The 72,089-nt window shown below is 42.7% G+C and overlaps 2 protein-coding genes across 4 annotated transcripts; one reads left to right on the top strand and one right to left on the bottom strand.

Moving 5' to 3' along the window:
- Window positions 1-29,981: 29,981 nt before the first annotated feature.
- LOC108791216 (cytochrome c, somatic) lies at window positions 29,982-50,267 on the bottom strand. 3 transcript variants are annotated; one of them, XM_018561626.1, is made up of 3 exons: window positions 50,253-50,267; window positions 32,619-32,799; window positions 29,982-30,408 (listed from the first exon to the last, which is right to left on the bottom strand). In XM_018561626.1, the coding sequence occupies exons 2-3, from the start codon at window positions 32,785-32,787 to the stop codon at window positions 30,260-30,262; spliced, it is 318 nt and encodes a 105-aa protein (XP_018417128.1). In that variant the 5' UTR covers window positions 32,788-32,799; window positions 50,253-50,267; the 3' UTR covers window positions 29,982-30,259. The 3 variants fall into 3 exon arrangements, with proteins under 3 accessions (XP_018417128.1, XP_018417127.1, XP_018417126.1); XM_018561625.1 differs by lacking the exon at window positions 50,253-50,267 and adding an exon at window positions 35,929-36,007 and having other exon boundaries at window positions 32,619-32,806; XM_018561624.1 differs by lacking the exon at window positions 50,253-50,267 and adding an exon at window positions 35,919-35,982 and having other exon boundaries at window positions 32,619-32,806.
- On the top strand, window positions 41,112-70,201 carry RBM45 (RNA binding motif protein 45). The gene is made up of 10 exons (XM_018561623.1): window positions 41,112-41,430; window positions 44,275-44,397; window positions 45,690-45,816; window positions 46,069-46,206; window positions 47,533-47,712; window positions 49,102-49,231; window positions 52,578-52,674; window positions 57,667-57,833; window positions 58,543-58,771; window positions 69,998-70,201. The coding sequence occupies exons 1-9, from the start codon at window positions 41,152-41,154 to the stop codon at window positions 58,754-58,756; spliced, it is 1,455 nt and encodes a 484-aa protein (XP_018417125.1). The 5' UTR covers window positions 41,112-41,151; the 3' UTR covers window positions 58,757-58,771; window positions 69,998-70,201.
- Window positions 70,202-72,089: the final 1,888 nt, after the last annotated feature.

Here is a 72,089-nt window from a genome sequence, read left to right as displayed (position 1 = left end):
AAACTGGAGCCAATTAATACTCAGAACTTAATTTTCCTTTATTAGTGGCCCAATTCTGGTAAAATGTAGCTACTTTCATTTCCGAGGCTTTCTCCTTGTAGACTATTGTTATATGTCTCCAGTCTCTGCCCATCTCTTGTTCAATGTCCGTAGTCTTTCATCATCTCTTGTTGAATGTTTGTAGTCTCTGATCATCTCCTGTTATATGTCTGCAGTCTCTGGCAATCTCTTGTTGAATGTCTGCAATGTCTGATCATCTCTTTTGAATGTCTGTAGTCTCTGGCCATCTCTTGTTCCATGTCCGCAGTCTCTCATCATCTCTTGTTGAATGTTTGTAGTCTCTGATCATTTCCTGTTCTATGTCTGTAGTCTCTGGCCATCTCTTGTTGACTGTCCGTAGTCTCTGATCATCTCTTGCTGAATGTCTGTAGTCTCTGGCCATCTCTTGCTGAATGTCTGTAGTCTCTCATCATCTCTTGTTCCATGTCCATAGTCTCTCATCATCTCTTGTCCAATATCTGTAGTCTCTGATCATCTCTTCTTGAATGACTGTAGTCTCTGACCATCTCTTGTTGAGAAAAGCAGAAGCCACCCCAGTGTGCTGCTACACCCTGGTTGAGAAAGGCTGATCTAACCCTTTGCTACCTAAACTAAAAGGAAAGTTCTGGCTGGAGTTCTACTTTTATCTAAATGAAAGCTCTGCATGATTACCGACAAGAATGACTGTGAGACTGAAATGTGAACACGTATTGAATACTATCCTGCGGATAGCACTGTGTGTGGGAGGAAGTTGTTAGTTGATGGTTTGGTACATTGTACAAAGATCTCCCCTGTTCCCCAACTGAGGAGTTCTACATATTGTCATCCTGTCAATTGCTTAGGAACCAGCCACCAGCTACATCTGTTTACCAATCAATTACTGCTCCTAGCGATTATTCACAAATGATTTTGGAGCTACCAGAAATATCCTATGTAGCTCTAGCCCAGGGGTAGGAAACCTTGTCACTTCAGCTGTTGTGGAACTAAAAGCCCCACGAGGCACTGCAAGACTCTGACAGCCATGGCCATGATTCTCAGAGGCAGAGGCATGATGGGATTTGTATTTTCATCACAGCTGATGTGCCAAGGTTGCCTACCAGTGTGCTAGGTTAATGGTGTGGTTGCCATCTAGTGGTTTATGGCTTGTTCAGACTATTTGCAGCGACCTGAGTTTTTCTACACAAGAACATCGCAGGTCACTGCCAGGGCACACAGAAAACAATTGTTCTCTGTACGTCCTGTTCACATTGCAATGCTCACTTGAGGCGGGCAAACATTCCGAATTTTTCTGCAAAGCACCAGAGCTCAGTGAAGTCACCATTGGCCATCGCAGCTCAGCTGCAGTGCATAACTTTAACAAAATGTCATTTTGGGGCCCATTCCCACACTGTGCTGCAATACATTTTTTTATTTATTACAGGTGTAGCCCCCATCACCTTTGTGAGATGGCTACTAGACATTTAGTGATTGCCAGGGCTGTAGTCAGCCTGGCTGGATTATAGTGGCATTTATCTGGTTAATTCCAGGTGTCTAGCATTGACTGTTCCCCCTCTGGGTGGAGTGTGACTCGGCTGTATTGTGGGACAGCCAATGAGGGACACTGTAAGTTTATGTACAATGCAGCAGCCAATCACTGGGTTTCTCTCAACCAGTGGTAAATGCTAGGATAGGGTACATATACTGGAGGGAACTGCCATGTACCCATATTAGTTTGGGACCAGCCATGGATTAGCACAGGGCTTTGTGCTATCCAGCCACCCCGCAGGCTGGGCCTGGGTCCCGGGGGGTAGGCAGAGGCTGGAGTGTGGGAAGAATTTGCCTGGGCCTCAAGTATGGAGGAGGCCTGTGCTGTTATCAGAGGAGGAGAACCAGGGAAGCTGATGTCTGCTGGAGGTGCCTGGAATATATAGGATCTCTGGAGCATGGCTAGTGTCTCTCCTGCTGAGGATTTATGTTCATCCCTGCATCTGTTACTCCAATTGCTATTTACTGTACCACAAGTGGATCTACACTGAGATGCTTAAAAGGTCTGGGGAGTCTGGAGTCTATGTCTGTTACTGGATGTCTAGGATCTAGGGTTGACACCTTTCCTTCATGGAAACCCGAACACTCTAGCAATGTGTAGAATTTTGGGTGAGAATGCACAAGAGAGCGCGAGACGAGTAGACCCTATTTTAATTTTGGTTGCCCCTGTCTGGCTGACATCTTGTATCCGGGTTTCAGCTACCATGAAACCCAGACACAGCACTTAAAACCCGGACTGTTCAGGTGAATCCCGGACAGGTGGCAACCCTACTAGGATCCCTATACCCTCTCTCCCCACTGTGAAGATGTTAATAAAAAGTATTCAGCATTGCATTACTGGAGTGGATATCTGCTTTGTGGGCACTAGAAGAGGGCATTAAATGCTAGTGGGGCAGCTGAAGACCAAATCCCTTAGACAGACTAGTGATGACCTGGTTATTCCAGCGGCTCCTTAGGGGGTGAGCGCTACACAAGTATTTACAGGTGAAACTCGAATAATTAGAATATCGTGCAAAAGTAATTGCAGTAAGTGCTGCAAAAGGGGCCCAAACCAAGTACTGAGTACATATGCATGCTTGTATTGCTTTTCAGAGGTCCGATATTGTTCTATGTACAATCCTTGTTTTATTGATTGCATGTAATAATCTACTTTTTTGAGGTTGTGGATTTGGGGTTCTTGGGGTTTTCATGAGCTGTAAGCCATAATCATCACAATTATGACAAATCACGGCTTGAACTATCTTGCTTTGCATGTAATGAGTCTATCTCATATATTAGTTTCACCTTTTAAGTTGCATTAGTGAAATAAATGAACTTTGCACGATATTCTAATTATTCGAGTTTCACCTGTATATAGTGGCAATACTTTACACAGTGCTTTTACATACTGCACATTCACGTCAGTCCTTGCCCTCAAGGAGCTTAAAATCTAAGGTCCCGATCTCACACACATATTGGGGGCAATTCAGACAGGAGCCAAATTACCTACCAGCATGTCTTTGCAGTGTTGGAGGAAACCGGAGTACCCGGAGGAAACCCACACAAGCACAAGGAGAACATGCAAACTCCTTGCAATGCATGCATTTTTGTGCATTGAAGCAAAGCTCCAAAGCTTTAGGACCATTTACATTTTAATGAATGGTTGCAGTGTGTTTTCATGTGCACATTGATGTGCTTTTGCACGTTAACTTGCATTGCGGTAAGGCAGCCCTTTCATTCTTAATGTACTGCAGACAAACGGTAATCGACAAAAAAAACAACCTGTAACATTTCTTTAGTGCAGCAGACAGCAAAGCATGACATTCCTGTCATCCTAAACTTTACTTTGTCAGTGAGCCAGAACAAGCACGCTGGACATGAGTCCTTCGCCAATAAAATAAAAGTCTCATGGCATCTTCCTTATGTCCTTCCTTACAGTTTCACTTTAACGAACAGGGATGAAATATTACAGATTGTCTGTTACATTTATTTATAGCCCAGGAAACTATGTGAATGCTTTATGAATTTCTGGCTGAACATTCTGTCAGTTTGCTAGTAAGGAGACATTGAACTCCTAATGAGTATTGGGACTAGAAAAAAAAGCTTACAAAATGTTGTTTAAATATCACTATAAGGCTTATGATAACCTTACCAATGAAACCTTAACAATGAACGACATTAGGACTTCTGCAGGTAACAGACATTAATGATTAGAACAAGGTAAGCAAGCTCCGACCCTCCAGCTGTGGTGAAACTTCAAATTTCATCATGCCTCTGCCTCTCGGAGTCATGACTGTCGCTGTCAGTCTTGCAATTCTTAATGGGATTTGTAGTTCCACAACTGGAGTGCCAAGGTTGTCTACCCCTGGTATAGGACAAAACTGCCACTTCAGTGGCTTAGTGGGTAGTACTGTTGAGCTGCAAAACTAGGGTCTTACTAATCATGGCTTTACACCCCATTGGCCAGATGCACATCCAGAACCACTGGTGTATAGTGCAAATATAGCATAATATTATGGAGCTATTCATTCCACACTGCATACCGCTGTTTCAGGCTTTTTGGCCATCAGTAGTGCAGTGTATGGAAACCATGGGGTGTAAAGCAGTGATTTTTATGGCTCCACCCTATGTCCTGAAATGAGGAATAATCTCTTATTTTTGGGACATAGCACATTAAAAACAGGGAGGGATAAGCAGAGATATTTATTTATTTGCACAACTGTTAAACACATTCAGAACCAAACGTCACCTTTGATAATGCAGCTAAATCACAGTTTCTCTGGAGTCACAAGACCAGGAGGCCAAGCAAGTGTCTTCAATACACCGCCATGATGGAGGAAGCATCCGAACATGAAAGGACACCAACAGACAAATTCCTGCACCTCAAACCCTAAAAAGGACACCAAGAGAGAAATTCCTGCACTCCAAAACCTGGAGGTACGGGGGAAGCTTCCCTTTTAAGATTGCATTTAGATACCTGAACAGAGGGAACGTCACAGCAGGAGAGGCTGAACATGTGCGGCAGGCTGGAAGAAACCGGCAAGGTGTGTGCAAAAATCAAACATATTCTTAGCATAACCAGCTTGAGCAGTGAGGACAAAAAGGAGAATGGTTGCCTTGGCAGGCGTGTTTTAATTCATAAATTCAAAGTATAACTGGTCCTGTGATTGGGTGAGGGTTGGAGCTATACCCATTTATACGCTGCCATGTTGGTGTCAGGAAAGGCATCTGTTTGTACAAGAAATTCTGGAGTGAAGCTGAAGGTGGTTAATACTTGCCCCTTACACAATACTACCTTCAGCTCTTAAAAACCTTTTTCTGCTTCTTAATCCATGGTGAACTTACTCCCTTTGGTGAGAACAGCAAGTGGAGCTGCTGCTAGTTAGGCACAAACATCTGGTAGTATTCTACAATCCCTCGAAAGGCTCTAGCCTCTAACCTGTTTTGGAAAATGCCCGGGGCCAGCTTTATTTGATGTATTCTAGTCAGTTAGAGGCTTTATGACACCCTGCCCAATGTTGTAGCCCAAATACCTGGCTACAGCATTGGGCACACTCTCCTGGTAAATACATTTATTAAAGAAAAAACTAGAAGGAATAAAGATTGAATGAATCAGACATGTAAGAATTTCCTTAATAATTTATGAAAAAGCAGCCAGCCAATACTCCACTGAACAGAAGAATTAGTCATCAAAGTCTCCTGGCACTACAAAATGGGAATGTGGCACTTTAGAATACGACAAAAGATCCAATAAAACCAATGCATCTGTTTCATGAAATGTTGTCCAAGACAAATCTTTTCATTTCCTTGTTTATAATTTTCATAACTACAGTAAGTGAGTTGAAGCCAACACTTTCTTTTTTGATCCTACAGTACAGGACAGGGGGCAATTCATATACTCTTGGGTCACACAATTGCCTGTGTCCTGCACTGTATAGTAAATGGAATTTACTGGTAAGTCAAAAATCCTGCTTTTTAGTGTTGCATAGAGTGGTGAGAGATTAGAACCCCTGTCCGATTGTTATTACTATCTTTGTCCCTGGCCATATCAGAGGGGACTAGTTTGCTGTGCCAATGTATCAGCATTCGCGTAAGAGTCGCGGATAATAATACCCTTCCAATTGTTTTTATTATGTGTGGAAAGTTATTTCCTGATATTTAAGTTTTCTTTCGCAGGGCAAATGTGATATTCACCCTAAGAACATTCAATCCTAAGAGAAAATAGTCTGAAACAAAAATAGAGAAAAAATAATAAAAGCAAAAAAAAGCCTAAAAGAATAGCCGGACAACATTCAACCAAAAATATCCTAAAACAATAGTCTAAAAACATTTAACCAGAAGAGAAAATTGCCTAAAATAGTAGCCCAATAACATTTGACCGGAAGAGAAATTAGCCTAAACTACTAGTCTACCAGCATTTGACCAAAAATTGCCTAAAACAAAACAAAACTAGAACAAAATATTCAACAAGAAGAGATAAAAACCTGCTAGTTAGCAAATGTACATGCAGTTTTGCTGGATGAATAGTTATTTACTAGTCATTGCTTTTGGTGAGACATCTACCAGTGTACAGCTAGCTAAAGTCTATACTGACAGATCTACAGCCTGCTATAAGGATAACCACACAGAAGTAATCACCGACAGTGTTATGTCTTGGGATTCCATTCGTTCATTCTGTCTGGTGCAAGAATGAATGTCGGATGCATTGTGTTCAGGGAAGACTGAATATTAAATGCATTGCTTTATTCGCATGCAAATATTTGTATGACTGGAGTCTGTTACTTGATTCATAAAAAGTTCTTTAGATGCTGGAGGCAAAATAATTGTAATTAGAATAGTAATTGAAGATACAAAACAAAAGTCTTGCAGAAGCTTGGAATAAAATCATTTGCAGCGGCATCAACTTTGTCAAGCCAAAAATAACTGAGAGAATTAATTACCAGAGGGAAATAAGAATAGCCCTTTTTTGAATACACAGTTTCTATGAATAACAATGAATAAACATTCATTGGCTGAACACACAGTGCATATTAATCCTGTGGAGGATTACAGTAATAAACTGTCAACAAAATGGTATGCTAAGGTTGTAATTTTCCATAGTCGATTAAGTATCTGTAAAGTTAAGTATACCTGTAATTTACTAATAAACACAGTGCAGTAAGGTACATGGGGGGCATAAGGGCACTAAAAACAGGTGGTTGATCTGCATTTTTACCGTAACCCAATTAACCACCTAAAACCTAATATGGTGGTCACTCCGACATGTACACATGGCTAATTATATACAGCATGTGGCATTCCGCAGGCTGTGTCATTTGCCAAACGCAACCATTGCAATTAATGGGACTGTGCCACAACTGCATATCAATCACTTGGCACGCATTTGCATCATAGTATTGCAATGACAAATCCCCATGGGATGAAATAAGAGGGGGGAAAACAGGCATTCGAGGGTGGCAGTATCACCTACTGAACACCTGTAAACCATCTGTCAACCACCCCCTTTTTAGAGGGCGCCACATATGCATATGAGGCCTAAAGAAGTAGGGTAGGGCCAGCAGATGTTGTCCTTGGGACTTTAGTATATTTTGAAGTTATTATGTCCTGTTAGCCTGCATGTTGCTTGGCTGCTTCCATGGCATCATCAGGTTGTTAGGCTGAGGGAGGGTTTGCTGTGACAGGTTTGACTGTCAGTCAGCATCTTGTAATGTCATAGTAACGCGGAATTCATCCACAACCTAGTACCTTTAGGTCAAGTCTCAGAAAAATCCTAAGCCAGTTCACTGCAAGAGGACATAGAAGTAACATAGGGATCGGTGAATGGAACTAAAGTGTGTGGCAGGCAACATTCCTGGAAGTGTCAAATGATTAAAAAAATGTCTTAGGCAGAGAAGGTAGGAGACCTGGGCCACCAGAGAAGGTAGTATAATAATTCTTCTATTGCAGGGAATAGGTTTTAGGATTCTCTTTGAGGTTTGACTGGAACTAAACTCTTCTATTCTCCTATATGCCAAGGACGGGGCCATCTTAGATTCTATATAGATCTGCAGTAGAAATGGTGCTGCACATATGGCCAACTATGACACTAGCTATTTGAAGGCATTAAAAATTGGTTGAGAGCTGACATCTGTCATAAACTTGAATGTAGCATACTCCACATGCACTAGTACAGTAGGCATAGTGTAAATATGTTGTTTGAATGAAGCTGATATTTTTACGTGTAATAAATATCTAAAGAAAGCTAATTTTTTCTTAAAAGGTTAAGGAAACCTTCCCACAAAGTTGTCTTACTTTTTTATTCTTTTTTTTACCCTGGCTCCTCTAAGCCAGTATAGACCAACCTCCCTCTCCAAACTGCTATGCTTACCTAAATTTTGTTCTGAGACCCGCAACATTGTTTACAATCCTCCATCGCCTTCTTAATCTGATGTCTCCATGTGCATAGTTCTGCCACATAGGCTTCTCTTGGGCTGGTAGATGGTTTTGCTCCTATTCATCTATTAGCCCATAGAAGTCAGTAGGGTCAAATTGCGCACCTGGGAATATTGGATCAAGAAGCTGGCAGGGAAATGCAAACAATATAACTGAGCCTCAGAAAATGATCTAGGTAAGCATGTCAATTTGAGGAAAGAGGGAAGGTGGGCTACACCTTTTAAGAGGGTGGGGGAGAAACGGAAAGTCAACTTTGTGGAAACATTTCCTTACCCTTTAAAGTGTATGTAAACCGTAACAATGAACTTGTCTTATAGGTTCCCTTTTTGTCTAGCTAGTATTACATTCAAAATGTTTTGTTATATCTGTTTAATAAGAGCAAACAAATACCTGTTCATCCTGCCTGGAATCCAGTGAGATCTTAACATCCTGCACACTCTGTCTCTGGTGCACTAAAATCTTAAGAAGTGTTATCAATCCTGCCCACCTTACTTCTGTAGACTACAGAAGTCATCTATTTTATGGAGAAGAGAAGAGAAGAGGGGTAGTTGTTCTGTAGTCCTGCCTTAGGGTGCTAGACAGTGCTGCCTTTTCATAGATGCAATACATTGAGTGTTGTCACAGAAAGTCTGTTACTGGCAGGTTCACCAGGTGAAAATGATGGAAGAAAAAACACATCTTAAGAATGGCTAGCTGCAATATATTAAATGCTTGTGGTTTAGATTCACTTTTATGAGAAATGCATCATTATTATGACGGAAGGCCCACTTTAGTAAACTCTGCTAAAAGTCATTTTTTCCAATAACTTTTTTCTTCTTCAACTACCACATTGTGAAGATAATGATGTTGTTGTTTGAACACAGTGTGGGGGCTACATATGAGCTGATTTCAGTTGATTCTTTTCATCAAAGTGCCTTTTTTCTCAGCAAAATACTACCAGCCAGTCTTCTCATACAGTACATTTGTGCAGTACTGCTCAGGGTGCACGCCAGGCAGTTCAAAGAAGAGCACAGGGCATGCAAAGCACACGGTTGCACTGGCAGCAGTTTACAAAGACAGGCTCCTTAGCTCTTGGCTGTACCAGTGGGGCTTCAATGAAACAAAACTGCATCAACAGCTCTGAGCATGTGTGTCATGACAAGTCCTGGCAAAGCATTTATACTGAGAGAAGCATTTTAATTGGAACAAATGGTTTAAACTAACAAGTCTCTCTTTCCAATAGACCTACTGGCAACAAAAGCAATATCAGCATTGCATTGTACAAATAACAGACCATTCAGAACAGATTCAACAAGATAAATGTGTGTGTGCGTATATAATATACATATTCATTATAATAGGCTCATAAATGGACAGGAATATAAACATTTTTTTTAATACTGTAATTGCTTATGACAGTTACATTATTAAACACAGGGACACTGCCATCTTTAGGCTGCAGTCACATTTTCAGGCAGAGAGAGGTTTGAAAAAAAACCAAAAAGCCTGTATTAGATCACTATAATTTGCTGTCATGCTGATTGGTTCCCAATTCCTAGGGGAAGTCATGGCGCTGTCAAAGACAGTGGGGTCAGAGAACTAGGAATCTACACAGGTGTTACATAACAATCTTACAGCAAATTACCTGGTGCTAACCTAACCATGCATGTTTTACTCTGAATGCATAATTGTTCTTAGATTTACCAACAACTATGTAGTGCAAATGTCTAACACATGTATGCTAGGCAAAATTTAAGAACTGAAAGGTTCATATTTTGTGGCTACAAGGACTGTAGCATATGTGTGTGTATCAAATTCTTCAAGGTGTCCAACATAAATCAATTGAATGTATGGAAACTATGGGCCGTACAGCAGCCGAGCGGCTCAGCCGAGCCAGAACGCATATGCTTCGGCTCGGTTGAGCCGTAGTGACAGGTGAAGAGTGGAGAAAGGTCGGCCAAAGTCGAACGATCTCCATGCCAATGACAGCTGGGCAGAGCCAGCCATGATCTCACGGCTCGCTCTGCCCAGTTGTAATGACAGATCAGCGCCCCCAAATAACCTGGGGACACTGATCTGTCATTAAACAATAACTGGGCGGAGCCGGCCACGACATCACGGTCGGCATCACCAAGTTGTTATTTATTGGCTGGGACCTGCTAGAAGACTCTGGCAGGTGCCGGCCAATGGGAAACAGTTGGGGTGAAGCTAGCGGTGATGTCACGGCTAGCTTCACCCATGTGTTGTTTTTTTTGCCGGCAGATGCTTCATTATGCGTCGGGTCGGCGTGCGTCGTTTTTTTTTCATTTTTTTTCCTTTTCTTTAAAATATATATATTTAAATAATTTTTCAAAAATTGTTTTTTTCCCCATTTTTTTTTACTTGTTTCTATTCTGCTCGCTACGCTCGGCGGCATTCGGCTATTCACTTACTGCCATTCGGCCCCTATTTTTATGCTTCCTGCTTTTCTAATAGCAGCTCCTATGTTTGTCATCATTAAGATGGTGTTTTTAGTGGAAAGGACCACAAAAAAAGCTTGGACCCCCCTCTCTTAAAACACTTGCCCTCGGTTTAAGAGTAACAGGTTCTTCAAACCTTGCAGTGCCCCAATAAGAGAAGTACCAGGCTGTGGCAGCCTGCCTCTTCAAACACTTGCTTAATTGGGACGGTCCTGTGTCAATCATTTAAAATGGATAGTAAACCTAAATGCTGCATTTATACCTCTAGTATTTATCACTCTGCATTGCATGGACTTATCTCCTAACAATTTTGAATGGATCGAGTACTAATTGACGCAATGGTAAATGGTAGTTAGAAAAACAATACTGCTTAGTTTATGGTATTTAATGCATCAGGCCCTTTTACTTCTACCCAATAAAATTATTGTTGCCAGACATTACCTTGTTATGCAAACCATGTACAAGTCTGAGTATAAAGTATTATTAAAATTACACTTCAGTCAGAATGAAAAAAATTAAACTTTGAAAGACTTAAAGGAAATGCACCCTGCATGCTGCATACCTCAGTATTTAATCCCTGCATTGTGCTAGGGCAATCTAGTCCCTGTTGTTGGAAAAATGGTGACCTGAGAACCCCTGCTTGTGGTGCATGGGAGATGTTCCGAAACAACCCCACTGCAGACTCTTTACTGTCACATTCAGAAAGTAAAGAAAAATAATGTCAGTAGTAAGATGTTTATTTCAGATTCAAACCAGTTTTAGAAGCTTGGATGTAACTGGTGATGCAAGAAGCAGAGAGAACGAGGAAGAAACACGGCACAAACTTCCGAAAGTATCCTCCCAGTAACCCTGAGGTGCTCTGTGGAATTGGGCTGCAGTGGATTGGAAAGAACTCGGATTGAGGTAGACTGAGTAAACCTTGTGACATTAGCACAGTGCAGTGTTTGCTGGATAGCATTAATAAATTGTTAATTGCCTACTCTTTAATCTGAGCCTACTAAGGATGGCTGTTGATTATTTGGGTAAACTCTCTTCTGAATAACATTTGCAGAGTTATCACCAAGTGTTTTGCAAAACATTTAGGAAGAAGGAAGTTGAACTCATACAAATTATTTTCTCTTGCAGATGTGAAGTGAAAGGAGTGTAATGAAACAGCTGCTGTCTTCGACAACAAGTGGAGCTGAGTAAATTGTAGGAATTATAGAACCAATTAAGGAGGTTTTAATTAACCTGTCAAACCAGATAAATTAGCAGACGGCTTTTCCTTTGCGTCATCAGTGTGCTATGGGTGTCTGATTGTCACTGGCTACAATAATATGAAGTCTTAACTTCCCCTCATAGAAATACTGTGTGAATATTATAGTTATGGAAAGCAACAAGTAAAATATGTTATATCTACATATGCCCTCTGCAAAGTGTGGTCATAAACTATCTGAGCGCTTCTTCTTAAAGGAACAGCAAAACTGAATCCCTGATAGTCTCTGGGCGTTTGGTGTGTTGATGTCTCCTTGTGGAGAAGGGGGTTACCTCTCTAAAATGTATTCATTGTTAGATATACTGTATGTCCCAAATTAGAAGATCAGGTAGCTTGGAGTTAGGAACCCCACATTGCAGAGGTGCCCCTCTGTTTTTAACATACAGTGGCAAGAAAAAGTATGTGAACCCCTTGGAAGTCTCAACAAAAGGACAAACACAATGTGCTTAAGCTGATAACACACAAACAATTCTAATTTCTCGTGTCTTTATTGAACATAACCATGAAACATTCACAGTGCTGGAGGAAAAAGAGAACCTTTGGAGTCAATAGCTGATCGAACCTTCTTTGGCAACAATGACTTCAAGCAAGCACTTTCGGTAGCTGTGCAATATTCAGGAGGAATTTTTGACCGTTCTTCTACAAAACTGCTTCCATTAGTGGAATGTCTGGTGTGAACGGCCTCTTGAGGTTATTCCACAGCATCTCTATGGGTTAAGGTCTGGGCTCTGACTGTGCCACTCAAAAAGGTGCATTTTCTTTTTCTGAAGCTAGTCTGTGGTGGATTTCCTTCGATGGTTAGGATCATTGTCCTGCTGCATCACCTAACTTCTACTAAGCTTCAGCTGGTGGACAACCACCCTCACATTACCCTGTAGGATATTTTGGTAAACTTGGGAATTTATTTTCCCTTCGATGATGACAAGTGGTCCAGGCCCTGAGGCAGCAAAGCAAGCCCAAGTCATGATGTTCCCTCCACCATGTGTGCCTTTTTTGCGCCATACATAGTGCTGATAATTCTTACTGAAAAATTCAACTTTTGTTTCATCAGTCCACAAACATTTTCCCAATAGCTTTGCGGTGTGCCAAGGTGCTCTTTGGCATTGCAAGCAAAGTTGCAGATGGAAAGGCTATGGCCAAAGGCTGCATGCCCTTCCACAATCCAGGCAGAATGGCAGGCAGCACCAAACAGGCAGAAAGCAGCAAAAAATTTACGTGGAATCTTATGGCCATAGGCTGCCTGCCCTGCCCCTAATGAAAGCCAATCCCCCCAAAAGAAAATTAAGGACAGGTGTAAAGGGAGAGGTAGAGGTGCTGCATGTGGAAGTAGTAGGTGGTGAGCATCACTCATTTGCCCTCTTGCTCCTCCTCCTCAAGAGCTCACAGCAGCCATGTGTCTGCAAGTGCTTCTGATATGACCATTTCCTCCTCCTCCTCAAGGGTACAGAGCAGCCACTTCCATTTATAGCACTGTTCTTTAGCCTTTTTTCTACTCCTCCTCAAGGATGCAGAGAAGCCACTTTCCTTTATGGCACTGTTCTTTTGCCTTTTTTCTACTCCTCCTCAAGGGTGCAGAGCAGCCAATTGCCCTTATAGCGTTGTTAATTTGCCCTTTTTCTACTCCTCAAGGGTGCATTGCAGCCACTTGCCTGCAGGTGCTACTCATGTGCTCTTTTCCTCCTCTTCAAGGGTGCAGAGCTACCATTTTCATTTCTAGTGCAGCTCATGCTCCCTTTTCTTCCTTTTTCTTCCTCAAGGGTGCATTGCAGCCACTTCCTTTTACAGTGCTGCTAAAGCTTAATTTTCCTCCTCATCTTTCTCAAGGGCTCATTGGATCCACTTTTTTATAGTGTTGCTAATGCACCCTTTTCCTGCTACTTCTCAGAGATACATGGCAGCCACTTTTTTTTAAATGCTGCCAATGCTTCCTTTTCTTCCTCCTCCTGGAGTGTGCATAGCAGCTGCTTATGTTTATGCTTCTGCTAGAGCACAAAAAAAATTGTCCCGCAATACCCCAGTCCCAGTGGCTTAATTCCAGCTTTGCCAAACACGAGTTTGTGACCTATGCTGCACAACAGTGTCAGGTACTTAGTCATTATTTTGCCCAGAAGGTCTTATTCCAGCAATAATTTTTCCACAGCTGTCCCTGCCCCCCCACCAGCATTTGGAATGCCTTGAGGCAGCAGGAAGAATATGAGGAGCATTGGGTTGCTGATGGTGAGGAGAAGGGTTGATGTGCTGGCAGTCAGGAGAAAGAGGAGTTTTGGAGTGCTGGAGGTGAGGAGGAGGTTTTGGAGCGCTGGAGGTCAGAAGGAGAAGGAGTGTTGGGGACAGTGAAGATGAATAGAATTTGAAAAGAGAGCTCAGGCCTAATACAGGCAATGATAAGGCCCTCATGCATATTACAGGCTGTGATAATTGTTTCACAGCACTGTTTTATCTGCCCAAAGTAAGCTCTCTCCATGCACCTCCTCCATCAAGCAAGGATCGCAATCCGGTTAGCGAGTGGGCGTGCTTCCATGACAAAGATGTAAAATTTGTTCTCTCCCTCCACCCCCAAATTCTCCAAGATACACAGCATAAAGGACATTCAGTAAGGGTTTATGTCTACATTAAGAGACCCGTGCCTACAACCCTATATTAATCTGTCTACGTGCACTTTATCACTAGCATCTCCTATTCTATGGTACTGGTACTGTCTAGCCCTTACTGTTTCTATATCCCACACGGGGGAAACCTGCACATGCAAAAGGAATTGATAATAGCTACTACGCAAAAAGAAAGTTCATTAAAACGTAATTAGAAAAGAGACAGCAATTGGAAGCAAGCAGTATAGTAATCAAAAGTGAAAACAAAGCCTGTTTAATTCATACCATTGTTTTCATGTCCATTATTTCAGTGCAGATTTGCTTTAATATCAGATATGAACATTCCTAGCAGGGCAGAGGCAGGATGACCTGTGCATATTATATACAAAAAAGAAGAATCTATGCAAAGGCCTGGAGCGTGACAATACAATTATTTTGAAAAGTATACAAAGCAGATTTTTTACACAGAGTTTTCTTAAGATCATCACATCCTCTGTTGTTACATAATTTATCGTTCTGGCAAGTAAAATAAGCAAAAATATGTCTTCCTTCACATGCTTGAGCTTCACAGTGGTTACTAGGGAAAACCGGTACCACTTAGAGGATTGATGCTGTAGGTTATCTTTGTGTAGTATTGTGCATATAAGAGTGGGCAGTTATTGTTTATTGCAGAATGGCTTCTTGGCAGGTTGGTAGCTCAAGCTGTTCTTTTTGCTGTATCCTTGTTGTTTTATATGTTCTGGACATTGCACAGATGCAGATGTTATATAGCTGGCATTGTCTACATGATTCAACTTCCCACTGGCAAAATGTATCCAGCACAGTTCAAAAGTAGAGAAGAGTTCAAATATTTCTGTGTATAAATACATATATATTTATAATGCACATCAAGTATAAAGCAAGTTTTAGTAGAGGTATTGATCTTCATGGATGTCTACTGAATGACTGATTGTCACCGTGATTGGTATGTCAATCTGAGAGGGGGTATCTTGCAAGCATATTTATGCTAATCCTACATTATGCAGCATGAAATGTATCTTGTGATGTGGATCCAGAGTCTTATCGTCATCAGGAGGAATAGTGAACCTATTATTTTGTACAGATGTATGTAGCAATATTGTGAGCCCGCATACTTTTACACATATCATTTTATTTGTTGGATATGCTGTTAATATGTACTGTTACAACCCTCTGAATTTCAATAAAACAATATAACAAAAAAATTCAAAGCTAAAAGACCTGTGCTATCCAAAATACATGCCATCATGACTAACCTGGAAAGACCTCCAATCAAAATATCTCTATTTGTTTAGGGTGATGGTGCAGAACACCACCATTTTTAAATGGTTTCCTATTGCGGTTTTTTGTCCATATGAAAGTCAACACCTTTTGGCTTGTAAACCTTTTCTAATAAGAAAGTTCAGCTGCAGGGAATACACCAAATTCCAGAGGGCTAGTAAACAACTGTTTAGAAAAAGCAAAGGCTATCTTACTGATGCCTATTCCACTATCTTTGAAGCTAACAATCCCCCTTTTCGCTGTAAAGTTCAAACTTTACTCCAGGCTTGGAGTAGCCCATACCATTTCTTGGCCCAGTCAAATTGCAGCAATTAAAATGTCATACCTACCTAAATTACTTTATTTCTTTCGTGTCCTCCCAGTTGGAGTTCAACACCATTTTCTACGTATCCTTCATAGACAGGTCATGCACTTTATTTGACAGGGTCGGATACCACGCATTTCTAGCATAGTCATGTTCCAACCTAAGATCGCAGGTGGTTTGTGGGTGCCTCACTTGCATAATGGAGAACTATGAGGTGAGTGAAAGTCACGTGTGATAATGAGCCAACGTGTGATAATGAAACTGATAACAGATAAGTGCCCCACTTGACCAAATAACATGCCGTCATTATAGGCTTCCTCATTACAGGGATGGCCCTGGTTCTACAGACCAATAGAAAACAATGAACTGTTTGTGTTTATTATCACCCCATTCTGTGTACATAGTTTGGCTATTCAAACCATCAAGCCTTAAACAGCAGAAGATTGATGTCGGCTCTGGGCGACCAGGCACTGGGGAGGGATGTTTGCTTTTATTGTTTAATGTTTTAAATTATATTTATTTTTTGCCTATCCAGAACTGTATAAATGCTGTGCTGGGTCTTAATAAAGCAAGTTCTTCTCTACCCTAAACCACAGTTTCTGGGTAGAACTGCATAACCCTACATCAAGCTTCAAGCTGATGGCTGGGTGTAAAGGCTATAATGACTGTGTTTGGGACCTGATGGAAGACTTTGACTTTGGTTGATAGCGAGAGGAAGCTGTGACCTTAGCGGATATACCCAGCTGAGGTACTGAGATGCGCTACACACGACTTTTAATAAAGTGATTCAAATATTAAAGTGTTGTGGTGCCATCAAAGTCCGGCACCTACTGTATACTTATTGTTTTTGGCTCTGATAACCTACCGGATGATTACCAGCATTAGCAATATGTAGGACAAGAAACCAAGCTGTAAACTGTAAACAAAATGTTTGTGTGTATTTATGTGAATGTGTTGTCCTTTAAACAGAAACTTCAAGAAAAAGAATGAAAATACATCAAATGTAACATTTACAATGTAATGGTCACATTACTGTATATTTAAAGAAAAATCCTAACAACCTTTTAACAATGTCCCTGTAAATGGTCATGTATATTTTAGTGGCTGAGAATCCATTCACGGCTGGAGACAATAAAACACATCTGACATTATTGTCCTGTTTTGCACAACTTTGTTTTAGTGACGTGTGTTTTCTCTCCGTGAGTGATTAAGATAATGAAGCTATAAATCCTCATAGACAGCTCATTTTCTTCACTGGTTAACACCAGAAAAAGAGTGGACACAAAGCTAGCCCCTGTTATATGTTTCTGTGCCAGGCACCAGATCTTTTATCTAAATTGCTAGAAATTGGTGTTGTTAGATAAAGTAGATCATTTGCTGCCCAGAAGATATAATACATCTTACTTTAAAGAAGAATTCCAGGAATTAAAAAAAAACTTGCCCTTGCACCTCTTCATTGCAAGGGTTAACTGTGTATTTTGTCTAGAAGTCAAACAAAGCAAATATACTCTACTGAGCCGCCGTACTGCCTAGCTGCTAGACCTGTCCCTGCAGCATCTTCTCTCCTTGGCTCTGGAGGTCTAAGGACAGCTGATGTCATCATGTCTAATGCAGGCCCATTGACCTGCATTAGATGTGAGTACACTGAAGGACATACAACCGGAGAAGAGGGGAGTTCCGACCACTGTGGTGCCAAGGATCAGGTGAGTATATCTGCTTTATTTGAGACCACTAGACAAAATGAGCCCCACATCAAAGGTAAGTTTTTTAAACTCACATAGTTCTTCTTTAAAGTCAATCTGTACTTAGAGAAATATGCAGTCATTGATGACCTCTGCTGAAAAAATCTAGTTGTCATGCTGTTCTGCTGGCTTCCATACTTTAGGATTTATTTATACAACTAGGTAGAGTACCAACTTCAATTACCGCATGCTTATTCTGGGTTAGTGACACAGAACATACTGAAGACACTGAATTAGCACAACAACCAGAAGTGGGTCAGCAATGACAACCCCATGATTGGATATATATGTGTCAGTTTATTTAAGGGTGATGTCAACAAGCAATGTGACAACCTTAAAGTGTATTTCCACCTTTGCAGCTAAATTGGAATATATATTCCAATATTTGTTACATGTCTCTCATTCACGAAGCATGACTAAAAAAATTCTGCTTAAAGTGACATTAAGGTCACAGTCCCCCCCGTGCTGCTTTAAGGACTTACCTTAAATGATGCCTCTTGATCCGATTATCTTCTTCTTTCCAGTAGTTTTCAGGAGTCCCTCCAGCGCTGGTGCCGGTCTCTGATCCAGCGCTGACTGCTGTGTCTTCTGTGTCCCAAGTTGCCTGTGCGCGTGCATGTTCCCGGGTGCGTGCATTGATTTACCGTGTCTTTCCTCTTCTTCCAGCCGAAGATCTCTACTGCGCATGCGCCCGCCCCATTATCCTGCACGGCCGCTCGAGAAACTCCAGATCTTCGGACAGTATTGAGCCGCGGAGACACAGGTAAGTAATTAATTATTTGGTAATATTTTTTAATGTTTTTGCATATATCTACTGCTTGCTAGCAGTAGATATATGCCCCCAAAAATGAGACTTTAATTATGCTTTAACTTTTACTTGCATATTTATGCTAATTTAGGCTCATTTATTCTAATACAAACTAGTTTTTCCCTGCTATGTAATATTAAGGAGGGGTATGGGGAGTCAGTGTTTGCCATAATGAACCCTGTCTGTACGGTGCTGGCAGATCTCATTATCAGTTGTAAATGTAGAGGTTGTGTTATTTTATTTTGTTTGTGGGGGTATATATAGGATTTAGTTTCTTTCATTTAGGTGTCTCTTTGTAAATGTTGTCACACTAGACTCAGACAGCTTTCACCTAGGAATCACACAGTTTTCTAATGAAATCCAATTAGAAAAGATGTGAATATTGGTTTAAAGAGGAACTTATCTTTAAAATAAAACACCTTTAGAAATGTTTAGTAATGACAACACAAATGCAAATACTTCTAGATAATTTCTGGCTTTGTATTCTTTGCATACCTTATTTTTCTTTGCTTCACCAGTCTTCTCACAGTGGCCATTTTTTACTAAGGGCAGATTAATCCATCTCCCTTTACTTCCTGGAACTCTGGCACATGTGACTAGGACGTGTGGCCATGCACTTCATCCCAGGGCAGGAAAAAGCCTTTTCCTGAGATATCATGAGAATACATATAAGATTTCCCAGCACTGCTCTGCTGAGGTGACCGGCCCAGAATGCAACGCTTTGGCACATTACATCATTTGTGCCAAAATGGACCAGGAAGTAGATGAACTCTATTTTTAAGTAAATAAAAAACAAGTTTGTTTAACTAATGAATATAATATGATTTTAAATCAGCACGCAGAGCTGCATGCTGATGTGATTTTTAGTGAGAGGGGGTAAAGGTCCACTTTAAAACATTTATGATTAGATCCCATTATTAGTGTTCTTTGTATTTGTTTTTTTTTCCTTTTTTTTGTATGTGATTATTTATTTGTGTACTGAGGTTTTATTTAGTTTTCAATTTTCTGCGAAAAACAACGTAAAAATCACTTTCATTTCAGTATTTTTTCACTCCAGTAAATTTTGCTTTTAGATTATAAACATTGTAACTAGTTATGAGCAGGGCCTCCCTAATCCTCCTCTATTGAATAGTATTGGAACTGTACTGTCTCATTTTTTTTTCATGAAGTGAATTATTGAATTATATAAATCCTGAATCATAACAATAATAATAATAATTTTGCTAAAATTTGGGGGAAAATAAAACCCCCGTTTTGCTTATCCCTCCTTATATCATATTCTTAATTTTTTCTATGACATTCAATTGCCTGCCAGTCGCTATTTTCACATCTTTATTTTGCTTTGCTACTTTTTCGGATATTACTATTTGCCTTGAGAGATCTTCTCATAGGAGAGAAGCAGAACCTACAGGGATAGCTTTAGTTATATAAATCTTTCTCACATCATTACAGAATCATATACCAGATACCCTGACATATATGTCATTTAAAATATATAGATGAATATGATATACTGAACATTTGCAATATATCTAAATGTATTGGCACATTTTTTTCATTTTTTTAACTGCAAAGATGAACTTATACTTCAAAAATGCTTAAAAATCTCTGCATCTGCTGAAACTTCATTCCTTTTCCCCTAAGGAATATCTATTCAATGGAAATACAAAGGAAAATCCTTTCTCTCTGACTGTTAAAAAGTGTTCACGTCAGAGGAAAAAGCTGCAGATGAAAGTCATTCAACAAAATGATCTTTCAGCGGAAGTAAGTTAAAGTTCACCACTTCCCAAACTACGGACATTAAATGATTTACATATTCTTAACAAATAATTAAAGAGCTTTAAAACAAACCATCCCTAACCTCTCCAGCTACTTACAATGTCAAATTAATAATTAATTAAGATTGTCTAAAGACTCTAAAGTTGTGTTTTGGTTGATTTCTAACAGCTTACAAACACCTGCTTGTTAGAAGCCTGTTAGGCTGCAAAGATTTTGCTCTCACAGTAAAACGCAGTGCCAGAGTTGAAAATTTAAAATTAATTTCTTAACAACGCTTATAGATATAAAGATAAATGAGGATGTGTTTTAAAGTGCTTTTATGGCTTAGCCCATATACTGTATTGTACAAAACCTGGCACAGGTTAAAGAAGTTCAAAAGTCACAGCATATACTATCCTGTTATAACATCAGCATTGTAACAGGAATTATAGTTGTTTTTGATAATGCACTCAAAGCTTACTTGAAGAAATCCCTTTTATTTAGTAAGTGCTGCCCTCCATCTGCATATCACTTTTAACATCTTCCTGGATTCCCAGTGTGCGTTGCGTCTCTTTCCCTGCTGCTTGATGGAATGCAACTTGATTTTGCATTGCTACATATCCCAGCATGCATGGCTTACAGCAAGAAATTATAATGTGACATTGTCCAGACATTGAGTTGTAGTTCAGAAGTCGTGACACAAGGAACTGCATGTTCACAGGGCTGAGTGAAATTGTGTCAATACATTGAGGAAGTACATCCTATGGGCATCTTCAATAAGTAAGTTTACAAACTTTTAGATCAATATGGTTATTAGGAATGGGAGAGAACTTTAATACAGAAATACATATTTATTTGTACTTGTTGATTATAGATACCCTTTAAATGTGCTTGTATTTAGACTGCGTTATTCTGCAGCTTTTATCAAACTAGATTGGTCGCTGTCCATGGTCCTGTTTCTCCAGCCTTCTGCCATTACACACCGTTCCTGTGAATATGATATTCACTTTCAGACAGTGAACACATACATTTAGAGCTAATATAATTCTGTAGTTATACAGAGTATTTCTCTGGGCAGAACTGCATGCCTTATTATGTTCTACTCCAGTCCAATGTGAAGCCAAGGAGGCTCCCAGTTCCTCTAAAAAAGACTATTCATCACTGCCTGATTCCTATAGGCAGGCTAAGTCACTTGCCTATATGAGGAAATTATGTCTGCTTGTAGGAAGCAGGCACCAAGTATAGGTGGTAGCTGGGCTTGCTCTTCAGCTCCCTGTCTAGCACAACCAGTAATGACTAGACATGTGCACTGGCAAATAATTTGTTTAGTTTCGTTTCGGATTTTGCATTATTTCGTTTTTCGGGTCCGAAAGTCAATTCGATTCGGATGAAATTCGTCAACGGTAGTCTGTACGTAGTTTTGTTTCGTCCGTTGCATATGAAAAGTATTATGACACCTCTGCTCACAGACCCGATTGGCATTCGGGAGCTCTCGAATGCTATGTAGTATTTGGCAGCTGAGAATGTCAAATCGGTGGAGCGAGCCGTGATGTCACGGATCACTCTGCCCATCTATTTACTTTCGGGCTGAATGTCATTTTGCGGCGAGTTTTCGTCGGGTTGGGAGGGTCGCCGTGCGGTGGGACTTATTTGTTTTCGGCGGGTCGGCCGGGCATCGTGATTGATGCTGGATTACATCGATGTAGCCATTTAATTTTTTTTTTTAATTAAAGGAATAGTCAAAAATTTACTTATTTTCAATTAAAGGATTTTTTCTAAAAGTGCAGTTTGTTTATTGACTTTGAATTTTAACCCTTTAGTGAATGGGTAGGGGTACAAGTACGCCTTACTCATTCACACGGAAGGGAACGGCATCTGGGTGCCCCCTTAATTAAAGGGGTACCCCGATGCAAATAAGCCCCCTTGCCCGCAAACCCCCAAAACCACCGGGTCAGGCATGTGGCCTGGTAAGGCGCGGGGGGTTGCCAGATAGTCCCCCCCTTTCCTGCCGGGCCTGTGCTCAGATCAAGGGTCTGGTAGGAATGTTGAGGGGCACCCCACGTTTTCTCCCCCCATTTTTGGGGGCTGGGGTTCCCCCTTAAAATTTCTACCAGACCTAAAGGGCCTGTTATGGATTTTGGGGGGAATCCCATGCACTTTTCTTGTTTGTTTTAACGGGGGGGGGGGGGGGTCACTCCTAACATTCCTACCAGACCTAAAGGGTCTGGTATGAATTGGGAGGAACCTCACACTTTTTTTTTTCCCTCTGCTGCAGACTGTAAAAGAAAAAAATGTCACATTGCCGCAACGAACGAAAACAAAACTACAATTCGTACAGACTACCACTAACAAATTTTGGAATCGGAAATTCGGATTCGTTTGCATTCGTCTTAGCTGTAATGAGGACATGCGAATTTCCGAAATTTCTCACACATGTGTAGTAATGACTACCGTCTCCCTCTGCCGCTCTATACTGCCTGATATTACAAGCAGAGTAGCACCCAATCGGCCAGTTAATATCATTGCCACTCTTACAACCCCGCTACATTATAGTCGGTCTGGGCGCAACTGTGTGGACAAACCATGTAGCTTGCCCAACCAACTCCACCCACTAGCTGATGAACAAAAGAGTTCTTCAATGTGATGATGTCACAAGGATAAAAAGGGTGACAAAGATACATTAAGGAGGCATGTAAGTAAAAATAAGTTTATTATTATTCTAAAGGGAATCAGATAGATTTTTGGAAATACTCTGAATTTTGCGTGGATATCAGATTTAATTGACAAAACACAAAGACCTAATTGGTATCATTGGCACTACCTGATTTTTTTTTATTTTATTAGGGTACCAAACAAACTAGCTTTACAGAATGAGTATACTGTTAACACAGCTTGGATGTCATATTTTATAAAGGTAAATCGAGCAAGTTTGTAAATATATCCTTTATTGTTTTTACTTTCTCCTTTGGCTCTATAATCCTCAGTGGCACTGCCAGTTGAAATTTCTAGTGGATAGCAGGTAAAATGATCTGCAAACAACTTCAAATACATGACTACTTACTGTATAATGTATTCCTGTAAATATGCATGTCCCAGCCTCCACCATCCTGTAGGGATAAGTAACGAGCAAGCATATCAAAAGGTTTTCTAGGTAGAAATTCATTATCTGCAAACCTTCTGCTGGCAATGCACCAACTTCGGCCCTGTGATCCATTGTGCATTTGTGAGATATTTGCGGTCTGCTCCGCTTTTTTTGTGTAATCCAAATTTAATACCCATTTTCATTTTAAAATATCAATCTCTATCACCCATTAAGGTGAAGTACAAAGGAGCTCTTTTGTCTTCTGCATTGTAAATTTGGGTTTTAAGGACTTCAATTCAGAACATTGCAATATACCCAATCCGTTTTCTATACCCAATCATTTTCTTCTAAGGAAGCATGCTTAAAGGGAACCTGTGCACAATCAAGTATTTACTGTACATGTTCTGAACCAGCAGTAAAAGCTCTTCAACACAAGCCCTGATTCATCTCTGTAGCTACAGGCAATGTGAAGAAATTAATCTTCAAGGTTCACAACAGAGGCAGTTAAATCTTTATTTCCCTTTATTTTTTTGTTTCCTGGAAGCAGAATCGTTGCACCATGTCAGTCTTCTAATGTGAACACACAGCAGGTGATTCTAATCAGTTAGAAACCTACTGAAGTATGACTTTAGGGTCCATTCACACCAGGGCGGTCTGTTGCAGTGTGTTTAACTCAGTTGAATTCATCTGACCCTACCTCATTAATGTAAACACGCTGTCAGGCTACCAACATTCAGTAACGAGTTTTAAAACAAGTCCTTGCTGACCTCTAGCTGCATGTAGTGTGGACCAATTCATCAGTTCACAGCGGAATTGCTGAAGTCTTTCAAGTTGCTCTCTCAGCAGTTCAGCTCACTCTGCCTCCCTTTCACAGAGTACTCTGAAGGGAATTTATCAAGACTGGAGCAGACAGAAACTGGAGCAGTTGTCCATGGCAATCTATCCGCTGCTATCTTTCATTTTCAAGGCTTAACGGAACAAACTGAAGAGAGAAGATCATTGGTTACTATGGGCATCTGCTCTGGGTTCTATTTGCTCCAGTTTTGATAAATCCCCCTCTGTGTTTCCATTGGAGATAAGAAGTCTGCCAAATCACTGCTGAAAGGAAATACAGGATGAGCTAAACTCCTGGGAGAATGCATTCAGTGCTTCTGTTGGGAAATTTGAGGATGAATTGCTTCTCACTAAACAATTAGTACTCACAAGGCCCCAAAAGGTTTAAAACAAGTCAGCAAACCCACCTATCTACAAATGTTGTTCAAATAAAATAAACAAGGGGAACAATTTTATTATCTGGACCCCAAAATGACTCCAAGCAGATGTTATGGCTATGAAGCAATGAGAGAATCTGTTGCACTCTGTTAACGTCTAACTGGTTTCCAATAGAACACTGCAGTCACCTACCAAATGGAAACCTGAAAGAAACAGAGAACTGTAATGTAAATAGGACAGGTTCATTCATGTCTCTGTGCACATGCTTTTTCCAAATCATCAACTTAGCAATAAGTGAAGAAAGGATAAAAAGGCCAGCCCTGCAGCATGCACAATCAGAAGAAAGGCTGCAATAGCAGTAGCCACATCTTTATAGTTTTCTTCTAAATACCACTTGAGTCACATGGGCCATTTATATTTAGAGGATAATAATGGTGCCTTACAGGGCTACAAGCGCTTATAAGAGATCTTCCAACATGCTGGAAAATCCCAGTGTGACCAGACACCAATTGTTTCCTTTCCTATGGTGCGCTGCATTCACACATTGGCCACTTCAACAAAATCTCCACTATGCTGGCAATTCACCAAATCCAGCTGTAAGTCTTGCAAGGCTGAATATTCACAACCCATCAGCTTTTCATTTTTTGTATCATTGTTACTGCTGTAGAATATGAAAAAAAAACATTGGGACCACTTCAAATTCACATCAGTGCTCTAACAAAGTAACGAAACCTGTAGATTCCCTGCATATGGGATTAATGTTCATTGCATCATGCAAATACCTAATTTATCCTAAAATGACAGTGGTTCAGTTCCCTATTAGAACAGGTGAGTGGCCTGGGAAAGGCTCCAAAAGACCCCTTTGCCCATTTCATGGGCAAAAGTGAGTGAGTCAATCAGCCTGCTCTAACTGGCAATTCTTGTGAAGTGCACAAAGGACACAGTATGCTGGAAGAAGCAGATGCTAGCGCCTGCCGCAAATCTGAGAGAGTGTAAAGGTTGGAATTACCATATTAATCTTCTTTTAAAGGCTGTTTGTATTGCATTTTTATGTGTGTAGCCACTTGCTCACTTTAAGACTGAAATTTCAGATTCCTACAAAAACCCAACTATGACTGGTTCTCTTTAATTAAGAACAGAGTATATTTCTTTTGATATTTTGCTCTCATGTGTATGTAGCACCTGCTACATCCTTTTACATTTTGCTGGTAAGGATCGGGAACTTAGTTATAGAGGCAATATTTTGTGTATTTCCCATGTGCCATGTGTTTATAAAATTTGCATTGTGCCATGGAACGTGTCCACCTGCCATCCACGCTAGAACATATTGTCCTGTAAATCTGTGAATAGCAAAGAATGACGTGCCTTTGAGTCGTGACACCATCCAGGGAAGCCACGAACACATTTACCAACTATCTTGCTAGCACAAGCCATCTGCACATTCCCAGAATGGTTAGGCAGAGCAGATTGAGATGACCAAAACAGTGTGACTGAAATTTGTATTCGCAGCCTTTCCAACAAAATTTTTAAATGGGAACTGTGTTTATTTTGTTAATATAATCTGAAAAATACTTGTATTCCTGATTGGCAAAACAGTACCAATGCTATATTCCTGTATTTCATTTTCTTACCTTAAGCTGAACTGCAGGATAAAAGCTAAATACAGTACACAGATGGAATACATATTGTTTAACCCCTCAAGGAAAAAGGCCTTTTTTTGTTTACATGTTATAATCCACATTTTAGGCCTGAAAATTACTTAAAACCCCCAAACATCATATTTTTTCTGAAAGCCAAGACCCTGTAGAATAAAATAGTGACAGTTGCAAATTTTTATGTTGCACGACATTAGCGCAATTTATAATCAAACCCCCAAATTTTGTGAAAAATGCACTTAAGTTAAATTTAGCACCCCAAATCACGAAATAAAACCATTTTCTTTTGTAAAAATATAAAATATGAGGTTACAAGATACCCAACATGCCGAGGTTAAAAATTGTGTGCGTCCGTGAAACTGTGACAGAATTCAGTACCCCAAAAAGTCCATACACAACTCTTTAAAACCCCCTACAGGTCATCAGTTTAGAGGTACGTGTAAATATAGGCCCTGAATTTTTGCTCTCTCTGGCGTGTGTAGCGCAATCATTTTTGTACGTAGGTGTCACGTACCTGAGGTGAGACTGTAGTGGTGAGGAGGCCTCCCTTGCACCTCGGGTCTTGAGGCCTCCGGGGATGGATACAGAGACCTGGCGGACACAGAGTGGCACGAGTGCCAGTGGTGCGGAGCACCGTGCAAGCCTAAATCTGAGATCCGAGCCAGGGCCAAGTCCAATCGGGCAACGAAGTACAAAAGGGCTAAGCAGAAGAATGGTCAGTATACGAATCCGAGGTCAAGGGCAGGCAGCAAGCAAGAGTAGTCACTATGGTTCCGGGTCACAAGAAGTCCAAACAGATAACACACCAGCACAGAAACAAGGAGAGACGGAAGATAATCCAGCAATTTGGCAGTGTCCAGGCTGGGCTTATATAGGGGAAGTGATGATTGAAGTTTAGGTCACTTCCTGTGCACTACCTGGGCGCTTTCCCGCCTTGCTGAATCATACCTTCTGCGGATGCGCGGGTTGGCCCAATGACGCGCCCTTGGCGCATGCGCAGTTGGCACGGATTTGTTCTGGCTCGTGAGACAACGTGCCGTTGGCGCATGTGCAGTTAGCACTGGACTCTTACAGTAGGCTCACCTGACACATGTTTACGTGACTACGTGCGTGCTTGCGGGGACTTTAAACATTTTTTGTTATTATTTTTACATTTAATTTATTTAATATTATTTTTAAAACTCTTTTTTTTAAACTTTACTTTGTTATCACACAGCTGGGCTTACAGGCCCCCCATGTGATAGCATATTGGTGGTGACAGGTACTCTTTAAGGTGATACTGGGGGTCCAAAAGACCCCCAGTATCACCTTTACACTCGAAATAAGCTACTGAAGTGCAGATCAACATCAATAGCTTATATCCCCTTCAATAGCTTTATCCCCTTCAGGACCCATGACGGGATTATCCCGTCATGGGTCCTGAAGGGGATAAAGGAGCTGTTTTACCTGCCCAAATATTTGTATTTCTGTTGATCCAGTCCTACCACATCCAGCCTTTTCCGTAACAGATAGGTCACCTCCCTGCCACCAAACCATTGCTGGACAGTGATGTTGCATCAACAGACTAATCAGGTCATCTCTCTGCTCTTTGCACATGTCAGCATGTTAAAGTCACACTCCAGGAAACATTATCATTTACACACTGCACTTGGTGTGTAAATTAGCAATAAACAGCTGGGTGTTATGTGCAGGGGGTCACCGCAAAGTATAAAAAGCTTACCTTGCAGCATGTCGTCTCCTGCACACAATCCCCAACCTGGAGTGCTTTGGGGGTTGCATCACCTACCTCCTCCTCACAATTACCCATTCAAAAAATTTCTTGTATTTTTTTCAATGTTCTGTGATTGGAGGAGGGAGTGGGGATGTGACAACATCTCTCCTCCTCCAAGCGCAGGTTCTATTATATCTGATGACTACATGGGCCAGCTCCCACTCCCCACTCGGCTGCCCATGACCCTGTTGCTGGTTCACAAGTTTTCCTTCCTTGGACCACATTTGGTAGCTCCTGACCTCTGCAGATCAGGAACATACCATAAGAGCTGCAGTTTTGGAGTTGCTCTGAATTAGTCATCTAGCCATCACAATTTGGCTTGTCACAGTTGCTCAAATCCTTACACTTGCCTATTTTTTCTGTTTTCAACATATCAACTTCAGGGACAAAATGTTAATTTGCTTCCTAATATATCCCACACACTTCCAGGCAATGTTATTCACATCACATCTCAGTGGTCATAATGTTATGGTTGATCGGTGTAAGGTACACACTATGTAATCAGCCACGCTGCCAGATCTCTCTAAGCTCTTCACCTGTGGGATGTCAGGCTTTCTTCCTGAAGCATGTGATGTTTTTTGATTATTCAGATTTAAAAAAATGCAATTTTTAATTTGAAATAAAATACACAAATGCAGTGTTCATGCAATTTTTTGCAATTGCACTGCACTGGAACGCACAGCATTGCAGTACCATACGTTCCAGTGCAGGCGATCACATTGTGGGTGGTGGATACGTTTGGGGTGCCATTGAAATTAATAGCACTGCAACATACCTCCCGCAGTAGAATTTGTCAGACCGAAACCAAAAATGACTTTTCCCCACCTTTTTATAATTGTTTTTTTTATAATTGTATTGTAAGCACATGGCACTTGAATAGCTTCAGCCCAGGAATGACAGCTGCCAGTGGCAAGATTCCGCAGATGGCAGCTGAATAAATACAGGAGGTAGTGAGCTGGTGCAATAGTCAGCCTACTATTGGCCATTTCAAATTGCAACAGGCAATAGCAGACTGGCTACTGCACCTGCCCACTGGTTTCTACCCAGCGTGGAGGAGAGAGCTAGGGGATCCCACCAACTAATCGATAATGAGAATAGTTGACAACTATTCTTATTATTGATTAATCGATTAGCTGGTTGCAGTCCTAGTGGTCTTTATGGTGGTCCTGTTTCAGTTCCGAGGTGGAAATTGTATGGCCACATGTGAGGGCCAGAAATAAGTCAGACTGAGCAAAAATAGATGACCAAACACTCTGTTACTGTAATATTAGTTTACTATCACCATTTATGTGTGACATAAATTAGACAGTATCATAAATATGAATGTACCGTTATGTAAAAGTGTTTGTTCACTGAAAACATTGTCTTGGGCAGATGTCTGTGGAACAAATCATTCACTGGCTTCTTTATTGTCTTTGAGATTGCAGTGGAGAAGCTTTGAACCAAGCTTTGCTTCCCATCCTAGATTCTAACTCCTTATGCCAACCTATCCAGAATGTATGTCTGTGAAGGTTCTCATTCCTCCAGGTCATGGTATATCTGTAAAAAATAAGTCAAGGCAACTGGACTTTCTGTATTTTTCCTGAAGACATTTTACTGGTCATCCAACCAGCTTTCTCAATTCAGAATAACTTATACAAAAAATTATCTGGGAATAAATATGGTGAATGTTGCACCAATCCTCATAATCTGTTAGTTGCATCCAGGTGTCCATTGCAATACAATGCTGTTTTAACACCTCTCCCTGGGCAGGTTAATAACACCTCCTAGACTCCAATAATGCAAATGCATCAACACCTAGTTGTGACTAACAGATTATGTGGATTGGAGCAACATTCACCATATTTATTCCCAGATCATTTTTTGTACAAGTCATTCTGAATTGAGAAAGCTGGTTGGATGTCCAGTGAAACGTCTTCAAGAAAAATACAGCAAGTTCAGTTGCCTTGACTTATTTTTTTACAGATATCCAGAATGTAAACTTAACTAAAAATCCAAAAGGCAATGTGAGACCATGAATTAACGGATACAGGAAGTGGGTGAAGAACTGTGAACACCACAGTAGAGGTATTGCTGTGAGAGCTCCGAAGAGACTTTAGAAGCCAGTGAGAGATTTTACTCACCAGCATCTAACCAACAAATAGTTTTAGATGAACCAACACTTTCACAATAGATTCCCTTTATGTATTCATCCAATCACATTTCAGAAGCCTTCATGGATCACAGAGTAATGCATCGCCCCTCCAGTTAACATTCAGCACTGTTGAGTTTCCAGTAGTTTGAAGGATGAGCATGACAACATTTACACACAATGACACAAATGAGGCTGTCAGTTGCAAACATGGCGTTTAACACTTTTTTTTATACAACTAATCATTCCGATGTCGCTTTTTTTAGATAGGCTATTAGATCTAAGCGCTCGTTCTTCTTCTTAATACCAGCAAATATCATCTTGGTTCCCGGTATATACTTTTTGGGGTTTTCCAGGTATTCTAGCAGAGTATCTTCTCCCCACACGATACCTGTGAAAAAAAGAAAAGAATTCCTTGAGCATTATTTGTTGTCTATTGTCACTTAAAATCAATGTACATGGGCACGCATCTGAAGATTTAAACCTAGGTGGGAATTAATTCCATAGCTAAGAATCTGTAAGCCAAAAAGGAAACTTTCACATCCCAAATCATCTTTTTTATTCATTATTATACTATTCTAAGCCATGTTTCAGCTGGCCATACACAGAGCAAATCTGGTTCTTGATGAACCAGCCAAAATTTGCTCTGTGGGTGGGCATGTCGGCAGCCTCCCGCCTGACATCCTTTGATGAAAATATCAAAGGAGCCGAGTGGAAAACTCCCAGCCAAACAGTGACTGCAGCCAATCAGTGCCAGGCTGAGGTCACGACCTCTTGCGAGCCGAACCACGGCAACACTGACGCTGAAGAAAGGCTTGAATTTTTTCAATGGGCAGGCACGGCACTTCTGCGTGATGTTGTGGTGGGCAGCTCCTATAAACCAGGAAATGAAGCACTGGAAGGTTTCTAAATTGGCAGGGGGCTGCATGGCCTGCAGTAATGGTTATCACGTGGAATTCACAAGCAAGGTAGAATTTCTGAAAGTTGTGTTGTGGGATTTTGCCGTCTCAGATTTTTATGCTGCGTTTACTTCCGATTTAGTAGCAGGAATACTTCAATGCAAGCACAGAAGAGATTCCCAATTACCCTCCTGATATTGCTACAAGTAAAGCTGGCCATACACTATGTGAATTCGCACTGTGAGTGCCGTTGTCGACACCCTTTCGGCTGACATTCCCCGATCAGCAAATCGAGGGAGCTGGTCAGAAAATCTTCTAATAAACAAAGCGGGCAGCCAACCAACTGGCGGCTCCGTACGGGTATTCTGAAAGCGGCCGCCAGACGCTGTGAGAATACAATGAAGATTCCTTGAACAGGGCTCAGAAGCATTGATGGAGGAATCCATTATATTTTCTTAGTTCAGCCCACAGGTAAATGAAGAAAATATTGCAGTGTATAGCCAGCTTTAGTTACTTGTTCATTTTACCTCAAAGGGCTAATTCAATCTGCTGCCTTTGAGAGCGGTTTTTTTCTACACTTGGCCAGTTGTCTGGCCCCTTGCATTTACCAAATGTATAAGTATCTATTCTAAAATGAATAGCTTACTTTACAGTACACAGCAGGAGGCAGTGAGTTGTAGGGACATGGACGCTATCAGCACCTTACAGACCATGGTTGCTATGACCATTGCCACTCAGACAGAAAGTAAGGGGCAATCCTAAATTCTAATTAGCAAGGGGCAAGGAAAAGGTCTTTCAAATGTTCTGGTGATAAGTTAGAAATTTCCATCACTGCAGTGAGATTTCTTCGCACTTCTCGTTAAGTCTCCAACACAGCAAGTGAGGGAAATCTTCCTAGCAGAGAATAAAAATGCCCTGATAGCGTAGGAAAAGGATGAAACCCCTATCCAAAACTTAAAAAAGAATGTAACCTGAAACATCCACCCTGTTATCCAATTACTGATATAGTGTTATAAGAACCATTCTACATATAATAATAATCCCATCTGACAAACAACTGCAGTTGTGCTAAAACAGGGGTAGGCAACCTTGGCACTCTAGCTGTTGTGGAACTACAAGTCCCATAAGGAATTGCAAGACTGACAAGCCATAGGCATGACTCCTAGGGGCAGAAGCATGATGGGATCTCTAGTTTTAGCACAGCTGGAGTGCTGAGGCTGCTTACCCCTGTTCTAAAATTTGTATTACAGTGAGCCTGTATGGTGTAAACAGCAACTACACTAATTTGCCTGCTTTACAGGAGTCTACTCTTACATTCTCTGTGCTACTTCATGGCCCCAAATTGCAGCTGGGGCCCTCTGGAGATAATATGCAAATACAGACTTTTTAAAAGCCACTATGTACAGAAAGATACGCATACCCTTGTATGAGAGTTCTCTGGCATGGTCATAGATTGCTCAGGCCCTGCATTATATGAAGTGGTGGTGGTGCTGTTATCAATGTCAATGATTGGAGCATACACTAACGCTAAGGTTCTTGTGGGAGGATCTTGCAGCCCTGTAAAAGTAACAGCAGACACCTTTTGAGGCCTTTGGATTCTTCACACATCATACAGGATCACTTGCTCTGACATTCCACTGAAGAGCAGAAGGATGCTGACTGTCGGTTTACATTACTACCTGCATTATACTATGTTTAATACCTTTGCTTTTGTTTGCATCAGTGTAGGAAAATCCTTGAGCCTGGCCTGTTTTGCGACCAAACAGACCCCATAAATTTGGCCCAGTTTTATGCTTCCCGTTCTTTTCAACACTGTGGCACTGGGCGCATTTCTGAACGAAAACCTTCTTTCCCTTTTCCACATCACCCATTTTGATTTCTGCCTCACACCTACAGAAACAACATGCAAAAAGAAAAGGGGTAAGTAAACAAGCGGTTACGTTACATGTGCTGAAAATACAATAAAGCTTGTTTGTGTCACTCAGTCCAGCTTAAAATAGAACCATGGCCTCTCTCTGAGTATGCTAAAATCGTACTAACATCTTGTTAAAGCTGCAGCTCTGCATCCCTCTATCATGAGCAGCTTTTTAAAATGTACCTGCTTCTCCTAGGAGTGTTTTCAGTGACGTACAACTCCTGGACACTTTATTACTCTGAAGGCCAAGGCTCTGCTCACCCCTTGTTCTTGGCTGTTATAATATACCCGGCAACTCTACAGCTAGAGCCTAGCCGGCATCTACATTGAAAGCATACCTGTGTTAAAGCAAAAACCCTAAAAGCCCCCCGTGTATTGCAGTCACTCTGTGGTACCCTAAAGTTCATTTTTAGGGTACCATAGAGGTATTAAAAAAATACCTGATCAGCCTGCCAGTTACCCTAATTCAACCTGAACACGCCAAGCAGAGAAGCAGATTCATGCTGGCATGGTCACTTGGCGTTACAGGGCACCATGCCTATGCACAGCGTGCCTGTATCTCCCGCAGTCAGCAGGGCTGGGAAAGCAGCGTGGCAGCCAAACTAACATGCCAGCATCTTGTAACTCCAAGCAGTAAGGAGGAGCAGCCGTTAGTGACATGTGCAACATCTGTGCGCCCACTTAGTAGACATACACTTCCCATACTATGGGGAACAGGCTGTCATCACTTGCTGCCCGGCTACCGAAGATAGCGGAAGTATAGTGCTAGACATTGGAGCATTAGGGCGAGTATGAGTACTTGCCCAAATACTCTGCACCAATACCAATAGGCAGGGCTTGAAAAATGTTAGGGTGTCTCACCAGTCAGTCAAAAATGTCACTAGTGACCGGACTATAGCCTTGCAATTTATGTTAACATTTTTTGGGGACAGATAGAGCTTTCTTTTGGAGGTATATAATCACCACGGGGGGAAGGGGGGTTATTTTTTTTACTATATAATGAAAAAAGCTCGGTAAATGTAAAAAAAAAAAAAAAAAACAGTTTCCCTAGGTTCTGTTATAAAACATTTATTTTTACACATATTTTTGGTAAAACATAAAATTTGGGGTCACGTCGGGTAAATAGACACCAAACATGTCAAGCCTTAAAATTGCGTGCGCCTGCAAAAATCGCAAAAAAAACACCCATAGCCGACGCTTAAAACGCTTTTGCTATGCTCATCAGTTTAGTGTGGGCCGTTTTTAGGGGGAAGAAAGTCTTCACATCCAGCATGGACACCCCGAGGCTGCTAGGAGGAGCCTTAAAATGCCTGTGTCAAATTCACGATTCTGCTCGTTAAAAAAAGCTCACGTACTTTTTTGCACGACAACACTCAGGTGTGAACAGGTGCTGTTGAATATAATGGGAATCTTCATGTTGAGCGCTGCTGCACTTGCAGAAACAAACAACAGAGCAGTCACACTTTAGCTTGAAGAATAAATAAAAAAAGCTGCAGTGATAAGAGTTAGGGATGCACCGATACCGATATTTTTTTTCCGGTACTCGCCGATACCGAAAGCCTCATTAAGGAAGCCAGGCGGCGTGTAATGACTTGCCGCCCCGGCTTCCTGAGTAGCCGGGAAGCCGTCTCCATGCTCCTTCGTCACCAGGTGATGAGGAAGCATGGAGCCAGCTTTCTGGCCAATCAGGAAGCTGGGGGGGCGGGTAATGACTCACTTCCTGGCTTCCTGATAAATCAGGAATCCGGGCGGTGAGTCATTATACGGCACCCGTTAAGAGCGAAGTACTTGAGTGAAGCTTCACTTTCTTTTAATCCTCGAAGCAAGTGAAGTGCAAAACATATTTGTAATGTTCACAAATGGGAAAAAAAAAGCGAATGGAGGACCAGTGCCGTGAAGTCATGTGACAGGACTCTCCTATCACAGAGGGTCTCTGCAGCATTATGCAGACACTTGTAGGACACCACAGGGTGCATTTTAAGAAAGTGGATCTAGACAAAACCTTTTTTCAATTTTGGATAGAGTGAGAGACAGGCTAGACCCTATGATACATCTTTATAGCTGTCTATGTCCCCATTGGGGAGACTCACCCCTCTATTTGTCCTTGTGACCATTGCCACTGAGAAAGAAAGGGAGAGAAATCTTCCAATGAGGACAACTCCTGTGACTTGGGGATATTTCTCTTACTTCCTGCTGTGCCCCTGACACAGGAAGTGGAAGGATATTTCCACAACAGTACACAGACAGCAAAAATAAGCTGCCATGGATTGTAACACTTCTTTACTCGATCCCAAACTAAAGAAAAAGAGAATGTGGCTATACACACACACCAATGGCTTGTGACATGCAGGCACAGTGTAAAGTAAACATGGCGGTGTCCTGCAATAGGCCCCTTAGTTGCTTTCTTGGTCGGCTAAACTATGTCTCCAATTATCTGATAGTAATTATGTATAGTACAAAGACATCATTCAGAAGTGTGATTAGACTGCTGCGGTGGAAAGTTGACTGATTAGCTGCATCCACATTGCATGCAGCCAGAGAACTGTAAACGATTATGGGCAACCAGAGTTCATACATGCGAACAACCGCGACGCCACCCATTGCATTCTACTGGGTACAGATATGGCCGCTGCAGCCATTCATGCATACTGGGGGGAATTTATCAGAACTGGAGCAGACAAAATCTGGAGCAGCTGTGCATGGCAACCAATCAGCTTCTCTCTTTTATTTTTAAATCTTAACTGACCAAACTGATGTGAGAAGCTGATTGGTTGCCATGCACAGCTGCTACAGTTTTGATAAACGGTCATCTAAATGAGGCTTGAGGGGGAGGAGCATACTGACGTACATCATGTTGCTGGCTCTATGTATGCATTGCTCTGCATAACCAAAGCTTGTCACCCCCAACCACCCAAGCTCATGGAACCCATGAATGAGTGACAAGCACAATGGCCTACAGCTCCTGCCACATACACCTAGCTAGGAGGACACAGGGGAACCCGGCATCCTGAACCCACTTATCCGTTACTGATCATGTGATCTCTCCCAGCACCCTCTAGCCCGCTTTATGTTCCCCTCCACTCTCACCGCGCTGAACCGGTCACCGTCCACCCCGAGCCGCTATGCAGATCACAGTCTCCGCACGTGACCTTCCGACCAACCTCCGGCAATTGTCACCCAATCTGTACACGCTGACGTCACCCCCGCTAAGGACCAGCATCACGCTCAGCGCCGCTTCTGACCAATGGTATTAGGCGCTCGGTGCATCTCCCACGGCGATTGGAAGAGAAAACATGATAGGCGGGGCAGGCCGAGCTATTCCCTTAAACAGAAAAGTAGCGGGCCGGGTAGATGATGTCTCATGTTGCTGTGAAGCATCAAGGGAGGGAGAATGGACGATGGTTCTGTATATCGGTCAGGGGGCGCAGAGGCCATTAAAGATACTATCATGTACGCTGAATCTTCCGGCAGAAACTGGAAGAAAAATCCAGCGGGAAAAAAAAGAGATGTTTTGGTGCATAATTGCGTAACATCTGCGCATAAACATTCGAGTGGTTGGAATATTCATTTCATCTAGCCCAGAGAATGAATTTTCTAGAATACACGCAGGTTTACACACATATAGGTGTGCGCATTATCCCAGTGAGTGCGCATTCACACCTGTGCATTCTGTAAACACATACAAAATGTGCAGAAAAATGCGCACTTTGACGCACATTGATGAAAATGCACTTGCATGTCCATTTATTTCTAATGGCACCCTAAAAGCAGCCAGGAAGATGCAATGTTTTCCTCCGCATTTGTCTGCATTAAAACTAGGGATGCACCAATACCATTTCTTTTCAGTATCGAGTAGGGATGCACTGATACCAGTATTTCGGTATCAAGTACGAGTACCAATATTTTTTTTCTGGTACTCACCGACACTGGACATCCCATTCAGGAAGCCAGGCGGCGTGTAATGACTCGCCACCTGGCTTCCTGATTAGCCGGGTGGCGTGTAAAGACTCGCCACATAGCTTTCCGATTAGCAGGGAAGCTGTCCCCAAAAAGCCGGCTTTCTGGCCAATCAGGAAGCCGTGTGCCATGTAATGACGAAACGCTCGGCATCCTGATTGGCCGGGAAGCCGGCTCCATGCTCACTCATTAGTAAAAAGTAGGGATGCACCGATACCAATAATAGTATTGGTGCCGTATTTGGGCGAGTAATGCTCCGATGCCTGGCCCAATACTTGAGCTTCCGGGATCAGGAAGCCAGGCAGCAAGTCATGACACGCTGCCCGCCTTCCTGATTGGCCGGGAAGCCGGCTTCATGCTCTCTCGTCACATGTGACGAGGGAGCATGGAGCCGGCTTCCCGGCCAATCAGGAAGGCGGGCAGCGTGTCATGACTTGCTGCCCGGCTTCCGAAAGTATCGGGCTAGACATTGGAGCATTTGGGCGAGTATGAGTACTTGCCCAAATACTCGGCACCAATACCGATAGGCAGGGCTTGAAAAATGTTATGGTGTCTCTCCAGTCAGTCAAAAATGTCACCAGTCAGCATGACCGGACTCCAGTACCAATACCGGTATTTTTTTTTAGGTACTCGCCGATATTGAATATCGATACTGGTGCTGTGTGCCCAGATTATCAGGAACCTGGCTTCCTGATTACCTGGGAAACACTGCGCTTCACTTCTCAAAGCTGCCTTAGGGCCCATTTACACCAAAATTGGAAGGTAACCGTAAGTCATTACAACGGACACCCCTGTCGAGTGCCATTAGAAATAGTAAATGATGCTGAGAGAGATCCGTTAATCTGTACACCGGCCCGAGGGCCGGGAATACAGTGACATGATCCAAGACATCATGTTTGGTCCTAGCCCCATACATTCCAGGGTGGCTCTCATAAATGTCCAGTCGACCCTGTCGAAGGCTTTCTCCGCGTCTGTGGACAACAAAAAGGCAGGAGTCGCCTTCGACATGGCCGAATGTATGAGGTTCAGGGCCCTAGTAGTGTTGTCCCTTGCCTCCCTGCATGGGACAAATCCCGCCTGGTCCGGGTCTATCAAATCCCCAACGTACGGGAGCATGCGCATTGCCAGGATTTTGGAGAACAATTTGGTATCAACATTCAGGAGCGAAATAGGGCGGTAACTTGAGCAAAGCAGTGGGTCCTTTCCTGGTTTTGGGATGACCGCTATATTGGCAGAGAGAGTGTCTAGTGGAAGCGCCATTCCTTGCGTGACTGAATTCAGGGCTCTGACTAGATGGGAGTTTAGGAGGGGGGCATATCTCTTATAGTACATCAGAGTGAAGCCGTCTGGACCCGGGGCCTTCCCCGTGTTCGTCTGTTTTATAGCCGTATTCAATTCTAGTTCCGTAATCGGGAGTTCTAAAGCGGTAACCACTTCACTAGGGAGGGAGGGCAAGCCCGAGGAGTCACGGTAAGCTTCAGTGCGGGATAGCCGCTGAGACGCCCTCGTTTCTTGAGCCGGGTTGTGGGAGGTTATAAAGGGCAGAGTAGAAGTCGCGAAACCGGTCGGCAATCGCTTCAGATAAGTGCAGCATGGACCCTGTGCTCGATTTAATGGCTGGGATGAACGTTTTAGAGCGTTGGTGTCGGAGAGCATGGGCCATATTAAGCCAGCCAGTCGTCAGGAGGTGGGACATCCACATGCAGGAAGCCGCCCAGGCCCGGGATATCTTTCGGGGAGCGGAGCACGTAAATGGACTCACCCTTCTTGACGATTAGATGAAACGGGAAACCCCATCGGTATGTCGCCCCTGTGCTGCGTATTAGATCTAGGACCGGGCGAAGGATTGTTCGACACCTGAGGGTGTTGCGAGATAGATCCGGGAGGATTTGAATCCGCACTCCATCGAACTCCACTGGTCTACGTCGCCAAGCTGCTCTGAGGATCTCCTCTTTCGTGGTGAAATAATGGACCCGACATAGCACATCACGCGGGTTGGTAGAGTTGGTCAGTCTGGGCCCAGCGGCTCTATGTACCCGATCCAGGATGATGGTACCAGGGTCCACATTGTCGAGTAGGGATGCAAAGATTGCTTGTACGGTCGGGCGCAGGTCTGGGGCTCCAGTGGCCTCTGGAATGCCACGGAGGCGCAGGTTGTTGCGTCGCCCCCTATCCTCCATGTCCTCCATATGGAGTTGCAGGTCAGTAAGGCGGGGATCTGGCCTTTGGGCCGCCGATTCAAGCGCCGCAATCCTCGAGTCCATCGTGGAGCAGGAAGCCGAGACCTCCGCCACTGTCACGGCCAGTCCCCTCACCTCCCGCTTCACTTCTCGTAGGTCCTTTCGCAAGGCCGCCTCAACCCTGGACACCATGGACTCGAAGTCCTGCTTGGTGGGGAGGTAACGTAGCAAGGCCCGGAACCCGTCCGGCATGTCATTGGGCAGGTCATCTGTCCCCTCTTCGCCGTCGTCGTGGGGATCTAGACCGGGGAGCTCAGGGGAAGCGGATCCAGTGACGGGGAGCCCCGTCGGTGTGTGTTGTGGGACTGAGCCCTCGTGGATGAGGCCGGCGCTATCTTGGATCTGCCACGCTCCACCGGGCCCGCATTTCTCGGGGAGAAAAACTGCTGCATGGAGGCATCCGAGACCTGGGTTTTAGATCCCCCGTCCTTCCGGCGTTTAGACATGCTGAAACCCGGGTGTCAGCGGGAGTTAGGTAGAGGTAAGTGTGCCGATGATACGCTGAAGCCGCGGAGCTCTCTGAACGAGCACCTCACACCGCCATGGTTAGGACACGCCCCCCCGCAATCGTTTTTCTATGTAGGTGCGCTCCACTTGTGTTTTCCGTTAGTATACGCGCGTTTGCAGGGTTGGGGGACTTCAGTTTTTTGGGGGGGATTTTTAGGGAAGAGGAGGAACGGAGGAGCAGAGAAGGGAACAGGGCGGGCATTGGAGGAGGAACGGGGAGGGCAGAGGAGGAGGAATAGGGCAGGCAGAGGAGAAACGGAGCAGGGGATTGCAGTCACCGCAGTCTCTCCTCCCCGCTGGTACACAGGCGGGGAGAGCAGCAGGGATTGATAGGGACACAGACCGCTGCAGCCAGCACCAGCGGGGAGGAGAACAGAGGAGCAGAGCGGCAGCAACTAATCGAAAATCAACTCATCGATGATGAGAATCCTTGCCAACAATTTTCATTATCGATTATAATCGATTAGTTGTCACAGCCCTATTATTATTATCTATACACCCATAAAGTATTTAGAAGCGGAATAGAATCGTTAGTGCAGAAAAATTTAAAACAGGAACTGATTGTCGGGGCAGATGTAATTGCAACATAGTGCAGTTACGCTGGGTTCACACCTAGGCGTATTGTAATATGCGCGTCTGTCGCGCGACCGTCACACGTTTTTTTACCGCGATTCACGGTACAAAAAGTCGCGCTACCGTCGCGCGATTCCAAAGGCTACTTGGCTTATCCCAATGGAAAACGCCCTACAAAACGGCCCAAAGTAGTCCCGGGACCTTTTCAGGCGTGGGCCGTTTTGTAGGGCGTTAGGGACGGGCGGAAATACGCCTAGGTGGGAACGAGGGCATTGACTACAATGCAATTTATATTTTTGACCGTTTTGTAGAGCGTCCGTCGGGCAAGGGACGCGCTACAAAACGGTGAGGTGTGAACGGGGCCTTAGAGACAGATGTATAACCTGCGATCATCTATGTGATCATGTGCATGAACATGAGTAGGTTATAAAGAGTCACTCGCAGTCCAATATAGTTCTCAGTCGATATTTATTGACCTTAGTCGTGTCACATTGTATAGCGATGTTTCCGAACCGTGTGGTCCCTTCTTCAGGCAAACAAAGTGTAAACACCACAAAGTATGTGCAGCTATAATATATGACAGTGCAAAATAGTGAACCAATCACATGTGAACATGGGCGGACAGCTGCGGCTGCTGTCATTCTGTCATTGCTTTGTACAGACTGAACAGCCGCAGATTCCAAAACCCCCTGCGATCCTTGCTGCAGATTCTTGCGGCACAGATCTGCAGCCGGATCTTAGAGCCTTGTGTGAATAAGGACTTTATGTATCCTCTTTGTTAAACACAGGAGACCAATGTGAATGAGGCCCAATAGTTAGCAAGTCTCATCACATCAAGGTGGCAGTCATGTACAGAGTTACATTCCTCCACCAGGCAGAGGTGGCTGTGCAGAGACTGAGTCTCACCAACAAGCTGGGGACAGAGCGGCCCCTATACTGCACACGTCACCGGAAGGGGCAGGTCTTGGCAGATCGTCGCCTGTATCGGTGTGGCTGGTGTTTGTTTCATTGTCATCTGTTACACGTTCACACTTACCGCCACCATGGAGGACAGCAGCGGCTTTCGCCCTTCGGTCGGCAATCTGGACGACCCTCCTAACAGCCGGGTGTTTCTGGTGGTGAGCCGGTCGGTGACGGAGGACATTATCCGGGAGAAGTTCGCTACGTTCGGCGAAATCCAGGACATCTGGGTGGTGAGGGACAAACACACCAAGGAGTCTAAAGGCATCGCCTACGTCAAATACGCCAAGTCTTCCCATGCCTGCCGGGCTATGGAGGAGATGCACGGCCGGCACATGGGCGACTGCAATAAGCCTATGAAGGTAAAGGGGGGCTTTGAGTGTGACGTCATCACTGGCCTGGCCGCCCAGATGCCACAAGGGGTCCTGGAAGTCCCGATGTTCTGTTAGAATCCTGGACCTGTGAGAAATCTGGCCGTCGCGTCACTTCCGGCGCCGTGGCTCCCTCAAACAGATCGGGGTCCAGGATTTTCACATGCTATTTGTCTGTATTACACATGTGGGGGGAAGCCAGTGGGTCCAGAACATTCACAAGAGAGGTGCCTGGGGCCACTTAACACCTAATAATGATCAGGATTATATATATGTTTATCTCTTTATTAGGTGTTATGTGGCCCCAGGTGCCTCACCTGTGAATTTTCTGGACCCACCGGCTTCCCCCCACATGTGTAATACAGACAGCCTGTGAAAATCCTGGACCCCGATCTGTTCTTTGAGGGAGCTGATGTGATAACTATAGCTTACTGAGCCTCTGTGCTCGTGCGTTCATTCAACGCCGCCTTCAACTGCCTAGACTGCGTGACCAGAAGTGGCGCTGTCCAGATTTCTAACGCAGTCCAGCACACTGATAATACACCAGCATCGCCTGACTCTTCCTATGCAATGGGAGTCCAAGTTAAACCTCAATTTCAACATTCCCTGTTATTATTTTGTATCCCTTTTTATTTTGTAGGATTACATAAACGGCAGTTTACACCATAGCATTGCGCTAAAGGCATGGTACCCCTGTGTTTCACATATGCTAGAGCATGCTGCGTGCGCTGGTGTGTTATGATGCCGTTCATTCAGAATACCACTTCTTAGCAAGCATGCATTCTAACACAGTACATTGTGATACTGTTAGGAGGTAAAGCATGCAAAGTGTTGCGCTATTGGATGCTGTGCTGTAATGCATTCTCATTAGGAGGTGCCTTGGTGTGCTATTCAAAATGAATGACAACGCACTTAAAGTGACACTAAACTTGGGAGTTAAACGAGAACTATGGGTTAAATGTTTTTCCCCATAGTTCTCTTAAGGGTCATGGGAGGACATATACTAGCGTCCTCCCATGACACAAAGCTCAGTATATAGCGAGCTACAGCTCGCGGTATACTGAGACTGATTCCAACATTACTGTCGAGATCCACCTAACTGCGTGAATGACAGCTGGCTCTGCCTATCAAGAGGCAGAGCCAGCTGTACCCGCCCCCTCCCCGTCCGTTCCCCAGTCAGCGCTGGAGAATTGGAGGGGGATCCCTGCAGGGAGCCACGATTGACAGTCACCGCTCTCTGCAGGGAAGTGAGCGATCGACGGTATGCGTTCGCTCACTTCTCGATCTATTGAGCCGACCTGTGACAGTTTCATTGTCACACGGTGGCTCGAACTATGAGGATGTGTGATTTTCACTCACCTCATAGTTCTCCTTTAAATCTTCAAAATACAAATAAGTACCTTAGCTATTAACAAAAATGTATCTTATTTGTGTATCACAAGGCTGTAGATCCTCAAATCATCTCTGAATTGGTGCTGACACTGTCCTTCCTTCTGGAGGGTGGATACTTTTGTTCCCCATGGTCCCTGTGTGTGTTGTAAAGTTTCCGAGAAGTGAGCAAGCGACGCTATGTGTTCGCTCACTTGCCAGTCTATTGAGCTGACCTGTGACAGTTTCATTGTCACACGTTGGCTCGAACTATGAGGATGAGTGAAAATCACTTGCCTCATAGTTCTCCTTTAAGTATATCTCTATTATTTTAGCTCCCTAGACAAAACAAGCACTTAACCCTTGGAGTGTGGGAGTAGCATGACTGCAAGGTTTAAGAATAGATTTGCATGGAGTTCTGCTTTAAGCCTTCAGTCTCTGAACAGTTCAGTCCAACATCTGCCATTTTGTCTATTCAGAGTAGAGTGACAGATTCTCTTGACAAGACACCCAGCCCCCTGTGATATTCACCTTTTGTTGTGCTCCTTCATTCATGTATGCATGTGAAATGGGGACCTTAGATTGTAACCTCCATGAGTGCCGGGACTGATGTGTAAATTGTCAGTGCTATATAAACACCTGTAATAAATCCTGAGTATACAGGTGAAACGCTAATAATTAGAATATCGTGCAAAGTTCATTTATTTCACTAATGCAACTTAAAAGGTGAAACTAATATATGAGATAGACTCATTACATGCAAAGCAAGATAATTCAAGCCGTGATTTGTCATAATTGTGATGATTATGGCTTACAGCTCATGAAAACCCCAAGAACCCCAAATCCACAACCTCAAAAAAGTAGATTATTACATGCAATCAATAAAACAAGGATTGTACATAGAACAATATCGGACCTCTGAAAAGTACAAGCATGCATATGTACTCAGTACTTGGTTTGGGCCCCTTTTGCAGCACATACTGCAATTACTTTTGCACGATATTCTAATTATTCGAGTTTCACCTGTAGATTATTTTGTGACCCAATACAGTCTTTGTCATGATAGTAGGTTCATTATTTGGGTAACTAAAATAACTGCATTTTCCATCATTTACGTCGGCACTGTTTTTTAAAAAGAAGCTGCTGAATCAGGCAGAAAAATTCTATTGATGTGATAGGAACAGCATTGTTCTCATTGACTGAAGTTGGTTGGTGAAGGTGTTTTCCTTTCCTATACATTGAATATTTTAAACCGAAGTAATGGAAATGATTAGCTGATTCAGCATTGTGTGTAACCACAGCCAAACTTTGCTGTCATCCCACTATTGTCTGAGGGAATAACCTGTGTGCCGGCTCTGGTGTACTTTCTATGGACGAACAGACACCGCCTTTTATTGTTCCATTAAAACGTTTCAGCTTTGCACTAAGCCTTGGAGTGACATTCTTTAACAATGACCTATTTTCTAGGTGCTTATTGCGCAATCCAGAGGGGCTTCAAATCACAGGGATCTGGAAGATGAAGATTTAACAAGGATATTTGTGATGATTCCTAAGACCTACACAGAGGAGGATGTCAAGGACACATTCAAGGTAAATATGTGATTGTTGGAATAAAAAGAGAATTGAATGCATCTATAACTGGTAGGTAACCATTGCACTTCAGCAGCCTCTGGGTCATGCCTGTGGATATCAGTCTCGCAACAGCTCTTGAGACTTTCACCACAGCTAGAGTGCCGAGGGTACCTACCCCTGTTCCAGAATATCATATGGTTTCAGTATTCTATTCTCTGCTGTTCATAATGTCTGGGTGTTAGATGATGTACATTCGTCTGATTATGTTAAGGGCCTGTGTCGATGGGCTCTTGTTCACTTCAAATGGGTTTTATTTTAAACCCAAGTCGTGGAAATTATAAGCAGATTCAGCATGTATGTAACCGCAGCTGAAAATAGATACAAAACATGTCAGGCCTTAAAATTGCGTGACCCATGAAACGGCGAAAAACCACGGTACTCAAAATTCTTTACCGCTCATCAATTTAGAACTAATCGGCCATAGAATTATTGCTCTCCAGCATGTACAACAGTACCTAATATGTATGTTGTTTTCGTACATGGATGCACCTGATGTGCACGTTTACATTTGTGGGCAGCTTTATAAAACATTTTATGATTATGTCAATAAACTAAAAAAAATTAAACTTTTTTTTATGTCACATGTTCTCTTTAAAGGATAATTCTACTTTCCCAGGCAAATTTGGGAAAATGGAATGACCCCACCAGTGCTGTAAAGACTGCTCTGACCAATTGAGTGCTTGCCATTTTGCAAGTGGAATCTAAAATGCCAAGCACAGGGATGTGGTACTGTGTGTGGATAGTGGAATTACCCTTTGAGGAGACATCAGGGGTCTTTTAGACCCCTAATGTGACCTTTTATATGCCACTGAAGCTGCACAAGCCCAGATCACAAACAACCAGCTTCTTCCCTGGCCGCAGAGCCCTATAGGAGTCATTGAGCGGTTTTACAGCTGCCTGAATCACTTTTTGCAGGAAGCCAACAAGCTGCAAAAGAAATGTAAACAGACTTCCGGCAGCTATAATGGAGCCTATTTACAGGTTGGTGCTCCCATGGACGTGGTACTTAAGGGTGAGAACATATGAATTAAACTGTACAGGGCTGCAGCTGTCTCAGGAGGTCAGTATGGACCTGCGGGGGGCCTGGGGTGATGGCACAGCTCTATGTATTGCTAGTGTGTGGAAGACCAATGCTTTATACATACTCGGTGACCAGAAAAAGACATTTGACAGATTTATATAGAAATATTTATGTTTAACTTGATAAAGACAGCAGTTTGATCCATGTTATTTCATTAATCTTTTACCAGGAATATGGCCATATAGAGTATTGTTCAATTATCAAAAATAAAACCACAGGTGAAAGTAAAGGACTGGGATATGTGCGGTTCCTTAAACCTTCTCAGGCAGCCATGGCAATCGAAAACTGTGACCGAAGTAAGTTACAAATGTTTCTCAGTAGATATTCTTTTATTTCGTTTATATGCAATCTTTTTTTTTTTTTTTTTTTTATTTGCAAGTAAATTAAATTGTGAAATATTTCATGTCATTATCTATTCCCATTTTGCTATATAATTCGTGAAAATGGCCAGCTTGCAGTTTTCTGTATAAATATGCCGTGTCATCAGTGTTATTTGGAAATACACCTCGCTGCCCGAAAACTAAAATTTGTATTTTATTGCTTTGCAGATTTTAAGGCAATTCTGGCAGAACCCAAAAACAAAGGTGGAACATCATCAGATGCGCCAGATTACCACATTTCTTCTTCTTCTTCTTCTCGTCACCCAGAACCACTGCTTGACACAGCGACTCCCTTATATCCTTATGGTTAGTTTGGCTACATTTCTGCACGGATTGTTTTTTCTTTTCTGAATAATGGATATTTTTTAAATGTCTGAGGGCCAGTCACATGACATGCAGGGTCCTCTTCTCCTATGCTGGGTGGTCCTCCAATAATGCAGAGAGCGTTACTGATGTAATAACATCAACACTGTTCTCTTCATCATTGTACTGTTAGTGCAGTGCATCGTGGTGATGCCTTCTCAGAGGATGTGCCCCCAATGATACCCTACATACTACTGTATTATGAAGTGCATTTCATGACTCTAGAACCCAGAAGAGGACCAGTGGCGGAACATGGAGTGAAGAGAGTGCGTGGGACAATGCCAGCAAAGGGTTGAGAGCTGCTTTTTATTTTTGTTTTGGGCACTACTTAAATAGTATTAAAACTAAAGTTTGACTTTAATACACATTCTTACCTGCAATGTATACTTGCGTAGTATAATTTCTCAGTGCCTCAAGTATACGTTTGACATTCTTTGGATCTAGGAAGATCAGAAAGACTATCTATATTTTTGGTGGTTTCTCTACTGTATAGGGCAGGTGTGGGCAACCGCCGGCCCTCCAGCTGTGGCGAAACCACAAATCCCATCATGCATCTCTCTGGGAGTCGTGGCTGTGAGAATCTTGCAAAGCCTCATGAGATTTGTAGCTCAACAGCTGGAGGGCCGCAGTTTGCCCACCCCTGGTATTGGGGGATTAGATATGTTTCCTTGGAACCAAGACACATTGTGAATGATTGGTTCTGTGCACTTTGTATGGTAATGTAATATATCCACTAATAAAATAGACATTATATCTACAGAGGTTATTTGCACCTAGAAGTAGTGTATATTGGACAGTGGCATTTCTTAAAGAATAACTGCACCTTTGGCACACCAGCTCACCAGAATAAATATTTCCCTGATCCCTTATCCAGCAATATTCACTGTGAGGTCCCATTCAGAATCGTACAGCCTTTCGTCCCAAAAATATTCTAGGTCCTAATTTTATTGCAAATGCAGCCCTATTTTTTTCCTATAGGGAACTACATTCATGGCAGGGTCACACAATGAATATCGCTGAGTTGTGGCTGAAGGTAAGTATTTATGTTGGTTGGCCATTTTTAAACCTGTGGCGGAGAAAGAACTGTTATTTATCTTCTGTGAGCAGTAGGAAAGCTTTATTTTTGCTTTTTCATACATAGAAGCTTATTGAGCAGAATGTAATATTTGCAAGTACAAAGTTGAGAGAAATCTGAATTTTATTTAACAAATGTAATATATGTTCTACATTCTATGCGATTTTAACTTCTTTATTTTTCCTTTTTAAAAGATCAGTACGATTATGCAGCTTTTGATAAATGTGGAGATTCTAGGAGCCAGGAAACTGTGTCTAAGCGTCTCACTGTTGTGTCCCGGGTGCCAATTCTTCAGGAGAACCTATACAGCTTGTTTGACCTCGTTCCAGGGCTGGAGTATTGTGAGGTTCAGCGGGATCATTACAGTGCTTACTGTAAGATTTGTATTTTTGTTTTCTTAGTTTCATACCTTAAACTTTAAAACAATTGAAAGTGGGGGATTTACAAAATGGGAATCCTAGTTGTTACAAGGGGTGAATATGATATTTAGCATTTGCCATTTGTTTGTCACATCACGGCTGCATCTTGGAACCTTGTCCCTTTTGCTATGGGGTAGGGCCTCAAAGTTTGAGCACAGTGTCTGCACAGGGCTGGGCATTGACCCATGCATAAAATGTCACATGACTGAGGTGCTGCTTCAGATGTGTCAAGCTCTGTAAATTCAACATCATGGAGCAGTGTGTACAGGATTGAAAAATGTGTCACTGCATGTCTGCTCCCAGCGGATGCACTCCATAATTAAAGTCTGCATCATAAATGTGAAATCCAGGCCCAATAACTTTCATTTAAATATATTACTAGATAGCTACAAAGGTTACACATCTACTTTGTGTACACCAAATGCCTTTGCAAAATCGGGCATTACCTTGTAAAAGTAGCACTGTGCTGTACATATCCTGTGCAGAGAGCAGAGCTGTGGAAGGGACGCAGCACGTCCACATATCGCAGGCTGCTTGCAGAAAACTGGATGCGGAAGGGGGCATATACAAGACCAGTCACCCTGCACAAGGACAGGGCAGCAATGACTGTTCTTTATTATAGCAAACTCCTGCAGAAAGGCGAGGTTTCACATTGTATTACTTCACAGATCAGGAAGAAAAACAAAGTACACCAAGATTCAAGTGAGCATTCACATGGCTCAAGTGAGACTATATTTCCTTATCCCAGTGTTGAGCTTTAGGACTCAGCTTTTTCATACATTGCACAATTTTAACCTGCAAACCAGTCAATGGCCTGCCACTATGTGCCCATTGAGTAGCATTGCTTCCCTGCTGGGGCAGAATGCAGCCTGAGAGCCCCACCTCATCTGTATACACGTTGCACTTTCGGTAGAGAGGCAGGCAGTAACATGGGCCTAAAACAACATTGGTGCTGCATGCACTATACTGTATACTATATGCAGTATAGTGTCACGGGTCAGCTTGAATTAGGGGGATGAGTATTTTTCTCACCCCATAATTCTCCTTTAAACTAGGATTTTCTGAGACACCCGAGTAATATTCCTTTGGGATCACAAGCAATAACTTACGCCTAGTCATTCCCATTGGATAGATATCAGGACTATTCTGTTCTTTCCTTTCACTGCTGTTCATACATGCAGGATTGTGCTAGCAGGCAGGCCGAGGTCCAGTTGTGGTTCAGATAAGCCTCGACGGTCCCACAATTACTTTGTATGTGAATATACTGTATCTATTATGCTAGATCCAAGAATCTAACTCTTCAGAATTGTTATAATTACTAAACTTTTGTTTTCCTTTTGGCAGCCAATGCAATGGTTCAATACCAAAATATATCATCTGCTATTTATGCCAAATACAAGCTACATGGCTTTGAGTATCCACCTGGAAATCGTCTTGGTGTCACATACTTAAATGATGGTGGCGATGGCACTGAGTGATTTATTTTCCACGCAGACTTTCTGGTTTTGCAATATCTGCCAATTTTGTGGCCCTCATCTTCCTTTTATCAGGTGTAGTGGAATTTAAAATAAGTAAAAAAGTAAGAACACCCCATGGAAATTGTTGACGTTTTCAAAATATGTGCAGAGGCAAAGTTTAGATCTTTACTCAAACAGTGTCTGCAAGTAAAGGTAATATACTTAGACACAAAAAGATCCCATGGTGTATTCTCATAATCTAAATTAAGGGAAATGCAGATTTGTAAGCACAACCCTACATTTTACCAACACTTCCAATCCATGAAATTACAATTGGGTGTCCCAGATTAGGATTAAATGATTACAACCTCCTAAGGAGTATTCAGGGACCTGTCTTGCCTCAGATATCTAGGATCTGGTCTGTCTCTTTGCTGTGTGTGTGTTGCCAAGATCATAAGGCCCTCAGAGAGAAAGTTGTGGTTGCCTACGAGTCTGGTAAGGGATGCAAAAAGATTGCAAAATTGTTTAAAATCAATCATTCTACTGTAAGGAAAATAATCTAAGTAGCATAGATTTCACTATCTGCTACTTTGTCCACGACTGGCCAACTCATCCAAGTTTAGCCCATAAGCTGACTTATGCTAAAATAAGAAGTTTGTGTCTAAATGCATTATCTACATTCAGAAAGAGATTGTACCACGTTAACCTGTGTGTGTGCCAGGAGGGGAAAGCCTTTGCTGCACAAAAAAATTAGCACAAGAGTACAGTTTGCCTTTAAGAAAGACCAGGCCTTCTGCAACAATGTGCTGTCTACCGATCAAAGACGAGTTGTTTGGCCATAGTAACAATAGATATGACTGGCACAAACCAAAGGCAGCATTTCAGGACAAGAACTTCATACCAACTGTGAAGCATGGTGGTGGAAATTATATATTGTTATTGTTTGGAGTTGCTTTGCTGTTTCAGAGCCTAGGCAGCTTGCACTCATCAAGTCGGCTATGAATTCTGCATAATTTCAAACAATGCTTGCAGCATTTCTGCAGATCGCACTGTACCGGAACGCAGGCACTCATGTGCCACGCCCCCTCCCTCCCCTGAAGGCAGGGAGCCGGCCGGAGCGGGGTAGTGACTTCCAGAGCTGCTGTTTGTGGTGTGAACCGGCCCTTAGAGAATGTGAGAACATCTGTCCAAAAGTTAACGTTAAAGCGAAAATGGATCTTTCAACAAAATATTGATCTAAAGCACACTAGCCAGTGCAACATGGAATGGTTGAAAAAAGAATAAATGGCCTGACCTAGTCAAAGCCCTGATTTTAAATCCCATTGAAATGTTATGGGGTGTTTGAAACTAGCAGTTCATGTAAAGAACCCAACAAACATCTTGCAGCTAAAGGAATTTTTGGATGGAGGAGTGGTCACAAAATTTTACGAGTCAGTATCAGACTGGAGGGCAGTCATACAAAATGCCTGTAATAAGTCATTTCTGCTAAAGAGGGCAATACCAGCTTCTGAGGCCAACGTTGTACTTTTCCAGAGTACACCAATATATCTATTGACGGTTTTGTTGCATAAATAATGGAAAAGGCAAATGTTCCTCGTGTTTTTATTCAAGCATATCGCCTTTATCTGTAGGCATTAAATATCTGTTTCCCTTGTAAAATGTGGGAATGCACCGATACTGAGTATTTGGGCCAAATCTACTGATGCCTTTCCCAATACTGGAACTTCTGGTCAGAGGAAGGGGAACATGGAGCCAGCTTCCAGTGAGATCAGGAAGCTTGGCAGTAAGTAATGACCCGCTTCCTGATTGGCCGGGAAACCGGCTTCTGGGCCAATCAGGTCCTGGGAGGCAGGTCATTACTCGCCATCCGGCTCCCTGATTGGCTGGGAAGCCGGCTCAATGCTGATTAGCTGGGAAGCCAGTTTTCCGGCCAGACAACAAGGAGCCGGCTCCTCGGGCAATCAGATTGCCCGCGAAGCCGGCTCCATGCCAGTGCAAGCATCAGTATCGGTACTCTATCAGCGAGTACCGAAAGCAAAGTAGTGGTGCTTGATACCAAAATAACAGTATTGGTGCATTCTTACGAAAATGTGTTGGAAATATTAAACTATATACTTTTTGTTTTTAAGTGTAATATTTAGGGATGCACCGATATATAGGCCACCGAAACATATCGGCCGAAAATGGCACTTTTGGCTAAATGCCGAAAGTGCCATTTTCCTGCCGATCGGCGCATCCCAGGTTTCTTTCCTCCCCGCTGGGCGCTGCTCTGTGTCCCAGCGTGGAGAAAAGAAAGTGAACGCCGGCCGAGTGCTGCGAGAGGAGAGCACTGTGAGTGGCCGGTGTCTCTGCTCCCACACCGCTTGGCCGCCTATCGCGGCAGAGAGGTGTGGGGGCGGAAACAGCGCTGTCACAGGAGGCTGGACTCTCCTCCCTGCTCCGCTCACTCATCCTCCTGTGACAGCGTGTCAGAGAGGAGAGCAAGATACAAACACTCAGCGATCAGTGATCGCTGAGTGTTTGTAGATAATTGAGGACATGGTATGTGTACTATATCCTCAATTGTGAATGGGAAGTGATCTATATCCCCTCCTGGTTATAGTAAACATATAATATTCTCAAGTTTTTTTAAAATTTAAAATAAAAAAAATTTCGGTTTCGGCCTGACAATTTTTTCTATTTTGATTTCGGTTTTAAAATTTCTATTTCGGTGCACCTCTAGTATAATTGCATATGTGTTTCTCTAAGTGCCCATTCAGACAGACTATGCTTTGCACTAACATGGGTGCATTGACACAGCACGCTATTGTCCATAAGGTGCATTGCCAGCCCACTGAAAATGAATGCGCATGCTTCAGTGCACACATGGTTTTTTACCTATTGAAATATTTGTTCTTTTCAGCTCCTGTTGTAATTCACACATACCTGCCATACAGTTTAGCCAGGGTGATGATCTTTTCAAAAGCCCTACGCTGTGTCACAATTATGCCTTTAACCCTAGTGCCTGAAAGCTTTTAGGCTGGCAGCATTGTACCCTGCATTAAAACCTATTGTGCAAGCAGTCTGGCACTGCCATGGGATGAGGAGGAGGACATGCCCAAGGCATAGTAGTAAATCTTTGACCTTTGCATCCCATCAGCCCATGACCTTTGCATTCATGAGCTGTAAGCCATAATCATCACAATTATGGCAAATCACGGCTGGAACTATCTTGCTTTGCATGTAATGAGTCTATCTCATATATTAGTTTCACCTTTTAAGTTGCATTAGTGAAATAAATGAACTTTTGCACGATATTCTAATTATATGAGTTTCACCTGGTGTATATGTTTAATGTGACCATTTGTTTTCTTTTTACTGTAGCCTACTTAGAAAGATGGCCTCTCAGATGGTGGCTGCCCAGGTGAATTCAATGGTATGGGGCTCCCAAGCTCAACAGCAATTCCCAGCAGCGCCCTCTGTAAGTAGTTTTCATTGTCTCTATGCAATATACGATACAATATTGTGCTACCTAACGTTATTAAAGCTGAAAACTAGGCAGATATAAAATGCACAGATTAATGCAGCAGTAATGAAAGTCTTACAGAAAGACTTGGGACTGAAATTTGAGGATTGTGTTTCTCTCTTTAAATTGATTAACATCTGAATGGAGAAGCCGGGCTTTTTGATCCTTTAACCCATGGGTAGCCAAACTCCGGCCCTCCAGCTGTGGTGGAACTACAAGTCCCATGAGGTATTGCAAGATTCTCGCAGACATAACTCCTGGAGAGATGCATCATGGGATTTGTCGTTTCACCACAGCTGGAGGGCCAGAGTTTGGCTAGCCCTGCTTTAACTTTTCACAGCTCCTCCTAATGTTGCAATGAAGCAGCAAGTATAAGTTTTAACCCTTCAGAAGCCAGGAAACCTTAACCCAAGTAAAAGGAACTTAAACTGCAAGAAGCACTTTTTGTTTGCTTATAATATGTGAATAGGAACATGTAACAAATAAAAAATAGGAGTCATCCCAAATTGGCTGCAAAAGTGGACATACAGTTTTTGTCATGCAAGTAGCAAGTTTACTTTTCTGTATTCATATTCTGTTTCTCTTCCTTTTTTATATTCCTAGTAAGCCGTTATATTTTTGATTGCTTCCATCAATGTTTAGAAAAGACTGTTTTTAGTGTTTTTTAACAACTTTGACATAGATCTTTATTTCCCGCAGCACCAGGGGTACATATTTCATGTCCTGCCGGTTTAGGCATTTCATTTATTTCGTCATTCTTCGACTTCTCTATCTCATTGTAAGGTTGTCGTGGCAACAGCAATTCATGACTCATCATGAAGACTATTCTATGTTGGGTCCACCTCAAGGTTGATGTTGCTGTTCTATTTAATTCCACATCTTGATGGCATTTGCTCTTATTTTTTACTGACTGTAAAAGGCATTCAAGGTTGAACGTAAACATCCTACACAGGGAGACTGAGATGAGGAAATTAATCTGCGTTTCAGATCCTTTCTGGTGAAACACAATTTTCTCATTTTGTCCGGGGCAAAACAAGTTTAATTGCTTCATTTATATTCACAAATTTATTTAATGCCTTTGCCACAACTCTGCCCCCCAGATATATCCCAAACCTTGTCTCAAAGTATCACTCTAACCGTCACTCTGCTCTTCCCAAGACCTCTTGCTTTCCAGCTCCCTCGTCAACTCCTCCCATGCACTAATATAAGGAGGACATTATAAACATGATACAATTCAAGACAAGATGGTAAGGAGGGCCCTGCCCCTGAGGGCTTACAATCCAAAAGGGGAGGGGCCCCTGAAGAGATGAGACTTAAGGGAACACCTAAAGGCAGACAGTGTGGGAGATAGACAGACAGGTTGGTGTAACGAGCTCCACAAGATGGGAGAGACTAGAGAAGTGCTGGAGGCGTGCATGGGAGGAGTTGACGAGGGAGCTGGAAAGCAAGAGGTCTTCTCTCCCATCCTATGGAACTCTCTACCCCAACTTGTCCATCTATCTCCCACACGGACTGCCTTTAGGCGTTCCCTTATGACTCATCTCTTCAGGGTAGCCTATCCCACCTCAACCTAACCACTGAACCATTATGTTCTCAAACAATTCATCCCCACACAGCTACCTCCTCATGTATCACTTCCCCCCTCCCTTTTAAATTGTAAGCCCTCACCGTCAGGGCCCTCCTTACCATCTTGTCTTGAATTGTATCGTGATTGTAATGTCTTCCTTATATTGTAAAGCGCTGAGCAAACTGTTGGCACTATATAAATCCTGTATAATAATAATTTACACCCGTTACCATTGCATCGGAGCGGGGAGGGGGGAATCCCTGTAAGGAGCAGTGACTGACCGTCACCGCTCTCTGCAAGGGGATGATCGAGTGACGGTATGTGTTTGCTCACTTTCTGATCTATTGCGCCGACGTGTGACATATTTTTTGTCATGCGTCGGCTTGAACTATGAGAATGAGTGATTTCACTCGCCTCATAGTTCTCCTTTTTAATGCATTCAGTGCATTAGGGTAAAAACTAACCAGTACCTTTTCCGCTTGTCGCCAGTCCCGAAAGGGGTCCTCCATTCCCCGAACTTCCTGGTTGTGGGGGGAGGATACTGCTGGCAGGAGCTGTAGGCTCCTTCCGCCATCAATCAAACTGTTGGCCAGAGAGAAGGGGTGTGGCCATGCCGTATGGCTGTGTGTGTGTCTATAGACGCGCACTGCTACTGCGGGCACGGCCGAGAACGAGCATGCGCCGGTGCCTCCACAGCAGCTGATTCTGACTTGATTCAGAAAGCAGTGGAACAAGACACAGCCTGTCAAGTTTAATTTTAGAAGGGAGTTGGCAATGGTAGTCACCATATTTCCTTCACTATGGGTTACCATTAATTAAGTTTTAACATATCAAATCATAAAGAACGGACATTAGACCAAAAGCAGGTAAATGTAATTTCTATACTTCTTTTTTTTTTTTTTTAATTAAATAGGTTTCTTATTGTGTACATAGGACCATGAAAACCGGATGGGTCAGAACTATAACTGTCCCCTAGCAGACCATGGAGCTAATTCACATCTATGCATTGCAGTAATGCAAGGGTTAAAAGAACTATGGGGGTAAGTGTTTTTCCCCATAGTTCTCTTGAGGGTCGCAGGAGGACATATACTAGAGTCCTCCCGTTTCTCAAAGCTCAGTATATCGCGAGTTACAGTTTGCGCTACAGTGAGACTGCCGCAGCCTGAATGGATCTCGACAATGCTGTAGAGATCCACCCAGCTGGCTCTGCCTGTCTAGAGTAGTTATTTCATAGCTGAAAGGCCACCATTCGGTAGCGGTCAGTCTATGCGTTCATTGTTGAATCCTTGTGTCGGTACAACTTGCAGCCAGAAGGTGGCTCAGATGAATAGGTGGCTGTAGCTGAATGTTATGGCTTTCATGAGGTTGCACAAAGGACCTGAAATGTTCCCACATTACGCTGTTGTCTTGCTGCCCCATAAAATGCCACTTTCATTAAAATTAACCCTTCAGAAACCTATCCAGCTTGGCTCTGTAACTGAGTATCTTTTATTGGACCCCAATTCAATTGATGACTTTGTTGACCAATAGAAAGATTGGGGGTGGCAGGGTCAAATTTGACTTGGAGTAGAGCTCAGACCAATAATAATAATTATCTACCTGGCTCCTGGGATTTGTGCAGCTTTTATGAACCTTTCATTATTTTTATTTTTTTATATCTGTTTTGTATTTGCTTGGCCCAGGTTTGGGAAAGTTTTTTGTTTTTTTTCTCTAAGCATATATAGTGGGGAATTTATCAAAACTGGAGCAGTTACCCATGGCAACCAATCAGCTTCTCTCCAATTTGTTCAGGTAAGATTTGAAAATAAGAGAGAAGCTGATTGGCTGGCATGAACAGCTGTTCCAGATTTTGATACATTCCCTTCCCTCTATTTCCCAAACTTCTACTCAACTGGGAATTCCCGTTTATGTGCATCTGTCCAAACCAGCTGTCACTTTGCCAAAATTCTGATCAGAGCTGCTGTCCGCAGGGATTTAGGCGCTGACCTGCAGAAAGAGCTGGATCACAGTCCGTACTTAAAATAAAACAGATGCACTGTAAGGATTGATCATGCAATATACCACTGCTAAGCAATGCCACCCATGTGATATCATTTGTGCCTGGAATTTGGCCACTCGTGCACCGAGCACCGCATTATGGAGAGGTAGGGGAATGTCACGTTTTACCAGAATGATTGGAATTTTAAAGGTCCTCAGCAGGTAACATGGTGACAGGCTTGCTTGTAAAAAGTTAGGGCTACTGTCACTTTGCCCATTTGGGGTGAAGTGTCTGTGTAAAGGAAAGTGCAGTTATTTAGATATTGAAGGGGGCAGAGTAAGGTGTTGTGCATTTTTAATGCATACAATTTCATAAATGAAAGTGTATGTTAACCCTGACTGTCTAGGAGAGTGAGGGCGTTGTGCTGACGTGAACTGTAGACCAGTCATTTTAAAGCTGCCATCCCCTGCCACCTAGTACTCCAAAGTTGTTTTATGATGTTTACGAGACTGCTGAAGGCAGGCAGTACAAGGTATGTCAGTCATCCCTGTGTCGCAGTCTATTGCCTGAGGACATGTCTGGGGTTTCAGTTAGGGCTGCGGAAATTAACGATAAATTTCTCGATCAATCGTTGAAATTTTTTATCGATTTTAAAATTCTTTTGATCAAAAATTAAAACTCACCTCTCCGCCGGCTTCCGGGTCTTATGGGAGTCTTGTCGGAGATCCGGAAGTTCAAACTTATCGAGTTTTGGGACTGCCTGACTACCGTTTTCCTTACATCTGAGAGGTTTGCACAAAAAGTATTTTGGGGTTTAATAAGGAGTTGCGCTAATATTGCGCAACATAAACATTTTCAACTACCACCATTTTATTCTATAGGGTCTTGGCATTCAGAAAATATATAATGTTGGGGGGGTTTACGTCATTTTCAGGCCTAAAATGTGGAATATAACATGGGTGCAAAAAATGAAAAAAGGGCCTCAGTCATGAAGGGGTTAATCGAACACGAAAATTTTAATCAGTAACAGCCCTAGTTTCAGTGGATCTTCTGGGACCTGTGCCGCTAAGCACTCTGCAGTCTCCACCCTCAGCCTTCCCAGCTGTGGAATAAGAGGGGGACTGAGCAGTAATAACTGCTACTAATAGACCCCCAAAAAGGTATTTTCTTTTTTTATAGCAAAAAATAGCACTAAATGTTTGGTGCCTAGTGTGCTTAATTAGTTTGCATTTGCACTCACTTTAACTATGTCAAAATTGTAAGCTACAGTGTCTTCCTAATGAAGTGAAGAGTTAAAATCTTAAAATGTTCTTTGGGGGGGGCGGATAGGTTTTGTAGCTGCCTGTATAGTTTCAGAAGTATTCATCTGGGTTTTTAAAGTGAATCTGTTTTTTTTCTGCAGGGCTATGATCGACCATATGCCTCCCCCATCGCCTCTCAGATTCAGACAGACGCTACCCTTCCAGCATACAAAAAGAAATCTCCCATTGATACACACTCCAAGGAAAGACTATTTATCGTCTTCAATCCTCATCCGCTTCCACAGGACATTGCAGAAGATATTTTCTGGTGAGGATTTCTCTGTGACAACCATATCCATAAGGTTTTCCTACCTGCCCCTCCAAGGCCAGAATCTGGCCTTAGAACCACTAAATATACAGTAAGATCACATGCAGTGTACATAATAGGAGCTATTATACCTTCTAAATGACTTGATAAATAATTACCATACCCCTGCTGTCCTTTATGGTGTCATGGCATTAACTGGGTGACATTTTTCACTACTGCCAGTCTCACACACTAGTTCCAAAACCACCTTCTACTGACTGACGCCACATTGGTGAAACTTGCCCCTTGCCACTCTTTTTGCTCCTGTATGCCCTCTGTCTTATCTTCATGAGCAGGCATTTTAATTGAAAGCCTGATTAAAACCTTTAAAGAGACCCTGTCACCAAATGTTTAACTGCCAGCCACACACAATCATGTCTCCAACCAGCTGCACTGTAGCAGGCAGTGTCTCTGTTAATACTAATACAGATTCCCCACTGTATATAGTTTGCAGCAAAGCGGGTAGTGACGGGGGTCCCTTTACCTGTTGTGCTTCTGCTCCATAGAAAGACAGATCCCTTTTTCCCCACCCAATCCACCTCCTTCAAGTAAAGCAAACCTGTTTTTATTAAAGTAAGAAAAGCAGAGTAACTCACAACAAAAAGTGTTATACAAGAAACAAAAAATCAGTTATATTAAATGGTTATTATTCTCATGTACCTCACTGCAGTCGATTCGGCAATCTCATTGACGTTTACATCGTGCCGGGGAGGAACATCGGTTATGTCAAATACGCAGAGGTATCCAGCGCAAATGATGCGATTGCCACACTGCATGGCAAGATGGTTAACGGTGTGAAGTTGAAAGTAATGCAAGCTGAGTCTCCAAGAGATGAATCCAATAAGAAAAAAGATGAATCCAATAAGAGACAGAGAACATACTGAGTTTACTTATCTCAGGTAAGTGTTTCATTAGGTCACCTGCTCGGATGTTGCACACTTCCAATCTACAGTGGCTGTTTCCCAGATGGGATTCAGTTTGATAAAAGTATGACCCCGTTTCTTCACTAAAATACAGTTTTTTTTATACCGGTTCTCTTTTGACATCTTTTTCCATGGTGCCGTTTACTGAACCTTTTGCTGTTTTGCAATTGGTTGCCTCTGCTATACGGGTAAGGGAAGACTACCACACATTAATCACAGTAATGGTGCTTTAATTATACCTTGAGGATTGTTGTCACAGGGAGGCTCACACCACTTTTAAGCAGAAGCTGTACACAATTTTAAGCTTGTAAGAAGAGTAAATGCCCTAAGATCAGACAGTGCAATATTGCTGCCAGTAAAAGCTGTGTCCCTCTAATTTTCGGCCAGGCTTTGTTGCAAAATTGCCACCCCCCCGTCCACTGAGGGGATACTGGCAACTAAAGCACTCTCATTGGATGGTGGAATGGCGGGGCTTAGCAATGATGTCATGAAATATTGCATCCCCGAAGAGGGACTAAATCCATGAGAAGCTGGCTAATAAATGTAATAGGAGTTCTACTTATGCAAAACATTTGCTTTTAAAAGAGTAAAGTAGAATACAGGGGTTCACTCAGAGACTGGTATGCAATAAGACTGGATGCACAGGGATGTTTTTTCTTTTTTCCTAGAGTGATTTATTACCCATGATCACCACTCAATCACTGGCGCTCGCTGCAGATAGGGAACAATAGCGTGTACCGTGTAATTGGGAATTACTTGCTAATGGGAGCACAATGTTTCTAAATGATGCAATCAATCGGCACTACATGTATGATGATTTCTATATATTAAACACTGGGTGGTGATCGCATGTGTGCCTAGCCAAAAGAAAAAAAAAATATCTTGTCACTTGTTTTGCAACCTGCACATGTCCCCAGGCATGTGAAGACATTTCCTGCAGGCATAAGATGACATATTGTCCTCCTTCATCCTAGGATTAGGGTGCATACTGTGACCGTAAGTTTTAAATACCCACGCTTTAAAGGAGAATTATGGGGAGAGTGAAATACACTTATCCCCATAATTAGGGCCAACCTGTGAAACTGCAGCAATCGCATGTCGGCTCTATTGATCGAGAACTGAGCTTTCACATCCCGCCGGTCGCTCCGTTCCTGACCTTCCTGCAGAGGGGTTGACTGTCGGTCACTGCCCTCCGCAGGGATTACCCCCTCCCCTCTGTGGTCCTCCAGCACTGACTGGATAGAGGTTACTTGCCGATGTCAGCGTATAGTGGGCAACAGCTCGCTATATGCTGAGTTTTGGGTCACAGGAAGACATAGTAAATGTGACCTGAAGGAGAGCCATGGCCAAAAAAAGGTTGGCCATAGTTTACTTTTTATCACTGCTTTTAGACGTTGCCCGGTCCTGGTATATTCACTAAAATGGAACTGCTTCATTCTCTTCTTTGTCTTGCTTGACCGTAAGATTGATGTAAAGATGTATGCACAGCCAAACAGACATCAGAGAAGAGACTGTAACACATCTTGATCCTTACAATTTAAGCACTATGTGCCAAACGTGTCAAGGTTTCTTCTCTCCTGTCTGTTCATCTGCGCATATCTTTATAATAAATCTTACGGCCTAGCAAGAAAAACAAGGTTATGGAGTCCTTTTCATTTGATTGGAATTTTTTGAGTATTTGCAGTGCATTTAAACACGAGCGATCCACAGGATTGTTAATCTACATGGACTGAAAATTTCTACATTATTCCCCATTGTAAAACCAGTCCCATTTTAAGGAAAACCAGGCATTTCTCAGTGCATGGGAGAAGCAGACACTGGCGTTTTACACGTTGTGTGTGTGCGTCCATTTCTGGGACAGCCATTGGTCATGTCATTGTACAACCTTGATTTGCTTATAGTTCTATAAAAAGACCCCTCAGTATATGAGGGGATAAAATCACTTAGATTACGGAGCCACTTGGGGAAGGGGGGAGGAGTCCGGTGACGTCAATGTCCGTGACATCACCGGATCTCCGACGGGACTCCCGGAACCCAGCGGAGAGGTGAGTATTTTCATTGGCGATCAAAAAAATGTTAATCGATCAAAAAGATTAACGATTAATCGTGAAATGAATCGTTAATTTTCACAGCCCTAGTATAAAGTTATTTTCTCTATAGGTTGAACTCGATGGACTTGTGTCTTTTTTCAACCTGACTATGTAACTATTTATGGAGTTAAAATAATAAAAATCACACCGACAAGAATCCAAAACTTTTCAGAGTGTTACATCCTTGGTCCCCTGCTGCGCTCTATGGTGTTCATGCCAGACCCAATGTCACTAGAGGACATGCTGATTGCAACAGGGACCAGGAATGTGACACTCCCGGGAGATTTCTCAAGCTGCAGTTTCACTCCTTCCTTATTACAGCAACAGTCAGTGATACATGCAGTGGGAGACATGTTTACTGTCTTTTAGGATGGGACACTTTGTTTACATATTTATTTTCGGGACAGTTGCTTTAGGCCCCATTCACACCTATATTTTAGCTGTGATTAGGGATTCCTGCATCAGGAGCTTGTGTTTTCCTGCAGCAGAAATCCCGAATCTGCTGTTTACAAACGGCAACTGACACCCAATCAAGCTAATGTCCAGGTGACAGCCGCTGCATTTGAGCGACGGCACAGCCTGTGCAGAGATGCAAGTTATGTTTTTCTTCCCACAGAGGAGAAAGATACAAGGGAGGTATCTCAAACATTTGATTAATGTGGTTGACTATCACAGTGGTCACGTGACAGGGAGCCTGTCCTACCACATGTTACTCTGAGACCATGTTCTGTCGCTGACAGCACAGGCTCCTTGCTGGGGGTGCGCAATCGAGTGTGCTTCCAGCACAAATATAGGGTACACATACTGTTGTGTGTCAGCACAACATAAGGTCGAGTCAGTGCTACCACTTATGCATGTAGCAGGCCTTGAGGAATGAAAGAGAAGCAGTTATTGTGGACTTGTCTGACGATTACTGAATATTAAGTACTTATGATAGGTTTACATTTGCCTCTTTAAAAAGTACCCCTTATGATTGGCCTTATAAAGAAACCGGAATAATTTCTGTTTTTATTAATCATCCAACCATGTAAAAAACAAATTCCTGTTCACTATGAATACCCAATTATGTGCTATGAAGAAGGTAAAAAGACATTTGCTTTTCAAATATTCTTGCACAAGCCCTCTTGTGGCTAGTTCAAGGTTGTGTTCCCCATAAGACACAAATGTTGGGTGCTAGAGACATTTCATTCCCTTAAAGGAGGGGTGTCCAAACTCTGGCCCTCCAGAGTTGGCTCCAGAGCTGTGGCGAAACTACAAATCCCATGAAGCATCTCTCTCCGGCAGTCATGTCTGTGAGAATCTTGCAAAGCCTCATGGGATTTGTAGTTCCACCGCTGGAGGGACGCAGTGTGGACATGCCTGCCTTAAAGTGACTGAAAAATGAAGCTAATCTGAGCTACTCTGTCCTATTATTGTGCGTAGTAAAAAAATATGTATTCTGAAATCAAGGAAGGGTAGGGGGGAGAACAATGAATCATTCATAACGTTAAGATATGCCAAACAGCTGCTTAGATGGTATAGGAATTTTTAAAGTGGTAACACTCTCATGCCGCTACAAACTTTGAGATAACAGTCGCCACTGCTGTGAAATCACTTCATGTTATTGTGATACTCTGAATATTGAAGTGCGGTGAGGAGCGAGTGTCTTCATTTCAGTGTTCTGGTAAATATAAGAGATAAGACATGACACTAGGTATGTTTCTCATTAGAAGAGTTCTTGGCTCTTGCGCTGCCTTGGCATTCAGTCAGCATTTAATTCTCCAGCTTCCAGACTGGCAGAATCATTTTACACTGCTTTCATGCTCTCCTGGACACGGTTACAAATAACAACCAACAATGTATCAGGGAAACCTTTGATCAAGCGGCTTGTTTGCTTTCAAGCTTTGACCTAAGAGGTTTTCTCTTTTCAAAAAGGGTTCATATTTGGAAAGCCCATTTAGTAACATCTAAAGCAGGGGTAGCAGACCTCCGGCCCCCCAGCTGTGGTGGAACTACAAATCCCATGAGGCATTGCACGATTCTCAGACATGACTCCTGAAGAGAGATGAATCATGGGATTTGTATTTTCACCACAGCTGAAGGGCCGGAGGTTTGCTACCCCTGATCTAAAGGTTTAGAAGGCTGAGGATTACTTTGGGAAAATGTAACTGTCATACCTTTGGTAAAGTTGTCCCTTAGAGAACTATGGGGTGATTGAATTACACTCATCCCTATAGGTCGAGCCGACATATGTTACAAGTCGGCTCTATTGGTCAGGAAGTGAGCGAGCGGTGTTGTGTTTTCGCTTACTTCCTGATCATCTCCCTGCAGAGAGTGGTGACTGTCAGTCACCCACAGGGATTCCCCCTTCCCCTCTCCGATCCTCCAGCGCTGACTAGAGATACGGACGGGGGCTGGCATAGCTGGCTCTGCCTCTAGATGGGATGAAAAATTGCATAAGCAGCGATTAACTTTAGTGAAAACTTTCTGCAGATCCAGAGATAGACAGCGGAAGCCATCTGCAAATCTCAACTGTTCCTCTATAGAGCTAGCCGTTGTCTGTCACCTCTTAAGTTTCCCATTGGCCAATGAAGCTGTCAATCATGTTCAAAAACAAATACTAGGGAAGCAAGTGGCTTCAGGACCAGCCTCGACTTTTCAGGCTTGCAACAGGTTTACCTTAATCAGAAGCACTTTATAAAAGTCGTTTGGTGTGAGAACAGGTCCCCTGTGCAACCTACTGAGCAGTTAGGCAATCTAGTCACAATCTCTGTTCCACCCAGGCACCTTCTACCTCCAAGTGGTACAGAAGTCTCCAAGGAAGGCCTAGTCTGACTACTACTTAAAAGTGCTCTGACCTAGTGCTGTTCCTCCTATTTGAAGGTCAAAAGTCTAATTCAAATAGGAATGCTAGTAGTTTTGACTAAATTTAAGGATAATTGCTTACTAGCAATTAGGCATGCAACAATACTAGTATCAGTATATGTGGGCGAGTACACGCATCGAGCTGGCCAAACAGCATGGAGCCAGCTTCCCAGGCAGTCAAGAAGCCGGGCGGTAGTTAATGACATGCCGCCCGGCTTCCTGATTGGCTGGGAAGCCGACTCCATGCTAGCGGAAGTATCGGTACTATGTATTGGCGAGTGCCAAAAGATAAATATTGGTGCTCATACTAGATACAGAAAAACTGGCGCCTGTGCATCCCTACTAGTAATATATCCTTTCGAGCTGCAGCCTCTGAGCATGAAAATATGAGTATTTTGTATTCCTTGGGAAAAGAAGAAAACATTTGTGAATTGCTGATATGGTGGACAAGTAACCCAAAGGAAGCATATTCCATAAGCTTCTGAGGAAGCTGGCATATGGTGTTCTATTATTTATCAGATTGTCATATACACAGTCAATCTAAAACTGGGAAACAGAAGCCTGCTTCTTGATACCTGGCCTCATACACAAAGTGGGAGTCACAAAGAACACAATATATTGTGAAATCCGTCAATGTACAGGGTATTATAAAAGCTTCTGCTGGCATACTGCCAAAAACCAAACCTCCCACCGCTGTTGATGCATTTCCAGCATCATCACAAAAGGTTTATGCAAATGTTTTCTTGCAAAGTGTAGGGGACTATGTACTCAAGGCGGCAAAGAATAGAATATGTATCTGGCATGTAATAAGTAATGTCTGTTAAATACAATAGCACAAGGACTACAGATAATCCTGCATTATGTTATCTGTCTGAGAAGCTTTCTCTAGAAAAGGATCATAGCCAATCCATAATACAGCTCCCACTAGAGATCAGATCTGACAGCAGTCGCAGAGTGTTAATGACTGCATTTACAAATGAGCCCCAAATCCACCTGGAACCATGTTTTTTAATATCTATGTCAATGGGGCCTTATGTGAGCAATATAGTAAAATTGCATTTGAATGTTATCCACTCAAACGTACTGCTATAGAATGGGCTTCGTATGATCCCTTTCCATTAAGTCACGTGACACCCCCAAAAAATGTATTTTTCTGATTTATTTGGTGCATCAGAATGTTATGGGTGTACCAATATGAATGCTGTTACTTTTCCTTGTCTTGCTCTCACATTTTTACAGACAAATTGCTACTGACAAACACCTCAAGGGCTAGGACTTTAGTAGGGGTTGCTATTTAAAATCCAGAAAGGAAAGAAAATTCCAACCTATCTTCTAACTGCTGCATTTCAGGCCGCATTCTCCCAGGCACAACCAAAGTTGAGCTATGGGTAAAATCACTAATTCTATGTGGTGGGGTCTGTCAGTAACACAGCAGTTTCTGAATTTCCCCGTTGCATAGTTTTATTACCTGTTGGTCCTGTCAGTAGATTTGTTCTTTTTCCATTCTCTGTACTATGGTCATAACATTCATTCTGTAGTGAAAGCTCAAAGCAGGACAAGTTAGTCTTAGATGGCACTTTTATTTTAAATGGGTTTTAGGTAAGAGACACCAATCAGAGCCAAACTTCAACATGCACTTTTGCAGTAATTACAGCAACATTATATAAATATGTTTTTTATTTTGGGATAGAGGGTTAATCCATATAAATTAAAGCTGACCTTTTGTAAACACCCCCTGTAGTGTTGTATTGTTTGCCCCAACCCATATAATTAAATTGCAGAAAAACAAACTGCCGGTGCTAATTCTATTTAACCCCTTCACGACTGACGACATACAGTGTACGTCGCCAGCATCGGGGCTGTTTAAACAGACCGCCGGGACTCTGTTTCAACTTGTAAAGCCGACTGTCGGCTTTACAATAGAAGCGATTCTGGCGACTCAGCTGTCGCCAGATTGCTTCTAAGGCCCGGTGAAGGGGACCCCCCATCGCCCGATACCCCCACCGTGCTTCCCAGGCTCCGTTGCCCCTCCTACGGACTCGGGACCAGTTTCTCTGGTGTCCGCGTGAAGCTGGGGAGGAGATGGCTGAACCTCCGTTCGTTTATCCCCTCTCCGTTCTATGAGATTGCATCACTTCCGGTCCCATAGCTGTCAGTGCTGGGCTCCTGAAGATCTGCACTTCAATAGCTTATTTTGGAGTGTAAAGGTGACACTGGGGGTCTTTTGGACCCCCAGCATCACCTTAAAGAGTACCTGTCACCACCATCTGCTATCACATGGGGGGCTTGTAAGCCCCCCTGTGATGGCAATCAAAGTTAAAAAAAAATGTAATTAAAATCTTAAAAATAATGAAACAAATTTTTTAAAGTCCCGCGTCCCCACATAAACACATGTCGGGTGCGCCTACATATGAAAACGACTAACGTGCTTCACATGTTGGGTATCGCCGCGCAGGCCGGAGTGAGAGCAATATTTCTAGGGCCAGTATTTTTGGGTATCTCTAAATTGATGACCTGTAGGCGCTTTCAAAGCGTCTATAGACTTTTTGGGGTACTGAAATTTGTCGCCGTTTCACGAAAACACAAAATTTTAAACCTGGGAATGTTGGGTATCCGTTGTAACCTCGTCTTTTATATTTTATTTTAAAAAATTGGTATTTTATTGTGTTTAGGGGCATTTTAAGTACATGTTTCACTTAATTTTGGGGTTTGATAAGGAGTTGCGATATCGTGCTACATAAACATTTGCAACTGCCAACATTTTATTCTATAGGGTCTTGGCTTTCAGAAAATATATCATGTTTAGGGGTTTTAAGTAACTTTCAGGCCTAATGTGGAATATAACATGGGTACGAAAAATTTTAAAAAATGGCCTCAGTCATGAAGGGGGTTAAAGAAAGTATTCTGTATGTCGGTTTTGATCTTGCACCTAGTTACACTTTAAGCTTTACCTTTTGAGACCTGCAGCAAGCCACACGTGTTTAAAAGTTAACTTTGCCTAAAGTGACCCTCAACTCAGGAGTTACATTTTAAAATGATTTAAGTAGTACCTAATTAGCAAAAATGTATCTTTGTGCATAACTTGGCTGTAGAACCTAAAATCATCTCTGAATTGGTGCTGACACTGTCCTTCCTTCTGGAGGGGGGCTACTTGTGTTCTCCATGGTCCTTGGGTGTGTTGTAAAGTAGTCACCGCTCCAAGCTCACTCCCATGATGGACTACAATCTTATGTTTAGTTTACTAATTTGTATTGAGATTGTAGTCTGTGGCGGGAGTGAGCGGTATGTGTGAATGTGAGATGGGGACCTTAGATTGTAAGCTCCTTGAGGGCAGGGACTGATGTGAATGTGCGCTGTGTAAATTGTTGGCGTTGTATAAATAACAATAATACATCTTATTATATTATTAACAGAGGATCTACAGCTGAGTAAAACACAAAAAAAAGCTACATTTTTGTTAATAAGGTGCTTGAATACATTGTTCTCAAATTTATCTCCTGAGTTTAGTATCACTTTAAAAAAATGTTATCAAGGTAATATATTACATAATGTCATTTTTGAGGGGTGTAGCTGTCATTGTAAAATCCATTTCTTAGCAGTTTGTCTTGGCATGCAAGTGCTGCTACTTAAGGTGGCCATACACTTTACAACCATCGCAAGACCTTAGTCTTGCGATGGTTGTAAAGTAATTAAAAAAACGTACGATCTGCCCATCTAGGACAGTCAGATCGTGCTTGCGATCATCGCAAGCCCGCCCCCCCTGAGGTGACCGCAATGCTGAACGGGCAGTGTGCGCGTGCGCACACCGGCCCGTTCGGCATTTGTCTTCCGAGCATCATTCAAACCAGCCGAAAATCGTACGATTTTTGGCTGGTTTTCTAGTGTGCTCCTTAGACAAAAGACGTGCGACCGTACAGTAGAATCAGTCGCACGTCTTCATTCACACTGCACGATTCTCGTACGATCGTGGGATTTCCCGTGATTCTCGTACGAGAATCGTGCAGTGTATGGGCACCTATAGAGTGGAACTATACTCCTCCACCCCACCCCCCTTCCCGCTCTCTCGCTACATCATCGCCTGTTCTTCTCTTGGGTTCAGGATATTTGGCCATCTTAATTGGTCGTCCCAGAATGATGCAGCTCCTGCCCATGTGCGGGAGTTTTTATTTTTCATTGCCGGCATATGCCAAAATTGTCCACAAGATTGTAAACAATTAAGAATCCGTTATTGCTAAAGAGGTATAATCTGACTCCTGCAACAAAACCTGCCTGTTCACACTTATTTTATTTGTAACGTTCCACTAAAGATCAGCCTCACCATGAGCAGATTTTACTGGTAAGTGGTTGCTGACAAAACTGTACCACTTGCTGCATCTCTCATGGTTTTTAGAAGGGTAAATATCCCCACAGTAATTCTGTGTTCCACGCGGTGCTTATGCATGTTCTAAGGTTAGCTGATGGTGTCACACTGCCCCAAGGGTTTCTCCACACAGAATATAGATGGAGTCATTTGAAATTCCAGAGTGTGACTAATTTAATACAACTTTGGAAGAGGTCACAAGCTACTGCAAGGAAATTTCACTATTAAAGCCTCAGAAAACTGTAAGCTGGCAATTTAACTGAAACCTCATATTCCACTTCTTAATGGACTCTGGTGGGTTGAATCAATTACCTGTCTGAACACAGTTTTTATGTATGCTTCCTATTCAGTGTTCTCAGGTATACTTGTAGAGTTGGTGTACTTTAAAGAAGGGAAAGCATTTTTTTTAATTGCATAACACCTGTACCTACATTGCTGTATTTAAAATGTAAGTCATACCATTAATTTTGGATAGAGTGGTGAGGTGTTGGAACCCCTGTTTGGGTTTTCATTGTGTCCCCCAGCTAGGCTCTTTGTCCTGGTTACTGCAGTCACCAGGACTAAAAGTGAGGGAAAAATTTTTTTTTTGAGTTGTCATTAAAACACAAATATAGGGACACTTTTATATAGGTTCTTATATAGGTTAGATATAGGTTCTGGTGACATCTGTCTCACTTCTTGTTGTGTCTACAGGACAAGTAAAAGGAAATCTCTCCATTTAAGATACAGCAAAAGAACCTGATGGGGGTTTTAACCCCTCCCTACTCAAACTTCAGCTTTTGATATGATTTAACGTTGGTTGTATTTCAGCCTTCGATTCCCTTTTTGTCAGGTTGAATGGGGGAAGGGTTATTTGGCTGCATTTAGTTTTAGAGACCGTGCTGGGATTCAGACTTTGCATCTCCATACAGATTCTCCTTTTTTTAAGCAGTGTTTCAATGCCAGTTGTACATATGTATATGTTTAGGGGAGCCAGTTGTCTCATTACATGCTAATCCTAAGCAAATTGTTTGTTTAGTCCACATTGAACTTAGTGTGCTGCTATGTAGACAAGTAGTAACACCATAGAGCTCCTTCACTTTCATGATGCCATCATGCCTCATATTCATCCTACATGATCTAGCCATCAGAAGTTGGTCCCATGATACCAGTGAAAGCTGAATACCAGATGCTAGTTGGCAATAAATAATCATGTGTATAAGTCTTGAGTAATCCAATAAAGCAAAAATATTTTACTGCTGAAAGCATTCTTCTCTGGAAAAAGATGTGATTTATAAATTTGTCTATGTAAGTAACAGTTCATGTCCTGTGATACATAACGGACCAATAGTTTAGGTGGGGCTGGCCTGCAAACAGACATCAGGATCCTTTTTGTAAGGGCTGGTTCACAGTTCACACCACAAACTGTGCGTTCGAAAGCAGTCAGCCTCTGGAACGCACTGTATCGCAAGCCGGCTTGCTCCATGCGTTCAGGGTTGGCAGGGGGCGTGGTGGTGCATTGAAGTCAATGGCACTTCAACTGTGCCCCTTGCCCGCAGTGTGATCGCCTGCACTCGAATGCGTGGCACATTAGTGCCTTTGTTCCGGTCCAGTGCGATCTGCACAATGTTTGCAGACCGCAGTGGACCCGGAAAACAGGCACTAATGTCCCGGGCGAAAGTACTGCAGGCTTGGGTCGTGGTTGCGGTGCCATTGACTTTATGCACCACCACACCCCCTCCTGTCCCTGGACACAGGGAGCCGGCCGGGTTGCAATACAGTGCATTCGAGGCTGACGTCTCTGGTGTGAACCGGCCCTAATAGTCTAGGAGTGTGTTTTTAGTAGAAGATGATGCAGTGTTTGGATAATATCTGTGAATGACACATTTAGATATCTATTTTCATAACTGTGTTGTGCTCTTTCTACAGACCACAGACTAAGTTATGACATGACCCTCAGCTGACTGACTGAAACGTGACAGGAGACTGCTTTTACGTACTGGTTTAGTAAACGTTTGCTCATAAAGACTTTTCATGGGAAGAGAGAATATCCATGTGTTAAATATTGCATTTCCAAATAACGAGTTACAATGCTTATTCGATCATTAGAATTGTTTTAATTCTCTTTTTTTTTTCTTTTATTTGTGACTACCATGTTGCTATATGCATTGTGAGAATAAATACATTTCCATACATTATTGTTGTGTGTGTGTTTTTTTTTACAGTAAAGTCAATCATTGTTGACCATGGCAATCGTAGACATTGACATTAATGGGAATTTACATTTAGTGACACTGAACTCGGGAGTTAAATCCCAATAGTTGCATTCAAACACCCTAACTATATTTTTTTTACAACTGTGGCCTATTTGTGTATCACTCAGCTGTAGATCCTCAAATCATCTCTGAATTGGTGCTGACACAGTCCTTCCTCTGGAGGGTGACTACTTTTGTTCCCCATGGTCCCTGTGTGTTTTGTAAAGTATCCACCGCTCCAAGCTCACTCCTGTGATAGACTACAATCTCACGTTTTGTTTACTAATTTGGGAGAGAGCATGGAGCGGTGATTACTACAACACACACCATGGGGAATAAAAGTAGCTCCCCTCTAGAAGGAGTTTCTCTCGTCAACCTCATTAACATACGATAAAGAAGCCAGGGTTATAACCCCCTCACCCCTCATAGCCCCTCCTAGTATTTACAAAAGGAGAAGCAAGCGAAAATTGTAAACACTTAAGAAGCCAAGAAACCCTAACACATGTAAAAGCAAACTGCAAGAAACATTTGTACAAATATTTTTTTAGCTTAAGCTATGTGTAGGGGGATATATAACAAATCTAAAATAGGTTTTATGCCAATTTGGCTGCAAAAGTAGATATACACTAAGCTGAATATCATTAATATGCAATATTTCATATTTACCTGACAGTTTTTAAAATTGTTTAGTCTCACCCATTATAAGGAGCAGGGACGGACCTGCTGCCGGATAGTGTCCGATGATCACACTGGTATCCGGCAGCCCCCTCATGATCCGACACTCCCGGCGCAGAGATTAGGGGGCTGAGGCGGGAGCCGAGAATAGAAAAGCCGGCAGGCATTATAGGGGGCAGCCCTGGGCCTCGGCCTTGAGAACCCTACAAACAGCCGTCTGAGTACATGGGCGCGCTGTGACACACACACGTTTTTCTGCAGCCTTCCCCACCAGAAAACAGCCAGAAGAGGTGAAGGTCAGTTATTAAATAAAATTATTTTTTGTAGCCCAACTGTTGCAAGTAGAAAACTTGCTGTGGAGCCCCTGCTAATGCCCCTCCCCCCCAGCTTTTGCACATTTACAGGTGACATTATGTATTCCAAGCTAGTCTACAGGTGAAACTCGAATAATTAGAATATCGTGCAAAAGTAATGGCAATAATTGCTGCAAAGGGGGCCAAAACCAAGTACTGAGTACATATGCATGCTTGTACTTTTCAGAGGTCTGATATTGTTCTATGTACAATCCTTGTTTTATTGATTGCATGTAATCTACTTTTTTGAGGTTGTGGATTTGGAGTTCTTGGGGTTTTCATGAGCTGTAAGCCATAATCATCACAATTATGACAAATCACGGCTTGAATTATCTTGCTTTGCATGTAATGAGTCTATCTCATGTATTAGTTTCACCTTTTAAGTTGCATTAGTGAAATAAATGAACTTTGCACGATATTCTAATTATTCGAGTTTCACCTGTAATGTAGTAACATTCGTTTGCTTTTTTAAAAAATTACAATTACAAATGCTAATCCAGCAAACTGTACACATCCCCCTGCCTACCTTTCTCAGCTTCCAGGCAGACTGAACTACTGAGCCTATTTGATATCAATCCACCGCGCTGGGGTGGCTTGATATCTCCTGCACTCAGTACTGCAGGCCGGGACTTTAACTTGCTTGTCGGGACCTGCAGCTCCTGATATCATTCCCCTGGCCGAAAGTGAGAAAATAGTCCCCTCTCTTCCCGGGCCCTTTTACTTCAGCGGGGGGGCGGG

This window comes from Nanorana parkeri, unplaced genomic scaffold (assembly GCF_000935625.1).
Source record: "Nanorana parkeri isolate BGI_ZX_2015 unplaced genomic scaffold, ASM93562v1 scaffold534, whole genome shotgun sequence".
Taxonomy (NCBI): domain Eukaryota; kingdom Metazoa; phylum Chordata; class Amphibia; order Anura; family Dicroglossidae; genus Nanorana; species Nanorana parkeri.
This window is presented reverse-complemented; position numbering and strand designations above follow the sequence as displayed.

Excerpts from the sequence above, each read along its gene's own strand:
- LOC108791216 (XM_018561626.1), bottom strand. The coding sequence starts at position 32,787 with ATGGGTGATGTGGAAAAGGGAAAGAAGGTTTTCGTTCAGAAATGCGCC. Across the intron at positions 30,409-32,618 it reads TGATGCAAACAAAAGCAAAG|GTATCGTGTGGGGAGAAGAT; the intron begins GTATTAAACATA and ends TTTTTTTCACAG.
- RBM45 (XM_018561623.1), top strand. The coding sequence starts at position 41,152 with ATGGAGGACAGCAGCGGCTTTCGCCCTTCGGTCGGCAATCTGGACGAC. Across the intron at positions 41,431-44,274 it reads ACTGCAATAAGCCTATGAAG|GTGCTTATTGCGCAATCCAG; the intron begins GTAAAGGGGGGC and ends CCTATTTTCTAG. Across the intron at positions 44,398-45,689 it reads ATGTCAAGGACACATTCAAG|GAATATGGCCATATAGAGTA; the intron begins GTAAATATGTGA and ends ATCTTTTACCAG.